We start from the raw sequence: 60948 nt of genomic DNA, 5'->3' as shown, positions 1-60948 counted from the left end.
CTTTTTTATCTTAAAAAAAACCTTCACCAAATATTAAATGTAAAAAAATCCTGCAGAGATTCACTAACGGCTGTTTATAAATAACACCCTCCCGCGTAGGTGAAAGCCGTCGACGCCTTTTACTATATTTCCGCACCACCGAACATTCACATAGGAATCCTTTTTTGGGGTGTTCCACGTGATGGACAGGATATTCTCCAATCGGCTGACACCAAAGACATAAACAGGCCTTAGCCCCGCCACACCGCTTTCAATGGCCGATCTCGTGGGAGGCGGGATATAGAATTTCTACCCAATCATATTACTCTAGGCGGGCAACCCTGGAATGTTATGATAAGGTAGGTTGTTCCACCTCCCTCCTTCTTGTCGCCTCCCGCCCCCCTCCCGTTTGAACCGTCCACGCATTGAGATTCGTCACGTGTTTTTCTCCTTTAGAGTGTGATTGAATCGGAGGGGTTGTACGCACACAAACACAGCGTCTTGTTTTGGTACTGTATGAAACGGATCGTGTGGACGAAATATACATAAAAATAATAATAAAACGTTCAACAAGGAGAAGAGGAAACCAATATCTCAAACTGGATTTTACCTTTGTGCAGTGGCGTCCTTTTTTTCTGAGTAGCCGAAGACTGTTTTGTTTTCTTTTTTTGTGGCTGGAATTGCCACTCTCCTTTCCAGCGCTAAATGGGGTCGCAAACGGACTGGGCTTGTTTTGATGAACGTGCGTTTGTAAACTCCGGAGCTGAGACGAAGAGGTGCGTTTGTTTGAATCTATAATTACTCCTTTACCTCGATCGCTTATTTCTTTCTTATTTTTTGAAGAGGGCCGTTACTTTCTGAGAGAAGCATTTCGAGAGCGTGTTGATTGTGGGGTGTAACGAATTGCTGTCGAAAGAAGAAAAAAGCGCCTGGACTGAAGCAGCAGATAAAAAGAGAGAGAAGCAAGTCTCCCGATCGCGCTTGTTTTGGCGACTTCCCATGTAGCGACTTTCGGCACATGCACTTTTGCATCTTTTATTATATTTACTCTTGCTTATTCTGATCGTTTTCTTGCTTATGAAGAGTACTTAATACTTTGCATCTGCCCTCTTCCTCCTGCCACCATGGCGAGTCCGACAGCAGAGACGGATAATTTTTCGGACGTCAGAAAGGTGGGCTATTTGAGAAAGCCTAAAAGCATGCACAAGAGATTTTTTGTCCTGCGAGCGGCCAGCGTCTCGGGACCCGCCAGGCTTGAGTACTATGAGAATGAGAAGAAATGGAGGCACAAGTCGGCCGCCCCCAAAAGGTCCATCCCCTTGGAGAACTGCTTCAACATCAACAAGAGGGCGGACTCCAAAAATCGGTACCTGGTGGCCCTCTACACGAAAGACGAATACTTTGCCATTGCAGCCGACAGTGAGCAAGAGCAGGACGTATGGTTCCAGTCCCTGGTGGACTTGCACAACCGTGGTAAAGTGCACGATTCGGGCGCTGGGCTCGGGGACGGCGATGACAGCTACGGGGATGCCACGCCAGGACCGGCGTTCAAAGAAGTCTGGCAAGTCATCCTAAAACCCAAGGGCCTTGGGCACACCAAAAATCTGATTGGCATTTACAGGCTGTGCCTCACCAATAAGACCATCAGCTTTGTCAAACTGAACTCTGATGCTGCTGCTGTGGTACTGCAACTCATGAACATTCGCAGATGTGGACATTCAGAAAATTTTTTCTTCATCGAGGTGGGTCGCTCTGCTGTCACCGGGCCCGGGGAGTTCTGGATGCAAGTGGATGACTCTGTAGTGGCCCAGAACATGCATGAGACAATCCTTGAGGCCATGAAAGCCATGAGTGAAGAGTTCCGTCCCCGTAGTAAAAGCCAGTCGTCTTCCAACTGCTCCAACCCGATTTCTGTGCCTCTTCGAAGACACCATATTAACAATCCTCCTCCCAGCCAAGTAGGACTCATTAGGCGGCCTCGGACTGAAAGCATTACAGCAACTTCACCTGCAGGTCCAGGTAAGCATGGCAGCTCATTTAGGATGAGGGCCTCCAGTGATGGAGAAGGAACTATGTCTAGACCAACATCAGTTGACGGGAGCCCAGTGAGCCCTAGCACAAGCCGGACACACTTGCATAAGCATAGAGGGAGTTCCCGGCTTCATCCACCTTTGAACCACAGTCGTTCGATTCCTATGCCATCATCACGTTGTTCTCCATCTGCAACAAGCCCTGTTAGCTTATCATCTAGCAGTACTAGTGGTCATGGGTCCACCTCGGATTGCCTTTACCCACGGCGGTCTAGTGCTTCAGTGTCTGGCTCGCCCAGTGATGGAGGGTTCATTTCATCTGATGAGTATGGTTCTAGCCCTTGTGATTTTAGAAATTCATTTAGGAGTGTGACCCCAGACTCTCTGGGTCACACCCCTCCTGCCCAGGAAGAAGAGCTAAATAATTACATTTGCATGGCCAAACCCAGTATTTTGCCAAATGGACAGTACAGCAAGAGTCAACAACGTTTTACACCCTCTCGAGCAGAAGAAGCGGACTTGGACAAGAGTTTCAGGAAAAGGACACACTCATCAGGTGCCTCTCCACCAACCGTTTCCCACCAAAAGGCAGATCCCTCCCAAGCAGCTACTACATCTTTGGATGAATATACTGAAATGATGCCAAGTTATCCATGTGGTCGCTTATCAACTTATCGACATTCTGCTTTTGTGCCTACCCACTCATATCCAGAGGAGTGCATTGACCTTCATATTGATGGAAGTCGAGTAAATCATGCAGATGATGGCTATATGCCTATGTCTCCAGGTGTGGCACCTGTGCCTAATAAAAGTGATGATTACATGCCAATGAGCCCCAAAAGCATATCTGCACCTCAGCAAATTATTAATCCAAGGCAGCATTCGAGAGTGGACTCAAATGGGTATATGATGATGTCACCTAGTGGTAGCTGCTCTCCTGACAATGCAAACTATGGAAAGTTATGGACCAATGGTGCTAACCCCAAACTTTCAGTGGAAAGCAATGATGGAAAGGTGTCTTGCAGTGATTATATCAACATGTCTCCTGCCAGTGGATCAACAACCAGTACTCCTCCAGACTGCTATTTCAACACTGTTGATGAGCCAGTAAAGTCAGTTTGCTCCTATTTTTCTTTACCTCGCTCTTTTAAGCACAGTCAGAGGAAAAATGATGACAGGCAGTTGCATGTCTCAGTGAGCTCTGGTCTTCTTGCTTATGGAGAGGATTCCTCTTCATCTACTAGCAGTGATAGTATAGGAGGCCAGGTTAATGGCAAACATACTGGCAAGCCAAAGAAAGTTGATGCCTATACACACATTAAAGGGAAGCTTTTACGTCCAACAAGACTATCTCTTGATAACAACAAAGCTAGCACTCTTCCACGGACTCGAGAACACCCCCTTCCACCTGAGCCCAAAAGTCCTGGTGAATATGTCAATATAGAATTTAATGAAAAATCTTACTCATTAAGTTCTGCCTCACTCTTCTCTCCAGTGTATACAGAAGAGCCTTCAGAGAGGCAAATGGAAAACTCTTCAGAGTACATGAATATGGATTTGGGGACGCACATTAGCAAAACAAACTATACTGCAGCATCTTCATCCAATTCATCGCACTATGCAAGCTCAGCCAACACGGCCACTACCACTACTGCTGGTACTGCTACAATCAGGCCGAGCAGAGGAGGCCAGCAGAACTGTGATTATGTGAGTATGCAGTTAAATTCTTCCTGTATAGACTATAAAGAATCACCAGCAGTGCTTAATTACTCGGATGTGGGCTGTGTAGCTGCTAAAACGCCTGTCCGCTCCATTTCTCCAACCTTCACTTCTGCTTCATTAAATGGTGTTGCAAATGGAGCCTGTGGAAGTTTACTTGTCCCATTGTCCGGGAATAGTGCTTTTACCAGAATAAATTCAAGTCCAAATCGGAACCAGGGTGCCAAGGTGATCCGTGCCGATCCCCAGGGTCGGAGGCGGCACAGTTCAGAGACCTTTTCCTCAACGCAAGCTGCTAGTAGTAGCCTGAATCTTTCCCATGCGGAGGATGTGAAAAGGCATAGCTATGCATCTTTTGAAAATGTTTGGCTCAAACAAGGGGAGACTGGAAGAAAAGAGCAGCTGTTAAACACTGCCGCTGCTTTTGAAAATGGTCTAAATTACATTGATCTGGACTTGGTCAAGGATTTTAACAATCAAGAATGGACCTCCCTCCAGTCTAAATCCCCTAATCAGCCTTGTGGAAGTAACTCGGGTGATGATTTAAGCGCGTATGCAAGCATCAGCTTTCAAAAGCCAGATGATGCAAGGAACAGTCCAGTAAAAAGAGAAGGTAAGGGTTTGGTGGTTACTTTATTTTTGCTTTACAGGGCATTCCTGCTTACTGATCTTTTGACATTTGACAAGATCCTGTTCTTTTCAAAAATGATAATTTTTATTTTCACTTGAGGGGTTTCTGAAGTATAAATAAATAAAAAGGAAAGTCTGGTTACTGGCATGCACTACAGAATCTTAATTATAGTGTTTGGTTTTTCAGTATTCTGGTCATCCAAAAATAGCTGGGGAAGCCTTCTTTTTCAGCAAGAGTGATTATGCTATGATCTGTTTTGGGTAAAATGCACTCCGTCTCTTCTTATGCTTTGAAAATTTAAGTGTGATATAGATCTTGTGTTTTGGTGAACGTTGTTTGTTTCTTTCTTCATTCACAAGTAACAATAACAACATTTGTAGCTAATGTACACATGACTAGTTATATCTGAATTTTGCCTTGCAGCTGTGTTCAAGTACTAAAGAAATAGGGAAGCCAAAAATAAACTTAACTCTTGTGTGGTATTCATATTTTTGTTACTCCGTATTCTACTACTACTACTACTACTACTACTTTTACTGCTGCTGCTGCTACTGGTATTCATGGGTCTGGTACACCTACAGTGTTTTGGGGTTTTTAAAATAATAAAAACAATATTTTATGTCAAACTGCTTAACAGATGTTGACTTTTTCTCAGTTACAAACAATATAGTCAGTAAATATGTTTTATATTCACTTTTAAGCTTTGCTAGATCACATTTCTCAATGAAAGTGCTGTTCAATTTTTGATGTAAAATTTGATTTTTGTGTAGAAATCAATAATAATCAAGATATAACGGAATATATTATTAATATACATTAGAACAAATATAAATCATACTAGAGCTATTGATGTTTATTGTTTTGAATTGAATAAATTGAAAGGGCATACAGGGTTATATTTAAATGATACAATTAGCCTGGTTGAACACAAATTTATAGCACCTGTACTGTACACTACATGAAAGACAGACTTTCAAATTGTGTTCCATGCAAATGTATTTTTTTGCACTTGAAGCTGGTTAATGGGGTCTTTCTGTCCTTCTTGGGTCCACAAACATCACACCATTTCCACTTGCAGCAAGTGGTAGCAACCTAGCATGATGAAAATGCTAATTAGTTCTAAAGTCTACTAATATCTCTGAGTGTCTCTATTCCTCAAACAAATATACTGTATATGTTCTGGGTCACTGATATATACAGTATATGTATAAATTCAGGCTCACTCACAGTTACTTCTGGTTCTGGAGTTGGTGGTCTTGTGGCTCCAGCATCCTGCTCCTGAATCCTCCTCACATTGGCTGCAGAGCCAGTGGTCTCTGGTATGTGTTGTCTCCTCTGGGTTTGAGGCTCCTCCTGTGGACAAAAATACCATTCAGTCTCATCCTTTTTTGACATCCATATTTTACCACTTGTCTGAGAGTCAGTTCTGTCATCTTCTTCAGACTCGCTCTCAGACACTGAATTAACAGAAACATGATCCTCTATTCTGAAAAATTCTTCATCTTCCAAAGTGAGCACTCCCTCCATGTTGTCTTCTCTCTTTTTAAAAATGATTTCTAATGCCATCTTAGAAGAAATTTTCTTTGTCATATTGGATTGTTTTTGGAAAGAAGTCACATATGCCCCTCCCCAGTTCCATTTTAAAATGAAATAAGAATGATCGGTCTGATGAGATTAAGGATTGTACATGAATGGGAAAGTTATTGGAGGTTGGAATGGCATAGAGGAGTTTATGGAGGTATACATGGTTGATGGTGATGTAAGTGATTAGTGTGATGGGATTAGGTTTACGGCATTTGGAAGCAATGCTTCTAAAGTGGTGTTATTGTTGTCTTACAGACCGTATCCAGACATGCATTGGTCCAAGGTATTCTTGTAGGTTGGATGGGCATGGAGGAGTTGATAGGGGGTGTTCATGGTTGATGGTGATGTAAATCATTTCTCTGTTTGTTATGATGGGGTTAGGTTTGTGTTATGTGGAAGCAATGCTTCTAAAGTAATGTTATTGTTGTTTTTCAGACAGTTTCCACCACTGCATTGTTCCCAGGTCTGGCAGACCCAATACACCAGTGAAATTTAAATGTGTTGGGGGGAGGCACACTATGTACTCGACAGAAAGTTGTCTTATAACATGCTTTTTAAAGAAAATGAGTCAAGGATGTCGAATCGAAGGAAATGGTGGTGTGCGCACAAGCTTATTATATGTTTGAAATTATGTTTTGACGTGTTTTTTATACACCTAATTGATGGTATTGTAAAACAGTGGTTATAAATGTTTTGGTTGGCCTACACTGTATCTAGACAAATCAATCAGTGACCTGAATATTCTAATAGTATTTGGGCAGTTTATTGTTTAGGCTAGCTAAGTTTTAAGTTTGTGTTGCAGAAGACATTTAAATCCACAAAGTTAAGTTGTGAGTTGTGGTCCGCTCACCTGTGAGTTTCAATCTAAAAAAAAAAAAACAAAAAAAACAAACTGAATTTAAATGTGTTGGCTCTGAATTGAATTCACAGTATATTGTAGGCAGAGTACCTTTCTAAAGTTTAAGGTGAAAACAAATTACTCTTAAATTTTGAACCTGTTAGGAGCATTTAGCATCGCACGTGTCTGTACAAAAAGCACTGTGTAGACTACAGAATGGTATATGTTAAATATTAGGAAAAATGATTCTTGGCTGCTGATAACGATAAATCCTGGATTCTTTGAAACAAGGAATACATCTTCAAAAATGCAGTCCAGATGCCTTCCATTTCAGCAGCTGCTGCAAAGTGTGTATTTTTTTAAATCCATTATGCAGTGCCAGCAAAGTCATGAAAACTGGACAGCAGTGTTGCATAACTGTCGTCTTAACCCACTGCTGAAATCCTGAATGATTTCAACATGTGGACTAAACAGCTTGAAAGTGGATTGTAATTGTTCTGTGTAGTGTTTTTGTTTTGGCATTCACTATTTGTTTTATTGCTTGCACAATATGTAGATTGGAGAGAGGGTATAACTATAGCAACATGCAAAAAGATTGATATAACTTATTGTGTTGCCTACTGGTGGTAATGGTTTCATAAATTAGGGATTGTATTGGATATGGCATTCTATTACTATCATAAAACCACATGCAAAAGAGTCATATTAAGTTATGCAGTAGAATACAGTATTTTTTTTAATCTTACTGAATTTAAATTATTCTTCAGTTTTATATTTCCAGCAATTGTTTTGGAATATTCAAAGTTTGTTTTGCTATGAATCTCATGCTTGAGTAATTTGTCAGTTTTGTTTGAGCTTCTGAATAATGTTTGCAAGTTTTTGTATATCACATTTTCATGCTCTTTTCTTTTTGTCTGTTTTGAATAACAAGTTAAAGCATTTCCAGGTCATGGTTTGGTTTGACTTGGCTGATCATCATTGAAAATTAAGTTTTCTGACACACTCCAAAATATTTTTGTAGTCATTTATTTTGCTTACAGTTTAGTGAACTTGAACCTCCATAGCCTTTTGTTTAGCTGTATTCCACATTTATAGTGGTTTCTTACAGTAGCCTTTTGAAAATTATTTTCTTATCAGTTAATAGTTGTTACATTCAGTGTGTTGCCCATTAATAGGAAAACCTCCAGGTAATTAGTCATTCTTTTATTATGGCTTTTGTTCAATTTTGTTCACCCATTTTTTTTTCAAGAGTCTCCTTTTTAAAATAGTGTTCGGGTTTGTTATCTTTGTCTTTGCCATGACTGTTGCTTTTAACAATTTACTAAGTAGAGACAGGGATTTTATGATGTCTAACCAAATTATGAACTCTAATCATGAATATACAATTTAAGATGAAAATGCTTTGGTTTATGGGGCATTGTCTATATGCTGTAATCAGAAGAAGGTGAAAGCTTACAAATATTTAATTTGGTTTAGCAGAAGTGTGTTTCTAGGACATGATCTTATTTGAAGCTCTCTAGTTAGAGAAGCAACATTTGAGGTCTATTCAGATTAATTCCTGCTTTTAAGTATACATTCATGTATATGTTTGTGTTGAAATTGTGGTAAAAATAATTAGACTTTTGAAAATTAGTCTTGTGTATACAGATATAGGTTTGCATCTCTTAGTGAAAAAAAACTTTGCCCTTCCTATGTTTTAGGATTGTAATCTCAAGTGATTTTCATTTTCTGCTGTAGCAATGAGACATTTTTTATTCAAACTTTTTTTAACATGTTTCTTAACCTTATTGGCTTTTGTATGGAAAGTTTTTGAAAGCCGATGCTGGTAAGCCACTTAAACATTAATGGCCATATCTTCTATAAAGCAAATAAAGATTTTTAAAATGAAATTCTTAATCTGCCTTAAGATTTCTGAGTGATTAAAGGATACGTAACAAGTTTTTTTTGCTTTTTTGACCTCAGGCCCAGGTTGAATTCCAAGTGTATATTGAAACACTTGTACTGTATCATGTGCTACACCACAATAGCATACAAATCCATTGAAAGCTCAATTTGATGTTTTCATTGCTTCTTCAGTGGAATTTGGTTCATTGCCTTGGGGTCTGTTTGGCATCTGATGTAACAGCTGTATGTTTTCACCCCCTTTTGACTTCATTACTCAGTGCCATTTAAATAAAGCAAATTTGTACGTAGTATGCTGAAGTAAATTTTTTTATGTGTTGTTATAATATTAGCTTTTCCATTAAGTATAAACTGCCTGCTGAGACCACTTCCTTCCCAGAGTGCCTCAGTTTGAATTTTGTCTTGTCAGGAGTCTGAAAATGTTCTATTTATTAAATATTATGAATTGCCAGAGTAGATGTGCAGCAGTGTTTGTGCAAGCATTATAATTTATTGACTTGTCTCTCTGCTATTAACCCTTCTCTGTGCTGTTTGCTGTCAGATTATGTAACAACTCTGTGTGGCCCAAAATTGGATAAGCAAATGATAGATGGATGTTTAGTACTGTTACTTTAACATATTTTGTGCTTATGTTAAATGGTAAAGCAACCACTAATGATTACTTGTGCAGTGAAGCAGAAAAGAAGTTGTTTATTCATACAGTCTGCAGAGTTTACAATTAAAGGTATTTACAGCTTCCATTTATGTCTGAAGTTCAAGAATTTTTCCATACATAACCTTCTACTCTACAAAAACAAGCTTTACCATGACAACATACTATTCTGTAGTTGGCTACAAGCAAGCAGCCACCACCACAGGCTTGTCCAGTATTAGCACTGATTAGATGTTTGCCATAACTTCTGAAAGGGGATTGGTTAGTGAGGTGGTTGTTGTTTTTTTTATGTACAAGAAAAATGCTATAGATGCTCATGAATATTGAACTGCCTCCCTTTTACCCCACCTACCCCCAGAACCAATTATAACACTGTCAGGTGGTGGCACAATTTTAAATTGAAACCTGCATTTACGAAATACCCAGTATGTATATTTACATGCCTTATCCTCATACAGAAGTGAACAGGTCCTTGTTAAATTTCCCTTTTATGGTCCATTTCTCTTAAAATAGTTATGCAAAAAATGTACAATGCTGTAGTTGCAGTTAATTTTGTGAAACTTTGGCTTGTAATACACAATGTGAGTAGAAAGCTATTTAATGGCTTTCCCCAAGTTCCTACAGAGAAAGGAATTTTTAAGTTTAAAGGAGCTAGTTTTTTTTTTTTTACCATAGTACTTCAAACTACATAAAACAGAAACATTAAATATTGATGTTATTTTTTATTTAATGTAATCCAAAAATACTGTATTTACAGAAATTGTTTATTACTATGTATTTGAATGTTTATATGTTAAACTTTAATTAAGCTTTATTTTTTCAAAGTGATATGTGAGTTATAGTGGCAAATAACATTGATTTGCTGTTGATATATAATGGTATGATAATATGGAGCTTCACTTTTTGAAATATGTTAGAGTAAAGCAAGTTTGTTCATGAAAGAACTGACTTGGGCAGGTGTGTCCCATTGGGTGGGCTGGTCCATTCGTTGGGCCTGTAAAGAAAGTTAGGAATGTGCCTGTGGCTTGCCAAATGAATGGCTGCTGTCTGCTTTAAGCCCAGAGGCTGAATCATATTTGCTGGAATGTTGTTGTGTCTTTAAGTGATGCTCTCACTCAGGTCTTCAGTGAGATGGACCTTTTGTAATGCTCTATAACAACCAAACCCATAAAAGGAATGTTTTTTGGCTGTTAGCAATTGTGATGTGACGTTATCACCTATAGTTGTAACTGGTCAAAGGTTTTGGGTTTTTTCCTTCCCCCTTATACTTTGCTGTGGATTTGCTACTCCTGGTCACAAATGTTACATGAAGCAACAGTGACTTATTTACTTAAGTAATATGAAAAAAATGTTTTATAAAGTTCATTCATGCTAAATTTAAAGTAAGTAAATTTTAGTGCATACTCAGCACAGAAGTGAAAACCAGTTGCATTGATAGTATATTGAGTATAAACAGTATACTACAGATTTATGCACAAATGGTAGTTCTTAATCAGAAAAATTGTGATTAATGTGTATTAAGATTTAGTTACATTAAACTGGTAGTTAGAGGCCCAAAGCAATGCCATGAAGCTATGTACAGCTATTAAGTGTAAAAGAGCAAAAGTTAACACATGTACCATTTCACTGTTCCAATTCCAGAAATTCTGTTTTATTTATTACCATGTTATAATTCTTGTTTTAATTATATTGATAGGTATGCAGGATCAGTGTTAGGTTAATTGGTGGTTTCAAAATGTACCCACGTGAATGTGGCTTTGCATGTGAGCTGGCCCTGTGACAGACTTGTGCCATATTCAGGGTTTTTTCCTATAATCTGTAATTTGATTAAATAGGCTTAAGAATTTAATATTAAGTGTTTTTTGTTTTTCCTTTGTTTGTCTTGAAAGTAGGTAATTTCAAGTGTTTATGTTATTGTAATTAAGGTGATTTCTTATAGCAAAACTTAAGATGACTTTTTAAATATTTAAATGTCACCAGTATATTTTCTATTAAAAAACTGTATCCAGCTAGCATGAAAAAAAGTAGTTTAGTCTCAGGGATGGGAGGTTCTATGTTTGATCAATTTATGTGCAAAAGAATTGTGCTCACCAACAAAGCAGGCAGTAATTGCTAAAAGAGAGAGTGTGAGTGTGTGTGTGAGTTTTTTCTGAATTATGTGTAGAAAACTATTCCAATGTCTTGAATTATTTAAAATATACCAGCATCCTAAACATACTTCAGAAGCACACATTGGCTTATACTCTGGTGTATCATAACTTTCATAAGGGTCAAATCTATGGCGCTAGAATATTTTCTGTTGTATGAATTGTCTGCTGTAAAACAATGTCATTAATTGATGTAGCTGTTTTGATGAAATCTGAATTAGTTTTTTTGTTTTATGGTGTCAGCCAGTAAAATATATAATTCGAGTATACTTTGTAAATTAACCCTTTGCTTCTAAGTTGTTTTTTAATAACATGCTTGGTCAGCCTTAAATTGTGTTTTAAACAAATCTGACTGCTCTGCCTCCCCTCCTTTCATAATCTACTATATACTGTTATAGATAGTCTATATATATTTGAGTAGTTTTATTTTAACAGTTACATTTAAAGAGACATTGTTTTCTTATATAATAATGTACAGTAGTTATGTCAGATTTATCAGTGTTTCAGTGATTATTATAAGAGACATGTTTCTAAAATGAATAATTTTAAAATGACAATTTCTATACCCCTTGGGTTAATGAACCACTCAGCCTTACCACCAATTATCATTATATGCATATCCATTGAAATACAGTATGAGGGGAGGTTCTAGCATACAGATCTTTTATTAGTGTATTTTAATCAGAAATAGCTGGGTCTGAAATGTCCAACTTTAAAACGTAGACAGCATTTCATCTGCTGTGTGTTTTTTAACAGCTAAGTGTGGTGTCCTTATTTCAACTTGACTCTGAGTCTGCCTTGGCATATGTGCAGATCTGGTAACAGGCCAATTTAGACACACAAGCCCCAGTAAAAGTGGAAAAAATGCTCTAATAAAATTAGAGATCAGACTGAAACACACTTTGCAAGTACAGAGAAGAAAAGATTGTATCTTTTGAAAGTTACTTTTTATGTTTAAAATTTCTTTGATCTGTTTTTATATGGTTTTATATCAATGACATTTTACATTTATTATGTGTATGTTGCTACTGGGCTGGTATTGGCTGATTTAAAATAAATCCTTTTATGATCTTGTGATGTTTTAAGATTTGTCTTGTGTCAACCAGACACAACTTTGAAAGGAAAATGCACTTTTATGCCACTATTGTAAAGTCATATAAAAACAGTACAGTGCAGGCCACCATATAGGAAATGCATAAACCATAAAATTTTTGCTTTTTGCTTTGATATTTGGCTTTCAGGAAAATCATCAGAACATAGCAGGACCTAGAATATCTACCAACAAGAAAATGCACATTTTTTTTTTCTTGTCCTTTTGTTGAATTAATATTTTACGGGTATCATGCATGACCCGCTACTGATTGTGTATAAAGTTTATTTCTTTCTTCCTTCCTTAAATGTTAAGATATTAAGTCACTTGTCTGTATGTTTCATAACCTGCAGTGTCTTTTCAGTATAAAACTGTAGCTGTACAAAAATGTTTTAGAAACATTACAGTATGCACAGAAATGTTACCTTAAGCACATGATAATTACAAAGGACTATAAATTAACAATCCTGCATTGTTTAATAAAGCATTAACATCCTCTTGCTCTTTCAGGGTAGAAAAGAAAGGAAGAAAATGCTTTCGTTCATTTTTTTATTATGGTGTTTGCTTAGAAATTGTGCATAATTTGAGAGCACAATGATGTAACTAATTTGCTATGATTAGCAGCTGTTTTAACTTGTAGTGTCTTGCATTTGGATGAGGGAATTAGAAATTATTCTTCACATGTGTTCATTTCCTAATGGATTGGGTACAGTTGTCCATCCACAGCTTCACTGGATGCAAGGTGTTAGCTATTCATGGATGGAACACCACTACTGCAAACATGTACACTTACTAGTATGTGATCAATATAAACTACATATTTTTGGGTTTCAAACCTGGGGAAATTGTAACTGTGGTCAGTTTACACTGCTGATTAAATGAGCTGCTCTGCATGTTTATTTCAAAATAAAATTTATTTAGTCAGTGTTTCAAAATTACAGTGGCCAGACGTGTATCATATTGCTACTCTGAAGCATAAGGCAGACCCTTTTAATGATCCTGTGATCTCTATTTAGTTAACGGCAGCCCAAAATTACAGAGGTGTGCAGTTAGTGGAGCTGATAAAACAGCATACTACTTTTGTGAAAACTAATCATCGAACTCTAAATTTGTGGCGTTCATGACGTTTTTGAAGTCAAAGTACACTACTAAAATGTGATTGATGCAGTGAATGTATATGTGGCATAAATTTTAAGTGGTATGAGAGCAGTTGGCTTAGAGTCTCCCAATTATGAATGCATTGGTGCTATTATGCCTGGTCCAGCTCAAAGTCTCATTCTGGTTGAGTGGGCAGGCATAAGATATGCCAAAGTTCTGTTCATTTACTGTGTTGTAAAAACATAGTATACCAAGCGTCTGAATTTTGTTGGCGGCAGAGGGTGAAAAAAACAAGAAAGTTTATATTTTAGCTTAAACAAACTCTTTAAAGGTGCTTTTCTGATAACACACTTTTCAAAACAAGTTTGTCAGAAAATGACTTCTGTCATGTTTGTGACATTTACTATTGTGATGTTTGTATCAATACATGCAAGTATTATTCTTTTTCGTGTATGTAATTTCTACTGTCTTGTTAATGTGTGTATTGAATTGTAAAGTGTCCTTGAGTGCATGAAAGGTGCTACATAAGTAAAACTTATTATTATTATTACATGGAGGAGGTATTAACTGGTTAGTAATCTTTAATGACGAGTAATGCGTATTAGTTGTGCAATGGCAGTTGTGCAAGTGGCATTATTTAAACTTCTGTTGTCACAGATTCCTGACACTTTATTACAGTTGTGTCAAATGTAAGCCTATGTTTATGAAATCAAACGTTAAAGATGATGATTATTGTTTCAGTATTCCTGAAAGAATGGTAAACATTTAGTGCCTGCAGATTTGTTTTCAGCAATGAAAAATGTTTTTTAAGCCCCACTAACCATGTGTCTCTGTGATTATGTGCTTTCGTTAACACATTGCATGTCATATCATTAGAGAGATTTGCCTCTTGCTTCAAAACATTATAAGCTGAGCCATGTAAATGACTGGCCAGTGTGGAAGATTTGACACTAAATAAATTTTATTTTGGAATGGACACATGGAGTTTCTCATTTCTCCACTGTTATAAAGTAGCCATAGGCATGGAGATAAGCACATGGTTTGAAACTGACTCCATGTAATTAAGAATTAATGTAGAGTATGCAAGTATGGCACCAAGTCAGTGGTTAGTCTGTCTACCTTGCTCCCAATGTTAAACGATAGGCACCTGCTTCTCACAACCCTGGATAAGATGTTTACTAAAAGAGCATATGTTTGGAAAATGTAGTGTGTCCATTGCAAACGAAGAATGTATTTGTTGCCTATGTTCTTTTACCATGGCTATGGGCTGTGCTCTCAACAATATAGATGCATGATTGTTCAGTTTGTTAGAGAGCACCTAGGTGAAGAATAAGAACATTGAAACCGTGTTCTGAATGTATGGGGGGAAAAAATGTCAAACTAGTCAGACAAAATGCCAGACATCATGTTTGGGGGAAAAATAAAAACTACCTTTGACCAAAAGAAGTTTTTAATGACTGTAAAGCATGGTGGTGTAAGCATTATTGCGTAAGATAGTGATTCTTTTTTGTAGTTCGTTTGCACCTGTTCTAGTCTGAATGTCAATCTCTATGCATGAGTATAGCTACCCTTCTCTGGAACCTTATTTTGGCCATTTATGCTCACTATCTGATTTCTTTTGGTGGTTTTTGTTAATTTCTTAACATCTAGCATCTGTCTTTTTCTTGTGCCTTTTTGTGCTGGTGATTTAAATATGTATGTTGATTGAACTTGTATGCAGCTGATGTTATGCACTTGTTAAACTATTTTAATCTCGATTGCAATATGCACTACGTTTTCTGCACCCAAAAAATACTTGATATTTTACTTTCTTTAATGCACGTTCTGTGATATGAATGGTCACCCACATGTCATAAAAAGTGAATTCTAAAATGTTTATTTGATAATGACTTGTGATATTGGTGATAGTGGTTATTTTTTTTTTCTCAATCCAACCCCAACCACCTGAGGTGGCTAACTAAACAAACGCCATAAGAAAAGAAAAACAAAGTCAGTGGGTAAATTGGCACATACAATGCATGGCAAAGTAAGAAAGGAAAAAATAAGAATGACACGAAGTAGACATGAGAAACTGCCTCATGGAGCAACCCCCAACTAGATATTTACTAAGTGAAGAGCATAAAGCCATTTCTGGATAGTAGAGCTGGAAGAGTTGTTGATCTGAAATGTGGAAAGTTTAAGAATTGTAAGATGTAACATGAAGACATCAAGATTGCAGGAGAGACAAGGGTAGGAAATTTCCATTTGGACGCTAAAAGCAACTTCGCTGCAGTGGTTGCTTTCATCAAAAGCCTCTGCTGTGAGAGGGAAATGGACAGTGAGGAAAGAGAAGAATAGTCTCAAAGGAATTGGGAGAGACAATTGTGGAGTGGGGTTCAGCCACATAGCACCAGAAAAGTACCAGAGCCTCTAGGAGGGCAAAGATGACATAGGGTATCTATTTCTAGACTCATTGTACGACCAATTATTAAAATTTAGAAAAATGATTCGCCAGCACAACATGGATGATGGGGAAAAGTCTATTAGTCAGTTAGGCATAATTGTATTGATGGAGTTTTGACGGAGGGAGCAGAATTATAGTAAATTTATAAACTTCCTGAAGGAAAAGCAATTATTGGAGATTTTAATGAAAATTTCTGAAAAGTCAATGTTAATATAAAAGTTAATGGAACGTAAGCATAATGTACACTGTTTCCCAGCATTAAAAAGAAACGATTATAAACCCTGTACTAATTAAACATCTAAATTGTAGAGATATTGGTGCTATGTAATTGATAAGACTTCACATAAAGCTAAATCATCACTAAACTACAGACTATCATTAAAAATATAATTTTTTTGCCATGGCAACAAGCATGGTGGGAATATCAAAATAATAATTTAATTAGAAAAACTTCTAAGTTAAAAGTAACAAGACAAGATAACCTGGTTATGTGTATTTCATTTTACATGCATAATGGGCATTATTTTCTCTACTTGTTACCTCATTGTCACTAATTAGAGTTTATCTAAGTTTGGTATATTGTCAAAACTTCAAGATTTATTGAATTGCTGAAATGAAATGTAAATATTTTAGAATATAATTTCTCTATGCAAAAAATAAGGTCAACTTTTAATGTGTTTGTTTTGTAATATTTTAAATATATTTTAATTCATACCCTAATTCATACCTTAGAATACTAACTTGAGATTGTGCACAGTTTAAAGTGGCATAGTACTTTAGTATAAAAATGAAATCTGTATGTTTTATAGTGCTAGCACTTTAGAACTCAAATGTAGATTCTTGTATAATTTCACACGGTACAGGAAAAGAGTTAGTGCAGTATTCAAAGAAAATTCCTCTCTTCAATGTAGCACAGTCTGTATTTCAGGAAATTTTAAATGTATTGTAAAGGTCTACATGTTCTATGCAGTTCTTTGCTTTTCTGTGTTCTACTTAACTCATGCTTATGTCTTCTTACTGGCTTCCAATAATAATTCTGACAAACAACAGTTCTGAGGTTTGGTCAGTGCCTAATGTAAGCAGCAGTTTTTTTGTTTTTTTTTTTGCTGGAAACCTAAAAATACAATTTTTAATTTCTGGAATGAGACCAGGAGAAGCCACAATAAAATACAACAAACTTATTAAAACCTTACTGTGTTTGCATTTAAACTGTAAACAACCTTCTGGAGTGCATATGTCTGGCTCCCTGTTGAAGCCACAATGGCATAATGCCAACAGCCATATAACATTATTTCCAGAAGTGCTTATGTCCTTATATTTGAGGTCACAAAATCAGCAATGGAAAGTTTTGCAAATCTTTTTGCCTGTAGCGTAATGTCTGCTATAATACTGAAAATATTCAGGGCCTCTTTGTCTCACTTTATTAGAAGTCTTTTTAAAATCCAAGGTAAAGCAGTCAGTAATGATGCATAAGTCTGGAAGTCATTTAAGTGTGCAAGCATTTTTGTAGCATTCGCTGAGAATGCTGCAACATGTGAATGAATGTAATATTTGCATAAGTACAGCCTTGCAGTGTAATCCTAAATTAATAAATTCTTACTGCTTATTTTTTTTTGTTATTTTTAGTTTCATTGGGAAGTTCAGAGATGCAAAAAACTTGCAAAAAAACTATAGCATGTTGTGTGTGGTGTTTGGGCTTACAATCACGTTAACCTGGGGTTAATCATGGTTTATAAAGCATAGCTTTGGAATCCAAACATATTGTAAGCTTATCTTCTTAAAATTAAATTGCTAAAAGCACACAGAGAAAGCATAGTTATGAATTGCAGAGTCTAAAATACAGTCCGCCGTAGTGTGTTCTTTGACAGAAGAAAAGCAAATTATTTCATCTAAATAAAAAATATCTTGTATTATGTTTAGATAGATAGATACTTTATTAATCCCAAGGGGAAATTCACATACTCCAGCAGCAGCATACTGATAATAAAAAAAAAAATAAGTGTATGATATCAAATGTGTCTGCATAATTGAGCACTCATTACCAAATTAAACTGTTTTTATCTCTTTTTCATGTTACTCACTTTAGATGAACCCATTATTTGTAGGGCAGTGCTCAGCCTCAGTAAGCAGGCTGAGATTACTTGGTTTCACCACGGAAATTAACAAATAGAACAAAAAAGTATAATGAGACAAATATCTATTCTAGGCATTGCTGGATAATTCACCTCTTTCTATTATAACAAAAGAAAATCCTGATTTCTTTAGGTATATAAGCACACATATGTTTATGTCCAATATCTATATGTTCTACTTTGTAAAGTACAGTTGCTCTTTTGACTTACTTTACCTTTTTCACGTGATACAAGTTGAAAGTCATTGCCTGTCAGCTTCTTTCATGGTCACTTTTTATAGAGCCATCTGTTTTTGTAAGTGAGAAGAGCCTCTGCTAAGGAAAATGTTTTCCGAGTATATTATGTATGTAAAATCTACATTATTAAAATAAATTAAGTAATTTTTTATAATAAAGAAATTGGTATTTATTATGAAGTGCAGTATTTGTCAGGATAATGCTGCTGAAATATTTTTCCTTTTCTGAAAATTTTGTATTCATTTCTAAGTTTAAATCCAGATGTTTGTGAATCTTGCCTACAGCAAAGCTTTATGTACAGTATGTGTCGTGAAATATAATGCATACAAGTTTTAGATCACTAACCGAAATTACTGTGTAAAATTTACAAATCTTTTCTTCAAAATTAATTGAATATCTTCAGTTTTTTTAAATAAGATGCAAAACAGGTGCTTTTGAATTAGTTATGTTAAACTGTGCAGTTTATCACTGTTTCTTTTTGTATTATTTGGATGCCTAAATGCTGTTCTGAATTTTCACAGAAGTGCTAAAACTTAAATAATGTTTCCAGTGATGAGTTTCTGAATGTGAGATAAAAGCTATTACCCTGGCCTTTGCTATGGATTTGTTGTAGCATATAAAGGAATACTAGAGAAAGACTTATTTCAAATTGCAATTGTCTTCCATTCTAGTAGATATTGTGACTCTAACAAACAAAAAATAAATAAAAGTTTTTTCCAGTTGTATAGGGGGAGTGTTTATTTTATGTGGTTACAAAGCACCACTCAAACATGAATGTTTCTTGCGATATTTGTATATGTAACTAAACCATCGAAGTTGACAAGTACAAGTGAAAGTGCTATATTCTGTCTAGACAAAGTACACGGATATGCTTTATTTAAAACTAGGAAGGACATTCTAAGTAAAATATACTTTTTTAAATGTTTAGGCATTATGCTTTTACTGTGTATCCTTTTTTTTCTCTCCAGTGAAACCATAAATGGCTTTTGCGCTTATTGATATATTTATGAAGAAAGTGAACACTAATAACAATTGTTTTGTAATACCATGCTTTTCCTTTTTAGTCCCTTTAAATATTTATTTCATTAAATTTTTTTTTAAATCTGACTAGCTTCTCTTGTTTTTTTACTGTAGCATCATGGAGACCTGTATGCAAACTTTTTAGTGTAAACAAACAAATCTAGGCTGTTAGAGCGTTTTTCTCATCATTTGTTTCCTCATTTTATTCCTTCTTAAACATTTATTCATTTGTCTGCTATTCAAACTTGATTGGGTGCCAAAGATTTTTCTTCCGTAATTGATATTGTATAGAGCATCTGACTGTAGTGACGAGAACCTTGTACTGTTGTGTAGTTATTTTCTGCCAACTAGACCAAAAAGAGGAACTTTCTGTGTTCCACTGACAAGGTGTTTGAATTGGACATGTTATAATTACAAATATTACAGACTATCAATACAATTATATGTTTTTTAAATCTAGTGTTCATGCAGTTTACATTAGCCATTTTTGTAACTGTTGTGACAAACTAAAACTTTTTTCTCAAGCTGTTCTCTTTGTTGATGCATTTGGTGTATCTTGTTTCTCTTTGTTTCTCAGAGCTTTGTGAAACTGATAGATCTGATTTGATTGAGAATATTGTCCTTAATCTTTTATACTCTAAAGAAAAATTTGTCAATGTTACATTAGAAATTGATTGTTTTTACATTTTGATGTGGGACAGAATACAATTGGTCACTAACAATGTGTTATTTGTTTATAGTATTTTTTTATCTAAACAGTAGACACCTCATTAGCCCTACTGCCTTCTTAAATTAGTTAATACATTGATTTGTTCATTTTTCTGTATCTTCACTGTCTAATTCAGATTCATGGAGACTGGAGAATTTGATATAATGCAGGAGCCCACCCTGGATAGGATACTTGAGATTTGCAGGGTACATCCCTGCCTTCAGTAACTCCAGCCCAGTTTAGAGTCACCAGTTAAACTAAATTGCTCACATTTTCCATAAAATATTGTAAGCAAATATTTACATTAGTGCATGTCTCTAAAGCACTGCTTTATTCCACACAACAATAGTATGCCTAAGTACTTCATATAGCAATGAAGAATGGCCCCTTGTTATAATGAGATTTGTCTTCTTTATGTTTTGCTGTTGCCCACTTACCTAATTCCTGTCAGGTGTGATCTGAGACTGTCAACAGCACAGCTGTCTGTGTTCCTTAGTGGTGAGCGATACATAGCTGTAGTGCTGTTTGCAACCCAGAAGACCCTTTACTAATGTTCTCATTTTTTCAATTATGTATTGTATGAATGTGAAGCATAACTTTTTAGAATGTAAATACTTTTGTCAGTATAAGGAATAGTTTTACAGTCATTAAAGTAGTAAGGTTTGACAGCTTCTACTTAAATGGTAAAATAATTGCAAGTAGTGGTATGAAACCACCTCTTTTTACATTATTTCTCCAGTGCTGCTCCTTGTAGACTCTCAAAACAAAATGAATTCCTTTTGAGGAGAGACCATTATATATAGGTTTTGAGGTGTGTGCCAGGGCCCCACACAGTCAGCACTACTTTTCTTGGAAGGCACAGTGATCAACCTTAGAGACAAGTACAGCTTAAATACTCTGCTAACTTTCCTTTGTGATATTTTTAAAGAAGTGTATTTAACCTATACCCAATAATAAAAGTGCACATGCACCACTGCTTGCAAATAAACATGGCTAAATTACATAACTAGACCAACCTACTGATTTATGTGCCAATGCAATTCTGATATAGCCTTTGGGCTATTATCCCTTACCCTAAACCTGACCCAGTTTGTACATGTTTTCAATAAATGTGTACAGGTGACTGAGTATCAGAAAAGACATTTTGTGAATTTATAATAAAAATAATTGTGTAACATTTTTATTGAGTCATATATTTAAAGAAGCAGAGTAACTATTACTTAAACCTGTGAATGGTAGTCACAGTATTGAATTATCAGTACCTAAACAAATGGACCTTACCATGCAGCCTCCCCTTTGGAGATTTTTGCCATTTATAACAGGTTGCTTCTCCGCTACCCGTGACCTGGCATCTTAAACTCATTTACTGTTCACTGTGCTTAAGCTATAAATGACTGGTGTTAGGCTTCCTGCATAATACAGACACATTCAAACAGAGTTTTGTTCTAGGCTTTCACCATCATCTTGTTCTGAAAAAATTTTCCAAATCTGATAAGCCTCAATTATTTCCTTACTCTGCACTGTTTTTCTGTGTCTTGCCCTTTTTTGATTTTATAATAGATTCTTTGTTGTTTTTGATGTATGACTTTTGGCATTTTATTGATCAGAAATCCACAGCAAAGAATGATATCTGACTTAATAGTACAGTAAAAGTAATAACAAAGTTAATTATTTACCTATAAAATAACCTTAAAAACAATTTATCACTTTCAAAGTCACATTTTGTAAGCTTTGTGATGTATGCTGCCACTTGTTAACAAACAAGCCTATTTATGCAACATGCATCATTTTCCAATTAAAAATGTCACCAAAGTGTTCTCACACAATTCCAGCTTCATTTTGTGCTTGCCATCAGGTAATATGTTTTTATAGTCATATTGAAAGTGCCTGGCCAAATGTACAAAAGGTTTTTTTTTTTTTTTTATTGAAGAACTGACTGTAGGATGTTTATTTTCTTCTCTGCCCCGTAGATGCTCTTACTGTAGAACACTTGCATTAGATTCACTATCTAATAAGGTTCACTGTAGTATAGTGTAGTAATACTTATTGTATTACATAATTTTTTTACTTTGACTTGACCTGTGTTTATAAAAATTTGGACCATGTAAAAATAAGTTCTTAAATTCATCCATTGGCTCTTTTTTTGTAACAATTATTTTTCTTTTGATTGCTTTTTGTACAATGACTTAAGAGTATAAATGGTTGTACATTGCAAATGTTTCAGTCACTCCTGTGTTATTTAAATTGTACAGTATGTGTATGAACAATACAGCCATTTCTTTTCTGCTGTTTTTTTACCATGTTTCTTGTTTTTATTATATGACCAGATTTTTAGTTTTAATGAGATGGTGGATTGCCTTCGATTTTTTTTTTTGTGAATGATTGCTGATTTTCTTTAATATTTTCATTGTTCTACTAAAAAGTAAGCCTATTCCTTATTCTGGTGCTTCTTGATTGCGAACAGGCAGCCCACATACAATTGTAAAATCTAAAGTCAATATTTATGCTACTCACACCTAAACAACTGGTGAAGCTCCATGTTTGGTAAAGAATATGAAAGCCTTGGTGGTCTAGCAAATGGTTCTCATCATACAATTTTCCCTTTCTATTTCCATTGTCCTTTATGAATAAACAATAAAATAATTGGAGTGTTCACTACTAAATGAAAGAAAACAGATTATGTTGCAGATGTTTGGATTCATAAATATATAAAAGAGGAATAGGTTGTTTAATGGTTTCCTCATCAGCTTTTCTCAAACCCTATTTCTAATGATCAAGCCATTTGACTATATTTTGAAGGCTCAGTCCTCAACCCTGTCTTAATTGTAACCCTGATGTAATCTTTTGGTGCTCAAGTTATTAAAAAAAAAAAGTGAACTAGTATCGTAACACTATACTTTTAAAGGTCTTTAGAATATATACTATATACTAGTGTGTGTTTGTGTGTATATGTGTGTATACTTAGACATCTGCCTCACAGGCCTTTTAAATGATCGAAGTGCAGCGCGACATGCAGGTCACGCAGCACAGCACAAGCAGCAACAGCAGCAAGCCAGCTGATCGAGCATAGAGGAGGTAAAAAAAATATCTGTCTCCTATTGTATCACCATTTAAGAGAGGGTTTTGGAGGAGCGACTGCATCTCCTTAGTGTGCGCTCAGCCCCCTCTTCACAACATGAGAGGCAGAGTTGCGAAGTGGCTGGCGTGTAGTGGGCGAGTGAAGCGAGCAGGGGGCAAAGCCCCCTAGTGTGTGTGTATGTGTATATATAATATTTATGTATTTATTTTGCATTCATCCTCTGTCTTGTTTTTGTTTTTTGTTTTTTTTTTCTCTCTCAGGTGTGAGATTAATTGTTGCGTGCATGTCAATTGTGTAAGTTGTAATTGGAGAGACACCAAAACTGGCGTCAAATTCCTTGTATGCGTGCATGCTTGGCCAATAAACATGATTCTGATTCTGGGAATGAGAGGTCAATGTTCTGTTTCATTTAACTGAAAAATGTTTTACTGCAGCAGAGAAAAAAGATCACTTTTAACAATACTTTTTCTTTGAAAATACTACAATTTGTTGCACAAGTATGTAGTGTGTGAAAAGGTATTATCAAAGATTTCATAGGTAATCGGCCTTAGTTGTAGAAAAGTTATAACAATGTAGTGTTAAACGTTACCTACCAAGCATTAAACATCATTTATATCATGTTCTGAGTGCTGTCTCATTCATGCATTTGTAGATCTTAACCTTCAGATCAGGATTGTTTTAGACAGGTATGCTATTTAAAAACCCTGCATGTCCTGCTTTTTTCCAAGGCAAAAATGACTTTATTATTGCCATTTTAATCCCATCATTTAATTTGATTGGAATTGATATACATGCTTTTCAGTGTTTTGAGAGCACAATGATGTAACCAATCAGCTATGAATTGTGATTTGTTTTGACTTTTAGTATCAAGTATTTGAATAAGGGAGTTGGAAATAATAGCAAGAATGCATTTACGTTCATCTTCCAAATGTGATGACCTTAGCTACAGTTTTCCATTTAGCAATCCATCCCTTTTCCAACATGCTTATTTCAGGGTATTGGGGAGTTAGTGCCTATCCTAGCTGCACTGGATATTAGGCAAGAAACAATCTTGGACTAGGCTTCATGGTCATACTTACTGTACTTGCTCATGTGGGCTTGCCAACCTGCCTGTTCTTGGGATGTGGGAGGAAAACTGTAAGTACATGCTGACAGTGCCAGCTAAAGTTGTAGTAAGTAAAAACTGAGGCAAGTTTCAAAGCATGTGGTTCTTTCTATACCTGTGCCCGTCTACAGACAATGATGAAATGAGCTGCCCTCTATGTTCATTGCAAAATAAAGTAATTTAATGAATACTTAACAATTTTCAGGTTGACCTGAAATGCATGTGGCTCAATTCATAATAGAAGCAAGAGGCAAAATCTCTGTCATTATGCAATATGTAATGCATTAACAAACAAGCATCACTGCATAGATACCTATTTAATGAGGCTGCTAAAAATGTATTCTTCATTGTTGAAAGCAAATTGGCAAATGACAAGTTTGTATTGTTAGTTGGGTTCTTAAAGCTAATATTCATTAGTATGACAAATGTGTTAAATGTAGTAAAAGCACAAACTCTACATACAACACATATTTGAATTGTATGGGAGTGACTAGGATGCAGTCTTCAGTTATGAGTATGTCTGATCAATTATGTGAGACACCTTACAGACAACAGAACAAAGGCTATTTTACAGGAATTCTGAAATAATAAGATTAATTCACAACTTTGATCTTGCAAAAGGTAACTTTAAAGTTGGGACATGTTTTAATGGAGGTGATCTGGAAAATGTAAGCATCAGAAATTGGTGATATATGAATTTGACCATTAAATATTGCCCTTAGGTTTTATTAACAGCTAGTGTCTCTGCCTTATACTAATGTACACCTAAGCCTCAGCATATGTGACATGTTGGCAAACCTGATTTTATGAGTATATTGTTACAAAATCAGATTCACATAATTTGTGTAAATTAAAAAAAAATCCTGAATTGCCCAGGTACTCACTAATTTAAGTAACTGTTATAATCCAGTCATCCATCCATTTTCAAACATGCTTATCCTGAGCAGGGTCGTGGGAAAGCTGAAACATACCCAGCAAGCACTGGGCACAAGGCAGGAACAGCCCTTGTACAGGCACAAGTTCATTAAAGTGAAACTGTTAGAATAATTTAAAATCATGTTTTTGTGTTAATTTTTTTAAGCAGACTTTTTCAGATGCTGAACATACTAAAATATCAGTCAATAAATTAAGTATGTGCATATCATAAGAGAAAGTAGTAGTTCATGATGATCATACCATTCTTTATAAGTCCTACACTCAAATCCTCCCCACAATACCTATAAATCCCCTCTCCCTATATGTTGTTACGACAAGGGAAGGAATCCAGCACTCTGCCACAGATATACAGGAAATTGTCAGGCAAGAATGTTTTGTTTTCTGTTATAGGGTACTTCCAGACAAAGGACTCAGAGGAGTTAAGATAAAAATGAGTTAATACTGTAATTAGACCGGATGAATCACAAATAAAAAATCTACAGTCCAGCTATAATGCTGCTTTCAAATATTTTTTAATAAACCTGTGTTTTTAAAGAGGCAAATGATTTCAGGTCTCTCATCAAAAATAACTATCAAAGACAGTAACAGAGAGACATTCGAGGGCTGGAGTATCTTTCTGAGGCTGTTTCTATGTTATCTGTTGCTCATAGGTGAAATCAGCATTTTCTGTCATGCCCATCTTATCCTTTTTATGTATTCCACAGATATAGTAAAGAATGGTGTTAAAGCATATGATTTTGGAACAAAGGTATGTTTATTGTTAAGACAACATAATCGCGTGTGACATCATTCAGATAAACTTTATGAAACATCTAAAGAAACATACCTCAGGATCTCCTTTTTATCTTGCACAATAATACTATAGATAAGAGACAGATATCATCCATGAGTTTGACTGTGTTGTCCGTTTCTTCTTAATGTTTGGTAAGAGCACAATGACGTTGTTTTGCACAAAATTGAGTGCCTACTTACAGAACAAAAAATTAAATATCCTCATAATGGGTTAGTGCATTAGTACATATTAGTACATATTCTTCACATGCACAAATTAAATACAACTACATCTTGCCTGAGTTGCCTCGAAGTCTTGCATATTGTAATCTTTTTAGTTAACCAATAAAAGGTGTCATTTTGCTTGACTTCTCACTACATTCATAATGGCTAACATGGTACAACACCCTAGTTCTACATACAACTACATTAAAACAGTAAAAAGTAAGCAAGCAAATAGGTAAGGATAGTTAAGTTTACATGTAAATGTAAAAATTACATATTAAATTACATATCATCTTGGATTGCAGAAGTTGCCAAAGAAATTACATGGTCATCAAAGACCCTTTTTTTTTTTTTTTGCATTGCAAAGGCATTTTCAGGTCTGCTACTATTGTCAAAGTTTTCCTCCTGCAGTTGGTTCCCATATATCTTTCTTGTATCTGGTTGGATAGAAAAATCGGGTACTCTGTGATTAGCTAAATAAGTGTTAAAAATTGAAAGGCTGATAATGATGTCAATCAATTTAAGAGTCTAAATATTTGATTGCCACATTTCACAAACAAGGAGTGTGTTCCAATGAACAGAACTTATCAAGCCAAACAACATTAAAAATTGTCATAAAATAATACCCTTTTGTACCACAAAATGCCAAATGAGGTTCAATTTGTCAATTTTTCTTTCTCAACAACATTGAGATGAGGGCACACATGTCAGTTCTCGGGGCCCATTCATACTTGAACGTTGTAAATTTCCTGCCATTGGTAATATTCATGCATTTTCTGGGTGTTTTTTTTTTGTTTATTGTTTTCTACTGTTTTTCAAACATTTTCACATAAGTATTTTACAGGGGAAAATATGATTTACAGCAATTACTGTCACAATTTTCTGCGTCTTGAGGTATAATAGTGTTGTGAGATGATTTGACCAGATATTCATCACATATTGGGTTCAGGCTTACACAAAACTTAGTCCTTATAATCACACTGTATTTTTGTAGAAGCAATATTTGAGTCTTTGAAAAGCAAACAACACACTTTATAAACTTGAAGAGAGATGTGACTCTTTTGTGTTTTCCTGGAATTAATAGAATTCAAATCCATCTTCAGAGCTGTGAAGCTGCAAAGAGGCAGGGCCACAAGGCCTTTGAGTGGTCAGCACTCCGGGAACTGCTTATATTAGACAATCACTTTACAAAAGTTTTTTTTTTTTTTTAACATCTCTGTGAGACTTGTGTATGACCACAGTAAATTCAGTGTTTCCCTGACTTCTGTATGAGTAAAGTGTACAGTATCGCTGTAACTGAACTGGCTCTAGATAACAAGAGTGCACCTTGATGCATCTCCCCTCCCTCTGTTTCGTTCACTTGTTTAATGAAGCGACTTTATAACATTGGCCCTGTGAGTCGGAAAGGGACATCTGCATTACCATGCTGTTTACTGGGATGGGGTTAAACAGTTAAAAGCAGTAATTGACTAGACCATCTGTTGAATCTTGAATTTGTGTCTTTTTGTCAATAAAACCATTGTAATAGTGTGTGATCAGTTACTTATGTAAACTTGCTACCCCAAAGGTAATAACAGAGTGCTCCAACCAACCATTTTATCACCAGACATTTCTTTTCCACAGGGAAATAAATACGTTCCCTGGGCAAGAATTTACGTCTTAAATGTGTGATGAGGTGTTCCTGATCATCTACAACCTGAAGTGATACAGCACCCAAACCAAGTGGACCTGTAGTGTTGTTGCTTAAAAAAAACAAAACAAAAAAAAACAAACCACAGGTTAGGATGCTGCTTCACCAGGTCAATGAAGGCTTCTTTCTCCATACTGTCCAAGGGGCATAACATATTTTTCCTTGCATAGCGTAGAAGCTTTGTGCTTCACTTGTGGCTCATCCCAAGGAAAGAAGAAGTGACTTCCTGTTAAAGTGCTGCATTTTTTGAGCATTAACATTCATTTCAGTGGAAAAACTGTTTAGCTAAAAATGCCTGAAAGCTGCTGCTGGCTAGGGGTTTTCTAAATCTGTCCTTTCTAAAATGTTTAGATCTGAATTATATAATTAAAAATAATGGCAAGTAACTTTACAAATGAATTAGGAGTATTCTGTCATACCGTTAAAGGATATGCTCAGTATTTTTCAAGGCAAAATGATTATTTCACAAATACAGTATACATTTGTCACATGAAATTGTTTTCTAAAGTTCTTATGAATTAAAAAAGAAAAGCATAGCCACCCCTGGCATTTTATAATGGATCTTTATGGGGCAGAAGTTGGCTAGAAAACAAAAGCCTAAAAACTTACAAATGCTTGCATTTGAAACCAGCTTGTCCTTTTCAGAGATGAGTGATATTTGGTTTTGGTGTGAAAATTAATTATGCTGTTTCTTCTTATTTTGCCTCCGCTATCTCTGAACTATTGCTTTTGTGTTTATTCATGGGAATTTGGAGTTCCATGTAAATGGTTATCTCTTAATTGGAAAAATGTGTCTGGTAGTGTCTACACTAATGTTAAAACAAAGATGTACAAATAACTTTATAATCTTCAGAGATTTACTTTATTTCATCACCAGTGTGAAGGCTTTAGATGAATTGCTTATCAAGTTAAAGATCTCTGAAAGTATTTTTGAAATACTACTACTTTTGTGATTCTGTCAGCTTTTCACAGTTGTCAGAAATCTTCCACTCCATGCTTGGTTATATACAAATTAAGCAAAAATAAACTTAAATTTACTTTCATAGTTTCCTTTAATTTTTTTGCAAAATGATTTATGAAAAGCTGTATTGGAGTATTAGTTTCCAATTCTAGACACAGAAGTTATTTTGGTTTCAAATTTAAGAATGAGAATAATGTTTTAAATGTTTTTAATGTTTTCAAAGGTGGTGACCCTCCTTGTAGCCTACACCGCAGTATTACTCAAAGTTAACAGTTGCTTTGTTTGTGACAGGAGTATGTCCTGCTTTCTGGGTGCTAACTGGCTGCTGTATTGTGAAATGCTGTTTTAAACAGCTGGCTGTAGCTTAAAACAGTGATTCAAATCCTTTCAATCCCCGTTTTCTATTTTTGTGGTATTAGAATTTATTCTGAATTGATATAAATAGGCAGATGAAAAACATCCCAAATGCATTGTATCATTTGTGTATTTATTCTACATCTGTTGACATACTGTATTATGATTTTGAAGAGTATTTGCCATTTTGTTTCCAAGTCAGTTCTTGAAAATATAGTCATTTTATTGAAGTAGAAATTATTTTGTATGTTGTAGTTAATAGGACAGTCACTTAAATGTGTTTGGCTCAATTTTGAATTACAGACAGATAGGCAGAGTGCAAGTACACAAGTTGCTCTACATAAGAGATATGGTATCATCCAAATCTCATTGTTTATGCACATGTGGCTTTGTATATTGTAAATGTTGATTATCAAGTAATCTGTTTACATTTTTTCTGCAGCTAAATCCAGTTAGCACTTCTCCACATTCTTAGCAGAGGTGTGGGATTCACACAAGCTACCATATCAGTTACCTTGCACTTGAGGAAATGAATGCTTTTGCTCCCCTTGGCCCTCCTACTTCTTAAAGTTACAGGCTTGGACAGGTGCCAGGAGGCTCTACCCCTTTGCCAGGGCTCCACTCTGTTATTGAGTTGGAGAGAAAGGTGTTTGGAAATAAATTCTTCCACAAGAGACAAGTTGTTTTAACAAGAAACTGGAACAAAGGTTGAAGGGGAAGGTCTCGACAGTTACAGTGAAGACTGCTTGGAATTTAGCCAGTAGCAAAGAGTGAAAGTGTTGCTGCTGGACAGGAAAAGAAGGCCAAGTGAATATGTGTAGATTAATATTTTATTTTTATCAGTGAGGTGAAGTTCAGCCTATTTCCTTAACATAGAAGGAACAGCCAAAATTATCAATATATGGTGATTGTGAATAATCCTTGTTTTCAGATTTCTTCTTAATCTTTTGTCAACAGAAGTACTGCAAACAGTGCAGCACTTATTATTCAGTTGCCATGTGACCTCTTCAGTTATCATCTGGTTTAGAATGTTATTTCATCACTTCCCCACTGGTAAAATGACATTACATAGCTTGTTGTTCTGGCAATGCACAGAAAATTTGGTAATTTACAGTTTTAAGTAACTCAAACCTTTCTGCATGTAAGTATAATCTTAAAACACAAAGTGTTTCTGTGTTAAACCACTAGTTTCTATTACTTTTAGTGAAAGCATTTTTCTCCTTGGCTTGTTCTTATTTAGTATGGTGGAAAATAGCTGTTACATGGGGGTCTTCCTTTTTACATATTCAAGTGCTTATGCTATCTTATGAGCAGCTACTTTTGTTGGTCTCATAAGACTGGTGTTTCAACAGCTGAAAGCTAGATACAGTTATATTAAAGATGTTCTCTTTTATGTCCAATTCAAAATACCAACTGAAATTTCTTACTGATTTCAGACATGATATTCTAGTTTGCGATTAAGATTGAGTCTTATGTGTCTTTAAAGTACATTTTAATATTTTGAACAGTGACATACACTGATTCAGTTAGCTACTTACCAGTAAAGAAACACATCATATAACAATCATGTGTTTATTGGAATCCTGGAAGTTCTTCAGCAGAAAAACAGTAATCATCTAATGCAATTAATTCCATTCCGATGGGGATTTGGCAAAGTAAGTGGGCACAGGGTCCATTGGTCAAAAGACTATATATAAATAAGACCTGATATAAAGTGTGCCTAAGAAGTAAATCTAAGAAGTGAACTCTTTAATCACAGCTGGATTATATTACTGGGCATAGAAGACAGAGTGTTTGTCCAGCCCAGTTTTACCCTCTGGTCAACCAGTCTGTGGAACCATTATTTCCTATCCTGAAGTTACAGAGAGAAATGACAAATTTTGTAATCAAGGATTGTGGCTGTGTTTATGTAGGAATAGGACCTTATAAAATGGGGGATAAAGAAATAGGTGTGGAAAAAGAGAATATCCATCCATTATCCAACCCTCTATATCCTAACTACAGGGTCACTTGGGGGGGAAAGAATATTTAAGAAGGAATTCAGAAGTCAGAGTGATAGTCATTTTAAAGCCTCCATCAAATAGTGAAGATCAGATATAGTGAGCAACAACTGCAACAGGAATTTTTGTTACAATGTATTACGTGCATAGGCCAAGAATAAGGGGATAAAGGAAGAGCTATTTGGAGTATTGTAGTGAAGATTGTTGAAGAGTAATACAAAACCAAGCTGGTACAGTACTTTATGCAACACATAGTACTAATATTTTGCTCTTGACCGTTTTGGCCTCTGCAGAAATGCTCAGAGCAGCATTTGGCCCAGATATGTAAAGAAATTCCACTTCTATTTCACTATCAGTAAAAAGTACTGTGCAGTAGATTCTTAAATTAATAGTTAATTGTTTTGCAGGATTATTATGTGTTTCCTTCAAGTTCTATTTTGCACTCTTCAGACAGCCTAGCTAATCACAGTGAAAAATTGCAAACCTTGTACTCAAAGGTTTTCCCCCTGAATGCCTTCCAGCAAATGATGTCAGCTGTGTTAGTGATCCTTACCTCATCTTACCACAGTTAACAATGCTCCTAAATTAAGGAATATACGTTTATGGGTTGTTAGGGAAACAGTCCCATCTGTTTGTTAGAAACAAATACGGCATGGGGGTTTTGTCTTTAAGGTGTATGTACTGTACTGTATTAGCCCATGACAAAAACAATGTTCTCTCTATTTATTACACCTAGATATTTTTATAACCTACAGTTTTAAATGTTTGGAGAATCACAAGCCTCAAATGGTTATTGAAAGATAATGAATTATTTTCAATACTGAGGAAACATGCATATGTTTCCCTACATACAAGAGTGAGTACTCATAAATAACAAAAAAAGTTTATATCTTGTTTGTATTAATTTTTAAGTAATATATTTTGATGTAGTGATTTCAAGTCAATGTTGTACATACACCGATCAGCCACAACATTAAAAGCACCTGCCTGATATTGTGTAGGTTCCCCCTTGTGCTGCCAAATCAGCACTGACCCTATTAGACATGGATTCAAGAAGACCATAAATGGTGACCATGGTATCTGGCACCAAGACATTAGAAGCAGATCCTTTAAGTCCTGTAAGTTGCAAGATGCGGCCTCCATGGATCAAACTTGTTTATCAACCACATCCCACAGATGCTCAGTTGGATTGAGATCTTGGGTATTTTAGGGCCAAGTCAACACCTTTGTCACATTCCTTACACCATTCCTGAACAGTCTTTGCAGTGTGACAGGACACATTGTCCTGCTAAAAAGAGGCCTTCAGAGAATACCAGTGGCATAAAGGGAAGTACATGGTCTGCAACAATCTTTAGTCATGCGATACATTTCAGAGTAACATCTACATGAATTCCAGAACCCAAGGTTTCCCAGCAGAACATTACCCAGAGCATCACACTGCATGTAACAGTTAGCCACCTTCCCATAATGCATCCTGCTGCCATCTTATCCTCAAGGTAATTGTACTAAGCCATCCAAATGATCTAAAAGATGTGATTCATCAGACCAGGCCACCTTCTACTCTTTCATTTTTTTTCCAGGTACCATGGGTGAATCCTATTTCCCAAAGAAGTGCATTTTAATTTATCAACACTGAATTGTCCCAGGTATAAGCAAATGGTTTGTGTGTGGTGGTATGTATGACAGTTTATTGAGATTGACAAGCTTTTCACCCAAAGTTGTCATTGGCCTCATATGACGGGCATTCAGTTTATCTACCTCAACAGGAAAGAAAACAGATTTCAAAAAAAGTATGATATTTTTCAGTATAGTTCCCTGATAGCTCTATACACTTCATTCATTTTTTCTGACTTTAAACCCTTTTTAAAAAAAATAAAATAAATAAATTAAATCTTCCTTTTCACGTTCAAACCAGGATGTCACAGCTCCCTTGATATCTTCATCATTTCAAAACTGGTGTCCATGGAGAGATTTCTTCAAAACCCGAAACAGGAAATAATCTTATTTTGACTGAAATTTAAATGTATACCTATTGGCAACATTGTTTTAATTGGGTACATTTAATAAGAAAAATCCTTTACTCAATTTATCCCATAAAATTGTGGGAATCTGCTTCAACTATCTCTCTGCAGCATGTACAGTAAAGGTGTTGTTTTATTGCTAATTAACTTTCACACTTAAGAAAAATCTGTTGAACATTATTTAGTTCTCAAATGTTGATAAAAGTTTGATGTTGCTTAACTATGAGGAATATTTCAAATCTGCTTTGTAGTTCATATTTTTTCAATTATTTAAGAGGGTTAGGCTTCTTTTCTTTTGAATTTCGAACTAAGTTCCAGCACCAATAGAGGTGAGCTCTGGACAGTAATGACAGGGGCAAACTAATTGAATACAATCGTGAGCACTGCAACTTAGTTGGACAAGTGCTTTTTGTGAATTTCAATACCATATTAAGAACTTTCTGTGCTATACTTTGTGAAAAACAAAATTAACCCAGAGATTAGACTTGAACAGAATGAGAGCATGTAATTTCAGAATCTGTGCAACGGTGCTAATGTTTGCATGTTCCATCTTTAGCATCTGTTTCGTTTTGTATATACCAACAAACTGTTTTGCGTTTACATTCAATGGATTATGTGCAACACATGTTATCATGACTGCAAAGATCCCTATACCAATACATGGCTGAAAAATGTTTAATTTAAAAAAAAAAAAACTTGATTCAGCTGTTCTTCGTATATTGATGATATATGCTGACAAAAAAATAATGCAATTCTCTAATGACCTGTTATTACTCAATCATTCATGCATTCATGTAGTACAATTGCAATAGACCTGAAATGATAATACTAAAAAATCATTGAAAATGTATTTCTATTACTGTTTTTTTTTCTATCTGTAGTAGAAATAATTATAATAGCATTCATGATTTTAAACATTTCCTGGAATTGAACAATAAATAGAGTTGTACAGAATACTGCAAATTTTATAGCATCTCTCAAATATTTAAAAAATGTTTAATTTAAAAAAAAACTTACTCCCTAGTAATGTTTAATTTAAAAAACAACTTACTCCCTAGTATCCATGAATATCAACTGTTTTGCCCCAGTTCTTTAGCTTCCTGTAACAATGTCATTAGTTCTATAATTTAAAATCTTTTAAAATTAATTTTCATATGTAAGTTTTCAGGATGGACAGAAAGAAAATATGCACTCTTGGTAGAAGATTATGCTTTGATTTTTTTCCAGCTCTGTCTTTCTCTTAGTATATAATGTTAAGCATATTTTATTTAATCTCCTTAGTTCTGCAGTCATACCTCATCTTTTATAACCCAAAAATAAAGCAAGCTGAGAGCAGCCCCTAGTAAATAATTTATATTCTGATTCTGATTTGAAATGTAATTGTATATTGTTTTTTAATACTCCAGTTTATCTATTTTTAGTACGGAAACATATAACTTTAAATAGATTATAGTGCTGGAATAGATTTAAAGAATTTATTCTTTTGTCCTTGCCAAGAAAGCGATATTTCCAGTATTGTCATTTTTATAATACTTATTGTGGTTCCTTTGTGTAGATAAATGTAAAACAAAAAAAGTAATGTAGAAGATTATATTAACGTAACATACTTAAACATATTATACATCAATATTGTTGATATTCGATACCCTAATGTTCCAGTTATATTTAAAGGTTGGAACTATTTTATCTGTGATGTATAATTTTTTTAAGTGTATTGATCAAACATTTTGCATGCCTATATATTGAAATTACATAAAATTAACAAAAAGTACAATGAATGTGACTACTACTGTGTTGTATCCATGTATGATATGAAAAAGCAAATCATTCACCCATTTTCAAGTCCGCAATTACTGTATGGTTTCGGTGGTTTGTGGGTTATTTTTGCAGCCTGACCATCAGAGGGCACACTCATTCACATTAAATTAGGGTAATTTTACAATTAGTTGTACAGGATTAAAATACAGCAAGCCAAGGGAAAAGCCACTCCACCCTGGACTAAGATTTGTAGCAACTTTTTTGTTGCTGTTTGATAGTGGTACTAACCCTCCCTGTGTACTCCAAAAACTGAGCATTAGTGTTTCAAATTAACAAAATTAAAATGTTATTGTCAAAGAAGGAATCAAAAAGCTTCTCAGCAGAAGGATGCCTAATGTAAAATATATAAAATGCAAAGCTGACTGATGGACTAACTCATTTACAAATTCATCAACAAAAACACTATTTTTCAAAAAGCAATTTTGAACATCTAGGCCAGTAGACATCCAGTAAGAAAGCACATTCCAATATATCAGTCATTAGTCAGTCAGTCATTATCCAATCCGCTATATTCTAACACAGGGACATGGGGATCTGCTGGATCCAATCCCAGCCAACACAGGGCGCAAGGCAGGAACAAATCCTGGGCAGGGCACACACACAAATCACACATTAGGGACAATTTAGAATTGCCAATGCACCTAACCTGCATGTCTTTGGACTGTGGGAGGAAACCCACGCAGATACAGGGAGAATATGCAAACTCCACACACTCCACACAAGGAGAACTCAGGAAGTGAACCCAGGTCTCCTTACTGCGAGGCAGGAGCGCTACCACTCCGCCACCATGCCGCCCAGGGGTACATAATTATTGATTGAAATTTGGTGTTGTGGTAGTTTTGTGAAGCTCAAAGATGATGTGCTTATCATGTTGTGTACTTGAGTACACACAGCACTCAACTTTTTCTTATTCCTCGTGATGTGATATGAAATACATACAAATTTTAAGGGTTTTGCTTGGAATGGTAGTCCTCTGTGGATTGCCAATCTTGCTTATATACATAACATATACTTCAAAGAATGGAGTGGGTGACAATGGCCCTTTGTGGTGAAATACAGGCAATATTCTGGTAAACTGATGTGTCCCCTTAGAGGCCAGACTGCAATGTGTGGCTACACTTTGATTCGCAAAGCAGATACAGTGAAGTGTCAGTACAGCCTATTGGCTTGTGTAAAACATAAGGTGGGAGCTATGCCATGCCTTGGTAAGTTTAAATGCTTGCGTCCCCAAGAGGACAGAACATAGAGAAGGAGTAGGACATTGTACATCGTTCACCATACTACTTATTTTCATTTGTTCTTTTCTGTACAATACTTAAAACATTCAATTCATTGTGCAGCCTGTAAGTATCCGTGCTCTACAGGTTAAAGTAAAACATAATTCGCTGTATATTGTTTTTGATTTAAACCTCGCAAAACTTTGTAAAGGTACAAAGTTACAGACCAAAGCATTATATTCAAAACTAATTAAAGCTACAATTTTTACAGGATGTAATTATATACCTGTAGTCGGCCCTGTGCTCACTGCCCGGCACCGTGGAGCTCAATTGGCATTTGCCAAAGAATACCAGAATTGGCAGGTCCACCACTGGTGCCCTGTGCTTTTCACAGATGAGAGCAGGTTCACCCTGAGCACATGTGACAGATGTGAAAGGGTTTGGAGAAGTTGTGGAGAATGTTATGCTGCCTGTAACATTTTTTCAGCATGACCGGTTTGGTGGTGTGCCAGTGATGGTCTGGGGAGGCATATCCATGGCGGGACGCACAGACCTCTACAGGCTGGACAATGGCCTCTAGACTACCATTAGGTATCAGGATGATATCCTTGGACCCATTGTCAGACCCTATGTTGGTGCAGTGGATCCTGGGTTCCTCCTGGTGCATGACAATGCCCAGCCTCATGTGCTGAGAGTATGCAGGCAGTTCCTGGAGGATGAAGGAATTGATACCATTCACTGGCCCCCACGCAAACCCTGACGTAAATCCAATAGAACACCTCTGGGGCATTATGTTTCGGCCTATCCGACGCCATCAGGTTGCACCTCAGACTGTCCAGTAGCTCAGTGATGCCCTGGTCCAGATCTGGGATGGGATACCCCCAGGACACCATCTGTCGTCTGATTAGGAGCATGCCCCAACATTGTCAGGCATGCATACAAGCATGTGGGAGCAATACAAACTAGTGAGTACGATTTTTGAGTTGCTGCAATGAAATTTCAGCAAAAGCCATGGTTAGGCACTAAAAAACAAAAGAATTGATCCTACAGCACAAATGCTATGTATATGGCCAGTTATATCTGGCATATTCAATCAATCAATCCACATTTATTTATATAGCACATATACAAAAAAATGTAGCTCAAAGTGCTTTACAAAATGAATAGAAAAATAGAAGACACAATAAAAAATAAACATAGGTCAACATTAATTAACATAGAATAAGTAAGGTCCGATGGCCAGGGTGGACAGAAAAACAAAAAAAAAACTCCAAAGGCTGGAGAAAAAAAATAAAATCTGTAGGGATTCCAGACCACGAGACTGCCCAGTACCCTCTGGGCAATCTACCTAACATAAGTCAAACAGTCCTCTTTGTATTTAGGGTTTTCATGGAAGGACCTGATGATGATGGTCACGTAGACTTCTGGCTTTCAGTCCATCCAAGTGTAAGAAGATCCAGTGAAATTATATTTTTTTAGTCCCTGGTTTAAAAAAAAAAGAACAAATACCATATTCAAAACAGTAATAAGTTGCATTGTACTTCTAAAACATCCGATTAACCAACAGCAGTATAAATGAAGCCCATGGTTTTCATGCATTAAGCTAGGTAGCACAGGTGTTCTTAAATAAAACCAGATACTATGTATCTTAGAGGTTGAACATCATCTTAAGCGGTTCTTTCTTTTTGTCAAAGTCAAACTGCCAAATTGTGAAACAGTATTTTTAAACATTTATTGTTAACTTAAAAAGTTTGGCTGCAAATTAAACAAAATGTACACTTTTATTATAATTTTCAGTTTAAAATTTAGCCAACTATTTCAAGTTTTAGTATCTTTAAAAAGACAAACAGCTACTGCACATAAAAATAACCATAGTTGTCTACATTACAATAAATATGGCCCAGTTAAAATTAGGTTTGTTGTGAGATGGGGGAGACTTACTGAACTTGTAAAACTTAAAATGTATTTTAAGTGATCAAGGTTGTTTGATTTTTAAAGCCCACACTTCTGTTCCCAGAAATTAATTTGTCAATGAAATGCCCAATGTTAAGCACCTGAATCAATGTGACCACATGCAATGATAAAGATAGCTTTGATTTTACTCTTCTTTTTGCCCTTTTACCTACAGTTATTCTTATACAGTACATTTTTACTTTCTCCATATTGTTGTCTTTAAAAATAAAATGGACTTAGATTTTTCAGAGTAAAACATTTTTTGATATCCTTGGGATGTGTTTTGCATTTTTGGTAAGATGTCTGTTTGTGGGAAAGTTTTGTGGAGAAAAACAAATGGATCCTATTTTTTTTTTATAATTTTGTAGATAATTTGGACTTGTTAGTCTAATTATATTTGAGTAAATTTTAACTATTCAGCTTTGACCTTTTAAAATTTTATACATTGATGCCCAAAACATAAAAATTACTGCTCAGAAGTTTACAGACTATGGCATCAACATTTAGGACTTTGAAAGTAAAACATTTCTTAATTTTGAGTTCAGCCCAAAGCTCAAACATTGAGCTTGTAAGTTCAACATTTCCAAATGCTGTAGTCACTACAGCTAAACTGTAATTACGAATAAGCATTGATTAGATTTTATGCCATTATTAAATGAAATTGGTGACAGATGCTTACTTTTTTGTTTTAAAAAAATCCTACTTTGAGTTTTAAACTTGGGATCTTCAGATTATGGGTTGGAAGTGTTAGCTCTTAGACCATCCCAGCTATTTGATGAAAGTATGGATTACCAGAACTTCTATAATATTTAACCTCTTAAATGAAAGAAACCATGAATAAAGGAATAAATATAAAATTCAGATAGTTGCAGATTGATTAATTAATTGTTAATATTTATGCCAAAAAAGTCTAAATATTTATTTATCAACCACATCTACGTTTTCATAAAATGTTTTAGCTTTCAATCTTTTGTCTTTATGCACTTTTTTTCCTTTTTCTGTGTGAATACAATTCATACACAAAATGGTGGCACTTAATTCATTTTTGTTTTGGATGCATGCACATCCTCCCACCTACTACTGCCCTTTATGCCTCATCAGTGGACACCACTTTGACCAACCTTCATGTTGGCTTTCGTAGCTGGGTGGCAGTTCCCATCTTATTTTGTTTAAAGCAGGTTACAAAGCTAGTTTCTCTTTTTTGAGAAGTAGTTTTGGAGTTCATGGAAAGTAATGTGAAAATATTGTCAGCAGTGATGCTTCTCTCATTGCCTGTGAAAAGCTTGATTTGGATCTCCACAGTCGTAGACTGTCTTTCCTGGCAAACAAGTGGAAACTTTCTCCAAACAGAGAATAAATCTTAATATATATTTCTCATTTACATAACCAGCTATGTAAAAACTGATGCCAAGCGTGTTGAGTTTGTTTTACTTGTACTGAGTGAAAGTGCATCAACATATCATCTGAAATAGCTGTGGTCTGTTCCATTAAGAGATTTTACCTAATCTTGGATTTCAGAACAAATACATATATAGACCTGTCAGAATGTCTTATTGGAGTCTAATTATGTTTCTCTGGGCAGAATTTTGCAAAGCAGTTATGCTTCTGTTTCGATTGTTTGTTCGGAAAGGAGCATGACATTTTCAACATTTAGCTGTTATTTTCTGCTTCTTAAATAGCGTAACTGGGAACTGTGATCTTTGACCATTATTGTTGCCTGAAAAAGTTAACCCTTTACGTTAAAATTGCTCTTTTGCAGGTTAGTTTCAGAGAACTGGTTGCCCCATCTGAATTTCGTCAAGTATTTTCTGGAACAGATAATGCGTGAGCCTGTTCCAGAAAGCAGTATTAGCAAATTACCCACATATTTGGCCTCACAGAACAAGTAATTCTGATTTAATCTGTTTCAGAAATGCATGTTTGGCTAAATCCAGGTTTTCTAGAATGCACTTAGCCTGATTTTTATGAATCTCAGCTTACTATAACCAGATTTCACACTAATCCTGCTTTCTGTGGTAGACCCTAGTCATTAATAGTTATGTTTTACCTGAGCTTATAACACATTGTACACTTCTGAAAAAAGTGTTTGATATTGGCAAACTGCTCCCCCTTTTAGCAAAAAAAAAAATCTTATGATTTGAGCACAAATTTCACATTTGTTATTAAACTATTGTGTATGTGATTTTATATATGCCACAGAATTTAAAAATAGCTTTACCTTCAATTACTTCTTATTTACAGCCAAATACAACATTCCATCGGCACTTCCAGCTTCAGCCACAGCACAATCTCAAATGTGTGTCATAATCTTCATGTCGCACAGGCAAAGAAAGCTGACTCTTTATTCTTGGAGTTGCTTGCGTGTCTCTGAAAACATGAGCAAGCCACGTTCCAGTGCTGCCATTTTGAGTTATGTGAAAAGCATTGTGGTCTCATTTTGAAATATGTTTACATTCATTCATTCCTAATTGGTCATCACTAGATCTCTGACTGTTTTTATGAATTTTTTTTCCTCTTTTCTTGATTTCACATAGTGAGTAAATATGAGTCATTAAAAGTGTGGTTCACTTTCATTAATTATTTTCTTGTTGTCTGCAGAAGAGACAGCAATTCACACTTACGCAGCAATGTTCAGTGTCAATAGCAAGTGATAGGAGAAAAAAGTGTTGCGGTGAAAGAAGATGCAAATACTACCATGTGTCAGCCACAGGACATAGGGGCAGCAATTCACACCTGGGTACCAGTGTACAATAGCATTGCTTATGGCAGTAATGGAGGATTATTTCATGTAAAAGAACTAACAATAATGTCATGTCTTTTGACAGTCTTGGAATTTTCGAATTTTAAAAGCATTGACATTTGCAGTGCACGCATTTAGGACAAGTCAAGGAAGGACAGAAGCATGATATGCACATTGACGTAATTTAAAAAAATTTAAAACATAACATCCATTTGTGTCAGAAATTGCACTTCTACTGCTAACCACTACACTTATCTTAGTACAGCAGCTAAATAGCACATCTTATGTTGCAAACACAGTATTTCAACATAATTGTTGGATTCATAGAGCATTCCAAAATAATAATTGCTTTATGCAATACATTATAACATCAACCTCCATATGTGGTAAAAGAAGATGAGACTAAAACCTAGAATAGAGTTATGTATATTACATTAATATCAGAAGGTTGTAAAATTATTCATAGACCCCTTCTAAAGTCATTCTTTTATACCATTTAAAGACAGATTCAGTATCAGTAATTGTATACATCATTTCAACTGAGAATGAAAAAGTTAAGAAGGGAATTTTCATTGTATTGATTAGTTATGTATACCAGAGTGTTAAAGTTAAAATTAATTCTCTGCTTCAGCCTATAATAAACTTTGCCTTGTCAGTAATTCATTTCACATATATTTGGACGGAACAAAAAATCAGTTAAATATATGCATTTTTCCAAGGTTTGCACCAAAACAGGTTTTTGGTTAATTTGCAAAGTATATCTATGTATTATTGACTTGCTTCCATATAGCCATTCCTATACATCTCCATTACTAGCTGGCAAAAATATAAATCTAATGGTAATGTTGCCCATGATGTATTATTTTGCACATGTTGATTGTATGGTTTTTTTAATTGCTTAAATTTCCAAAATATATTATGTTAAAAATGAAAAATAATGAATGTATTAGGGATTATTTTTTGTTTTAAGGTATGGTATAATCTATATATCCATACCATAACCTACACGTATATCCATCCATCCATTTTCCAACTCGCTGAATCTGAACACAGGGTCACGAGGGTCTGCTGGAGCCAATCCCAGCCAACACAGGGCACAAGGCAGGAACCAATCCTGGGCAGGGTGCCAACCCACCGCAGGACACACACAAACACACCCACTCACCAAGCACACACTAGGGCCAATTTAGAATCGCCAATATAATCTATATAATTGCTCTGCAGTACATGCTTTCTAGCACACAATGATATCTGCTGACTCTGTAATGTGGCAGAATCACTTGACATACTATTAATTATATTTAAGCATTCTAAGCTGCTCAAGTAGTCAGGCAGTACAAAGTTAGATTATAAAGTAAAACCTTTACTCATTTTCCTCAGCTTTTGCTGTAACATGTCTGCTTTGTTTGATATTTCTGATTGTAAAATGTTCAAGAATAAAATATTAGTTTTTACTGTTGACCAGGTTGTAAATAGTGTAGGTAAACAATAAATGTAACAGAGTCCATAAAATTACTACCTGTAGTAACTAAATTTGGATGTGAATGGAAAATAAAGAAAATGTTCTCTAAGAAAACTAGATTATACAACACATGATCTTCAGTGCTTTAATTTTTATTTTTTCAGGAAGAGCTGTGATTACCATTTGTTCATTGTTAAGTCTTTTTTTATTGCAATCAAAGTGTCCGTTATCCTGCAAAGATTAGAGTAGATGGTTTTCTTTTACATTCTGTTACCTAAAGATTGATTTTTTTTTGTTTGTTATCCTTAGTAGTGTATATTTTTATTCTGATGCGGTTTTGTGCAGTTTTAAAAAAAAATTTAAAACCTGTTTTCATTTTTTATTTCAGAATGACAACCTTACAAAACCCAGCATACTCCAGTGATGGAACTCCATACTGCATATCCTTTCTATGCCATAACCAGGACCTCCTTTAAGTTAATGGTACAACATGTTTGGGTTACATTGTTTACTTAGTATAACCTCAGGACTTAGCTGAATGAACTGCACATTTTTTTGCCAAACAAATAGCACTGTGACAACCTGTTTACCATCTGCCACGTATCCTCAGTATTTCTTATGGGATTTCAACAGAAATCTCCTGCTGTATACCTAACACCAGGTCACTATGTGATCAGGTATACTGTAACACATAAATGGACACTCTGTTTTGTTTGTTTTAATTCATTTGCTGCTGAATACTCTTAAGAATCATTCTTGTAAATTATTGAATATAGAACTGTCTAATGTTTGTCTGAGAAGTATTAAATATTTAACATTTCATACTTTATATCAATATCTTTTTTGCAATGAAATAACTTTGAACACATCATTTGTTGGTGTGTTTCAGATTTTATGTTCTGTTCTGAACAGAGGGGGAAAATACTTAAATTTTAGTATATTAAAATAGAGAGTAGTAAAACTCATGATTTAAAGATGTAGCTATGAAATGGTATATCTCAACTGATAAACACACAGGGGTATGTATACACCTGTTTGCTTGTTCAGTCACTTTTACCATGTTGTTAATGTTGAACTGAATTCTTGCAATTTGAATTTTGTACTGTTGTATTCTTGTATAATAATAGGCTACATTAACCTGAATGAATCTGAATTTCCATGGTACCTTGCATCCATCCATTGCACAAAAGTGAAACAAAAGAATGACTAACAGGCTTTAACCATGTCTTCCATTGTATATAATGTACAGAAAATGCAAATAAATAATACTGTTTGAACTCTGCAAGACAGAACTCACCTTGGGATAAACAATGTGGTGTTTGTAAATTGTAGAAATCTCTTTCTGTAAGTAATAAAGTAGAAAATGTTTATCTTTTTCTTGTACAGCTGTGTCAGTGTGTTCTTTCTGTGCATTACACAAATGTTCATTAAAAAGATTCAGTGGTGAAGGATTTATGCAAAAAAAAGAACAAGTGCTTATATTTTTATAACTGAAGAGATAGTAAGAATGATTAACAAAATTCTACTGGCCATGATATTTTTATGATTACAAAAACTGTTTTATTACCAATTTAGCTCATTTTTTAACGTTTCCTTGTTTGTGTAAATTTTAATCAAGTAAAAATGGAGGTTTTTGACCTGACATTTACATCATGTTTAGCTCACAGTAGAAAGGAGGTTTAAATATTGTTAAAAGCAGTCATATAAAACCCAAAACAGTTACTGACATGTCATTTAGAAAAGCAGCCAAACGTAATACATTTAAGTACATAAATGAACAAATTCAACACACACTTTTTTATTTTTTTAATTCATGAGCTTTTTATTTTTGTGTTAAACATATGAATTGATTTTCTCCTGTCCATAATGCTTGGTTGAGGTTTTTCTTGCAAGTATTTCCGGAGATGTGTTGGTTTATCCGAAAATATCAATTAGTAAAGACATCCACTATGGTTAATGAGTTTATATGCCACTGTTGAACTGTAGCTACTTGCAGTGCCTATGAAAATTATTCAACCCCTTGGATTTTATTTTTCTTTTATGGCACTGAGTTTAAATCCTGCTTACACTGTGTGACTATAAGCGAGTAACTTGACCTGCCTGTGCTTCAAATGGAAAACCACAATAAACGCATGTTGTGAATTTCCCTTTGGGATTAATAAAGTATCTATCTATCTATCTACAGTGCATCCGGAAAGTATTCACAGCGCATCACTTTTTCCACATTTTGTTATGTTACAGCCTTATTCCAAAATGGATTAAATTCATTTTTTTCCTCAGAATTCTACACACAACACCCCATAATGACAACGTCAAAAAGGTTTACTTGAGGTTTTTGCAAAATATTAAAAAAAAACTGAGAAATCACATGTACATAAGTATTCACAGCCTTTGCTCAATACTTTGTTGATGCACCTTTGGCAGCAATTACAGCCTCAAGTCTTTTTGAATATGATGCCACAAGCTTGGCACACCTATCCTTGGCCAGTTTCACCCATTTCTCTTTGCAGCACCTCTCAAACTCCATCAGGTTGGATGGGAAGCGTCGGTTTACAGCCATTTTAAGATCTCTCCAGAGATGTTCAATCGGATTCGAGTCTAGGCTCTGGCTGGGCCACTCAAGGACATTCACAGAGTTGTCCAGAAGCCACTCCTTTGATATCTTTGCTGTGTCCTTAGGGTCGTTGTCCTGCTGAAAGATGAACTGTCGCCCCAGTCTGAGGTCAAGAGCGCTCTGGAGCAGGTTTTCATCCAGGATGTCTCTGTACATTGCTGCAGTCATCTTTCCCTTTATCCCGACTAGTCTCCCAGTTCCTGCCGCTGAAAAACATCCCCACAGCAAGATGCTGCCACCAACATGCTTCACTGTAGGGATGATATTGGCCTGGTGATGAGCAGTGCCTTGTTTCCACTAAACGTGACGTCTGGCATTCACACCAAAGAGTTCAATCTTCGTTTCATCAGATAAGAGAATTTTGTTTCTCATGGTCTGAGAGTCCTTCAGGTGCCTTTTGGCAAACTCCAGGCGGGCTGCCAGGTGCCTTTTACTAAGGAGTGGCTTCCATCTGGCCACTCTACCATACAGCCCTGACTGGTGGATTGCTGCAGAGATGGTTGTTCTTCTGGAAGGTTCTCCTCTCTCCACAGAGGACCTCTGGAGCTCCCCCGATCACTCAGTTTAGATGGCTGGCCAGCTCTAGGAAGAGTCCTGGGGCCTCATGTATAACGCCGTGCGTAGAACTCGCACTATAACATGGCATAAGCACAAAAGCCGAAATGTGTTTACGCACAGAAAAATCCAGATGCAGGAATCTGTGCGTACTCCAACTTCCACATTCTTCCGTTACATAAATCCCAATCAGCGTGAAAACTAACGCTCGTGCACGCGCATTATGTAACGCCCCAAATCCTCCCAGAATTACGCCTATTTGAATATGCAAATCAATATAAATCGCCCTTAAGCGCAGCCTTCTGTGAAAAGACAATGGGAAAAGCACGGGGAAAATATAAGAATTTCAGCGAATACCAAGTGGAGGCAAAGGAAAAACATACTATTTGTTCAAATAAACCGTGGTATAATCAACAAAATGAAGTTGATCGAGTGACATAGCGTGTTGGAGAAACTTGAAAGCTCACATTCACAAAATCGCACAGTGCCGGAAATAAAAAAGAAGTCACATATCAAAGTTGCCGTGAAAAGAAGAGTTGTAAGCCCACTGTCTGAGTGTCATATGAAAGTTATTAGGGTACAGAGAAAAAGGCACACGGTGGGGAAAAAGCACGAAATGTCAACTTTAATCTCGAATTTTCCACTTTAATCACGTAGTTTATTTTGTCATTTAGTAGAACATTATAAACTTCATCTTAAAATCGTTTAATTAACCAGTTTCTCAAAATTACATTGTAATTAAAGTAGCACGTTAAATGCTTTGTTTTGTATTTGATCTTCTACTCGTATGTGATCTATGTGTGTGAATCACTACTTGCTTCTTAAACTGGCTCTCTTCCTCCAACTGGACACAGAGTCCATTACATTTGTGATATTACAGCTCTCTGAATAACTAAAATACTGAGATGTATACGTGATGTCATTTTCATGATGATAGGAGCTAAAGCACATTATTAAACATGTGTTTCATGAGCCTCGTGCTCATGACAAGCATTTATCTTTTGTCGAAATTTGTTGCTGCGTTTTTAGCTGTGTTGTTATTTTCTCTTTCTGTTTTATATTCAATATATATTGGCGTGCGCCCAAGAGTCCTTGCTTTTCTTTCCCCAAGTAACCGATCGCCACACAATCAGCTCTGTAATAGACGTTAAGCCATCTGTAAGCTTAGCGCCGATTCTTCAAAGCGCTTAAAAACATTGAAATATCTTCGTAGTACATGTTTAATTATTCTATCCTTCACGACACTCCCAGTGAAGAATATAGATTATTTAAATGAAGTTAAAGTTTTATGTGTATAATTTAACAAACATATTTTGCTGCATTTCACCTTAAAAATGATATCGTCATCATATGTAAATACGCGCTTTATAAAGTGGCCCAGGTTGTGAGATATTATAACTGTAGTGCAAGTTTACAGTGGGGTGATTGTACTTATAAGTACAAACCGTTCTACAAGGAGCAATTGATTGAGTGCATTTAAAGTTCTTGGGATTAAACTGTTTCTGAACCGCGAGGTCCGTACAGGAAAGGCTTTAAAACATTTTGCAGTGGCTGAGACAGTGTGTCCTTAAAGCTGTATACCGATAATTCTCTTTCCGATCAGCTGCTGCTGTGATTCACACTCAGATACAGTGATATAAATACTCGAGTCGTGCAGTGAGAGTAATATGGAAAAAGATGATCCGCTGTGGCAACTCCTAACGGGAGGAGCTGAAAGAAGAAGAAGAAGAAGAAGGAGAAGTGAGAGTAACAACGCTAAAGCAGTTATGGTATTTGGAATACTATGGCTGTTCCCTGGACCATTATATTGTTACAAGTTAATTACAATCAGATGTATTACACTAATAAACAATATGCGGTTAGTTTCGGTGTATTTATAAAGCCGCGTCATGAAAATAATGAGTAATCACACAAGAACTGTAGCACTGCTTTGACGCTGGGTGCCGCCAGTTTGCAAAACCGAGCGGAGAACTTGCGTACGACAAGGCATGAGGTACCGTGGAAAAGTGCGTGGCTTTACGCCAAGTGTAGGTTTTATACATCGCGATTTGAACATGGAAAAGTTCTTACGCAACATTTCTGTGCATACGCACCGTTTATACATGAGGCCCCTGGTGGTTTCAAACTTCTTCCACTTACGGATGAGGGAGGCCACTGTACTCATTGGGGCCTTCAAAGCAGCAGAAATTTTTCTGTAACCTTCCCCAGATTTGTGCCTCGAGACAATCCTCAGAGGTCTACAGACAATTCCTTTGACTTCATGCTTGGTTTGTGCTCTGACATGAACTGTCAACTGTGGGACCTTATATAGACAGGTGTGTGCCTTTCCAAATCATGTCCAATCAACTGAATTTACCACAGGTGGACACCAATTAAGCTGCAGAAACATCTCAAGGATGATCAGGGGAAACAGGATGCACCTGAGCTCAATTTTGAGCTTCATGGCAAAGGCTGTGAATACTTATGTACATGTGCTTTCTCAATTTTTTTATTTTTAACAATTTTGCAAAAATCTTAAGTAAACTTTTTTCACGTCATTATGGGGTGTTGTGTGTAGAATTCTAAGGAAAAAATGAATTTAATTCATTTTGGAATAAGGCTGTAACATAACAAAATGTGGAAACAGTGAATACTGTGAATACTTCCGGATGCACTCTATCTATATATCTATTTGTCTGTCTGTCTGTAACTTAATTTTATCATAAATGTTGTAAGTTGCCTTGGATAAAGATGTCAGCCAAATAATATGTAAATGTAAGATGTCAGAAAAACTCTTTAATGTCAAAATAAAAACAGATCTCTATGTGGTCTAAATTAATCATAATTTTAAAACACAAAATAATCTATTCAATTTGTTTGATTCAATGTAGTGTAACAGTAAAATGTGAAAGCTTCCAAGTGGGTGAATACTTTTTATTGGCATTGTAAGCTCTAAAATAATAGAAACATGGTTCAAGATGACAAACGCCTCATCCTTCCATTATAAAGTTATGAGAACTCCTGTTAGGAATTAGCACTGAGTTGTTAGTTATACAGTCTTTATCATCCAAATTTGGTGCATATACACTGACTGGTATTTTAGTTTTATGTAGTTTCTCCTCCATGATAATGCATCATTCTATAGGCATTGCTATTATTCAATACACAAATCTGTGGCTCAGAATGCTCATTTCTTAGGTGCTTTTGTTATAGGTAGAATGAACCCCGGACTATTACAAACTATTTTCAAACAAAAGTGATCCCTAGGTCACAGGGATGCCAGAAGAACTCTTGCACCAGTCTGGGGTGTCCAGTGATGGACTGGCACCCAGTCCAAGGCTGATGGCAGAAATACTGCATGACAGGCGCCAGCTCCCTGCATCCGAAAACTACAACAGAAGAAAATGGATGTCCATTTAAAGAAACAGATCTTGGTTCCATTTCATATCATTGATTTGCAGGTTTTCATTTTTTAGTAGATTTATGTCACCAAGTGAATTGCCAATGTTTTGGCATTGCGTTTTTTAAATCAAGCCAGCTTTTCAACTGCCACTGTGACCCCACCCAAAAGAGTTTGAAATTTTAAATTTAGAATTCGTGCATAAATTGAAGTTAGACGAGATTAATACTTAGACAGAAACTAGTCTTTCATTGTGAGCATGATTAGAGTGAAAACCATCATGCCCTGTAGAATTGAAGCTGGGATAGTGACCATTGAGGCTTAACATGTTCAAAGCCAACAGCATACAACTCCGCCATCCGAACAGGTAAGTGATAATAAAGAAAACATAAAAAAAGAAAATAGAATAAAATTGAATGATTTCATGTGCATAACATGGAAGACCATTTTCACTGGATAATACAAAAGGTATCTCAAACTATAAGTTTGCTCTGTAAATAAAATTTATAACATTTTAGTTTTCCTATTTGTTTCCTGAACAATTCCCTGATGTTTACTTGATTATGCTGACCTATTTTGTAAGTTGTTTAGAATAAAATTGCATGCAGTGCAAGTACAGTAAATGTAATATTAAATGTTTTCTCTCTTCTAAAATTACAATGAGTAAAAAGCTTTAGATATGTATGAAAGAACTCTTGGGCTAGGTTGAACTTACAGGTTCTTAAAACTTTTATGAATTTATTACAAGCTATATGTAAACATAGTAAAATCAACTGAGAGCGAGCTGCTGTTGTAGACATGCACTACCAACAGAATTTTAATCTCGTCAAAACTCCAATTCCTTAAAGTAAATGAGTGCACTTGTAATAAGGAGAAAGGAAAGAAAACATGTTTGTTTATTTTCAAAGGTTTATGAGGAAGATAGTATATAAAGCTGATTTATTTTTCATCTGTAAGATTGTGTACCATTTAATTTTTTTAGTACTGTAGGTGATTAATCAATGCTTTTATATTGATGCAAATGTTGGACCACAACCATGGAGAGCTTAGGTTTGTCACTGTATTTACTCCATGACATGAATTCAACCACATGGACCTGGAGGGCTGCAATGGCTACAAGTTTTTCTTTCTTCCCAGTTTCTTAAGTACAGTAGATATTATTTACTGCTTCTGAAACAATTACTACTCAAACAACATTCTTAGGCTTCATTTTACTTAATTTTCTTGTTAAGGTTCACAAGCCCTAATTGCTTATTTTTACATTTACTTATTTGGCTGACACCTCTATCCAAGGAGACATGCAACATTTATGATACACATAAATTTAGGCTGCACATTTATTTCAGTCTTAAATAGCTTTATTAACTGATCAAATTACTTCTTGTTTTTATTAGAAGCTGCCTATTTATAATGAGATGGGAGTCACATAAATTCATCATCTTAAGTCAGTTCCACAGTTACTTGTGAGATTTGAGCAGACCCAAGATCCGATCATCTAACATCTGTTATGGCTCAAAAAGCACAGAAGAGAGTGCAGTATCTGCAGACTGAGGACCTGTGACTTTAAATGTGAAACTGATGGGATGAATGATGTGTATATATAATGAGACGGGGACAGCATGGAAAAATGTAGAGGTTTAATTGCCATAAAAACTGAAGAAGACGTAACAGAGACAGTTGTCTTTTCAGCAGTTCTTGTCAAATAATAGCTAAGTTAAAGAAAAGATGACAAGAAAGTGAGTGAGTCCGTCATGGCAGTCCATTACGGTTCTGAATTTGTGCACTGCATAATTAAATATAATGACATTATTCAATTCAGTTTCCATTGAATTGTCCAGTTCCCTTTATGTATTGGTTTGTGAATATCATACTTTAAACACTTAAAGCAACTAAGTATTCACTAGCCATGTGAAGCGCATTTGGCTGCAATTGCAAATGATATCCAAGATTGTTCTTTAGAATTACTAGGAACAGTACATGTATATGCAAGGTTATATTCCACATTTAGCAACCAAAAAGAGAGCTGCAACTGCCACGATGCCATAATGTAACACCTGCTGAAGGAGCACGCCCTCATTAGAATGGCTGATTGCAAAATATGACCAGCCGTACATGTCAGTGTAATTTAAAAGGACTGAGCTGTGCATTGATGCTACGAATGATTTGTAGTCCAGCACTAATGAGCTTGGCAGTGCCGTTATTCGCTCTTGAGTGCAGTTTGTTGTGCCTGTGATGTTTGGGAAGCCTAAATAACACTATCTAGTGACACTGATGTGACTTTGGATAACTGCTTTTTACAAAGACTCCCATATCACATTTCACATTTTATGCACTGAATGGACTGTAGTACATGAGGACAGGAACACACTATGGTTGATCCTAGAAGGTTGTGAAGTGGTTTTATCCTTGTACATTACTATGAATATCTTTGTTCTACTTTATTGTTAGAAATAGTCATTTTTATAACTGATCATTTAAACATCATGGAACACCGTCTTATTAAACCTGTTTTTAATAAATATACAGTTGTGCTTGAAAGTTTATGAAACCTTTAGAATTTTCTATATTTCTGCATAAATATGACCTAAAACATCATCAGATTTTCACTAAAGTCCTAAAAGTAAATAAAGAGAAACAAGTTAAATAAATGAGACAAAAATATTATACTTGGTCATTTATTTATTAATGAAAATGATCGAATATTACATATTTGTGAGTGGCAAAAGTATGTGAACCTTTGCTTTCAGTATCTGGTGTGACCCCCCTTTGCAGCAATAACTGCAACTAAACATTTCCAGTAACTTTTCATCATTCCTGCACACCGGCTTGGAGGAATTTTAGCCCATTCCTCCGTACAGAACAGTTTCAACTCTGGGATGTTGGTCGGTTTCCTCACATTAACTGCTCGCTTCAGGTCCTTCCACAACATTTCAATTGGATTAAGGTCAGGACTTTGAATTGGCCATTCCAAAACATTAGCTTTATTCATCTTTAACCATTCTTTGGTAGAACGACTTGTGTGCTTAGGGTCGTTGTCTTGCTGCATGACCCACCTTCTCTTGAGATTCAGTTCATGGACAGATGTCCTGACATTTTCCTTTAGAATTCTCTGATATAATCCAGAATTCATTATTCCATCAATGAAAGCAAGCCGTCCTGCCCCAGATGCAGCAAAACAGGCCTAAACCATGATACTACTACCACCACCATGTTTCACAGATGGGATAAGGTTCTTATGCTGGAATGCAGTGTTTTCCTTTCTCCAAACATAACGCTTTTCATTTAAACCAAAAAATTCTATTTTGGTCTCATCTATCCACAAAACATTCTTCCAATAGCCTTCTGGTTTGTCCATGTGATCTTTAGCAAACTGCAGACGAGCAACAATGTTTTTTTTGCAGAGCAGTGGCTTTCTCCTTGCAACCCTGACATGCACACCATTGTTGTTCAGTGTTCTCCTGATGGTGGACTCATGAACATGAACATTAGCCAATGTGAGCGATGCCTTCAATTGCTTAGAAGTTATCCTGGGGTCCTTTGTGACCTCACTGACTATTACACACCTTGCTCTTGGAGTGATCTTTGTTGGTCGACCACTCCTGGGGAGGGTAACAATGGTCTTGAATTTCCTCCATTTGTACAATCTGTCTGACTGTGGATTGGTGGAGTCCAAACTCTTTAGAGATGGTTTTGTAACATTTTCCAGCCTGATGAGCATCAACAACTCTTTTTCTGAGGTCCTCAGAAATCTCTTTTGTTCGTGCCATGATACACTTCCACAAACACGTGTTGTGAAGAGCAGACTTTGATAGATCCCTGTTCTTTAAATAACACAGGGTGCCCACTCACACCTGATTGTCATCCCATTGATTGAAAACACCTGACTGTAATTTGACCTTCTATCTAACTGCTAATCTTAGAGGTTCACATACTTCTGCCACTCACAAATATGTAATACTAGCAAAATACCCGCGCTTCACAGCGGTGAAGTACTGCCTTAAAATTTTTATTAAGAAGAAAATTAAACCTTTTTAAACTGAGGGAAAATATACCAATAATTATTTGTTAAGGATCTCTTTGTATACCACATTGTGAGTTCGGCCCTCAGGTTGTAATATGACCAAGCTGTGCGCTGAGCTTACTCTTGAGCATGCAACGTACAGTTGGCCATGTGAAAAGCAATCTTGTCTCAAATCTCACAGCTTGGATTGATGCTGTCATAATCGGTTTGAGTTTCATGGTTTGTACCAATTACGACAGTATTTGTAGGACTTGTGTTGAAGAGACATTCGGCATCTGTCAAGCGTTGTAAGTATACAACCGGTTTCATCGATAACTTTACATCCAGCTTTTGAGAGTTTAAACATTCATAAACGTCAAAGTGTCCACTACTGAAATCGTCACCTGTGAATCTAAGATGCTTAAGAGGCATTGGCGGTTGTCAAAAGGTGTAAAATATTTGGCCATTTTGGTACACTTAAAAGCGACAACCGAACAATTCACCAGCAGCCATCAGCTCACATGCAGAACCATAGGTGAAGGGCTTAAGCATTTCGTTCTTCTAGTGCTCCTGTGTAGAATAATTATCTCCTCTACCGTCATCAGTCCACACCTTGAACCTGTCCCAGTTATTCAATACATAAGACACAATGTTCCTCTGGATATCAAGAGTGAGCCTGATATGGCCGTGCAATATGTAACAAAGAGAATGGAAAAGGTAGGTGCCATCTCCGGGCATGGAAACCACTCGGTAAGTGACAGTTCTTTGATCGATGGTGATCACCTCGATAGACATGGTAATGTGGGTATGATTGGAATGATAAAGGAAATGGGTACCTGAACAATGTAAAGTAAGTCTAAAATACCTACAAAATAACTATAATCGTAATAAAGGAACAATAAAACAGCAGAGAAGCCGTGGATTAGATAAAAAGGCTGCAGTTATCAGCAGGGAGACGTGAATCCCGTGGCGAAGCAAGGAAGGGAATGTAGAGACTGGAACCACGGATCGCCTTATATAGGCAGGCAGCCAACAACGTGGGAGGCATTGAGATGAGGGACCCAACGCCGCTTCACATGGTGACCGAGCTGCAGGCTATGGACTTATATATGTACGTAAGTAGGATTCAGTTAGCGTTGTGAACCCTCGTACCAAATTTCTTGAAGATGGGCTCATAAGTAACAAAGACCGTTGAAAAGTTCAATATGGCGGCCGACAGTGGCATCATACCACTGAAATAAGTACCAAATTTCAGCCTTCTACCTACACGGGAAGTTGCAGAATTAGTGACGTTGGAAAGTTCAATATGGCAGCTGACAGTGGCGTCATACTACCGAAATAAATACGTACATTTGTTTCGGTTAGCGCAGGAAAGCCGCCTACCAAACTTCGTGAAGATGGGGCCATGAATAAGAAAGTTCAACATGGTGGACATTGTTGACCGTTATGACCGTTACGCATAGAATTTCGAAATGAAACCTGCTTAACTTTTGTAAGTAAGCTGTAAGGAATGAGCCTGCCAAATTTCAGCCTTCTACATACACGGGAAGTTGCAGAATTAGTGACATTGGAAACTTCAATATGGCGGCCGACAGTGGCATCATACCACTGAAATAAGTACGTACACTGGTTTTGGTTAGTGCAGGGAAGCCACCTACCAAATTTCGTGAAGATGGGGCCATAAATAAGAAAGTTCAACATGGCGGACGTTGTCGACCATTATCGACCGTTATGACTGTTACGTGTAGAATTTCGAAATGAAACCTGCTTAACTTTTGTAAGTAAGCTGTAAGGTATAAACCTGCCAAATTCCAGACTTCTACCTACATGGGAAGTTGGAGAATTAGTGATCAGTGAGTGAGTGAGTGAGTGAGTGAGGGCTTTGCCTTTTATTAGTATAGATTTGAGCATTTTCCTCAATAAATAAATGACCAAGTATAATATTTTTGTCTCATTTGTTTAACTGGTTTCTCTTTATCAACTTTTAGGACTTGAGTGAAAATCTACTTGATGTTTTAGGTTATATTTATGCAGAAATATAGAAAATTCTAAAGGGTTCACAAACTTTCAAGCACAACTGTATCTTTTCTGTTTGTGTCTCGCTGACAATAATGAGCAATGGGGACAAATGATGTAATAACTTAAATGTGATATATTAATTACTAGCCACATTACCTGTTAAACACAGGTAATAGAGTAAATTTTAAATTATATTTGAAATCTCATTTCCTATGTGTACCTCCAGTGCATTTTCTTGGTATCCTTGTGTGTCTGAATTTCTCTTGACCAGTGGTCTATCACTCGAGCTTGTTTCCATAAAGCCTGCTTCTTACACTCTCATTTGCTCACCTCCAGTCCACCTTTATACTTTCCATTGACTCTCAGTGTGCCTCCTACCCCTTTAATCCTCCTTGTGGGTCTCACACTTCATCTTTTGATTATATCACCAATGTCGAACAGACCAATTTAGATGGCTTAGAGGAACCGGACACAAACTTTTCAATAGACAATATAGCTTTTAACATTTTACCACTTTGTCACTAGTATCAGATTAATTTTAACCATATTTTAACTAAGAAAGCATTAACATTAGATGTGCTAAAAATCCTGTTCGTGACAAAAGTAAAACATGGCAATGAAAGACTTCATTTATTTTCAATGGATAGTTTAGGTTATAATATTTTATATTTTTGTAACTACCATTAGAGATTAAGCAGAAATTTAGCAACATTAGAAATATCCTCAAAACCTTTCTCCAAGGTTTTGTTTGTCATTTTATGAACTCTCAATCCACAACACTCTGCTAAGCTTCATCTTTACTCTGGTACAGAGCATTAATTGCATTAGTTACCAATTGCAGCTTGTCCTAATGGTTTTATTTGGAACCGAAACCGGTTCAGATAAGCCCAGTGTCTCGGTTTAAGTGGCATGCTCGCTAAGCACTCCTAGTTACCCCCCTGTGCTCATTTACACTTGTATGTGTTCATCATGAATCACCTGTTTGTAATAATATCTCTCTATTATAAAAAAAAAATCGTGGAGAGAAACAGTAGGGCGACAAGACGTGATCTACACGTTAAGATCACAGAAGACACTTAAAAGACCCGCAAGACTAAAGAGATTGGCCACAGAATGTCTCACGGGGACTTAAAACATGAGACTTTGTGCCAAGAGATTGACCCAGAACCGTCTCGCGATGACGTGGAACATGAGATTCTTGCAAGACACGCCCTACTTACAACTAAATAAGAGCAAGGGCAGCCAGCAACACACTCAGTTATGTTTTGGCTTTGAGCACACACAGATTCAAGGCTCTCAGCGCATATAAAGCATATAAGGACAGTATGTTATAAATGAAACGTTGACGACTAAGTGAAGAAGAAAGAAGCGTGGAGAAAAGAGACTCAAAAGTATTGGAGAGACAAAAAAGAAAAAGAATAATCTAGGTGCAAATTCAGAAAATAAGGAAAGTAATTATCAGCTCGGAACAAGTGGAACTGAAAAAAAAAAACACGTCCAATCCATAGAGTATGAAAGTAATGGAATTTGAAAGGCTCAAAAAAAAATGTTGGCGCAATACACATGTGGAGAAAGTTAAAGAATATGAAAGTAAAAAAATTTGAAATTATAAAAAAAGAAAGTAAAGATCGCAGTAGTGCAAACAAACGGAAATTATTACTCTAAAAAGGGAAAATAATCACCATGGACCAGGTGTCATTGGAAAAAAAAGCAGGATAAAGCGAGGTCAGAAATAAAAGAGTAGGAAACAAAGTAAAATGTTATAAAGAGGTTAAAAACAAGGGGGACAAACACATGCAGAGCAGGTTAGAGATAATGAAAACTGGAATTCAAAAGACTCAAAAAAAACATAGGCGCGAAACACATGCAGAGCAAGATACAGAATATGAAAGCAGAAAAAAACGACAGTGTCAAAAAAAAGAAAGTAAACATTGTATTAGCGCAAACCAAGAGAAATTATTACTCGGAGAAATAATGAAGAGGCAAATAGAAATCGAATATATGGAAACAGTTGATATGTCAGAAGTATGTAAATATTGTAAGGCTTTGAAGTTTAAGTCAAGAGAATTTCAAAAAAGGAGTTTACCTCACATGCATTTATTGGTTACTTTGCAAAAAAAAAATTAACTGCTGATGATGTAGATCGTTTTGTCTGTGCTGAAATTCCAAACAGAGAAATCTATCGTGAATTATGGTACAAAGTCATTAAACAGATGTCTCACTGACCTCATTAAAAAAATTCAGCACATTGGGACTCAAAAGATTCCAAATATTGTTTTTACTGAAGTTCTGAAATAAAAGTGAAACTAATGAACAATTCAAAGAAACAAAATTCTTAAAAGTGTGTATCCGGAAAAACAAAAACGGGGGTTGGCGAGCGAAGCCCCCAAGTGTTTGAAAAGAAAAATAGTGAAGGACTGAGAATGTTTGATCTGTTCAAGGGCACAAATCATTTGGTTGATATTCAGAGAAAAGCAACAATCTACAAAATAGGAACAACCTGTAGTGGCAAAATGTTAACACTAACAAACCACATCATTAAACTAGCAGAATACCCGCACTTCGCAGCGGAGAAGTAGTGTGTTAAAGAAGTTATGAAAAGAAAAGGAAACATTTTAAAAATAACGTAAGATGATTGTTAATGTAATTGTTTTGTCATTGATATGAGTGTTGTTGTCATATCTATCTATATATATATATATAGCAAAATACCCGCGCTTGGCAGCGGAGAAGTAAAAAGAAAAGGAAACATTTTAATAATAACGTAACATAATTGACAATGTAATTGTTTTGACATTTTCATGAGTGTTGCTGGCATATATATATATATATATATATATTTTATATATATACAGACACACACACACATATATAAACATATATATACACATCATATATATATATATATATATATATATACATGTACATACATATATACATATACAAATATAGACATATACATTTATACATATATACACATATATATATACAGTTATATATATATACATATATATATATACACACATACATATCTACATATATACTGTATATACACATATATATATACAAATCTACATATATATAAAACTGCTCAAAAAAATTAAAGGAACACTTTGAAAACACATCAGATCTCAATGGGAAAAATAAATCTTCCTGAATATCTATACTGATATAGACTGGGTAATGTGTTAGGAACGAAAGGATGCCACATCGTTTGATGGAAATGAAAATGATCAACTTACAGAGCCCTGAATTCAAAGACGCCCCAAAAATCAGAGTGAAAAAATTATGTGGCAGGCTAGTCCATTTTGCCAAAATTTAATTGCAGCAACTCAAAATTGTACGCAGCACTTTGTATGGCCCCTGTGTTCTTGTATACATGCCTGACAACATCGGTGCATGCTTCTAATGAGATGACAGATGGTGTTGTGGGGGATCTCCTCCCAGATCTGGACCAGGGCATTACTGAGCTCCTGGACAGTCTGAGGTGCAACCTGGTGGCATTGGATGGACCAAAACATAATGTTTCAGAGGTGTTCTATTGGATTTAGGTCAGGAAAGTGTGGTGGCCAGTCAATGGTATCAATTCCTTCATCCTCCAGGAACTGCCTGCATACTCTCACCACATGAGGCCAGGAATTGTCGTGCACCAGGAGCCACTGTACCAGCATAGGGTCTGACAATGGGTCCAAGGATTTCATCCTGATACCTAATGGCAGCCAAGGTGCCTTTGTCAAGCCTGTAGCGGTCTGTGTGACCCTCCATGGATATGCCTCCCCAGACAATCATTAACCCACCACCAAACTGCTCATGCTGAATGATGTTACAGGCAGCATAATGTTCTCCATGGCTTCTCCAGACCCTTTCACTTCTGTCACATGCTCAGGGTGAACCTGTTCTCATCTGTAAAAGCACAGGGCACCAGTGGTGCATCTGCCAATTCTGGTATTCTATGGCGAATGCCAATCGAGCTGCATGCTGCTGGGCAGTGAGCTCAGGGCCCATTAGAGGACATGGGGCCCTTGGGTCACCCTCATGAAGTCTTTCTGGTTGTTTGGTCAGAGACATTCACACCAGTGGCCTGCTGGAGGTCATTTTGTAGGGCTCTGGCAGTGCTCATCCTGTTCCTCCTTGCCCAAAGGAGCAGATACTGGTCCTGCTGATGGGTTATGGACCTTCTATGGCCCTCTCCAGCTCTCCTAGAGTAACTGCTTGTCTCCTAGAATCTCCTCCATGCCCTTGAGACTGTGCAGGGAGACACAGCAAACCTTCTGGCAATGACACGTATTGATGTGCCATCCTGGAGAAGTTGGACTACCTGTGCAACCTCTGTAGGGTCCAGGTATCGCCTCATGCTACCAGTAGTGACACTGACTGTAGCCAAATGCAAAACTAGTGAAGAAACAGTCAGAAAAGATGAGGAGGGAAAAATGTCAGTGGCCTCCACCTGTTAAACCATTCCTGTTTTGGGGGTCATCTCATTGTTGCCCCTCTAGTGCATCTGTTGTTAATTTCATTAACACCACAGCAGCTGAAACTGATTAACAACCCCCTCTGCTACTTAACTGACCAGATTAATATGCCATAAGTTTCATTGACTTTATGCTATACTCTGATTAAAAAGTGTTCCTTTAATTCTTTTGAGCAGTATATATTAGGGGTGGGACTCGATTAAAAACTGAATCCAATTAATTAGAGGCTGTGTAAGAATTAATCTTGATTAATTGTATGTAATCACACACGTAAATTTGCCCCAAATTGCAAATGTTTTTTTTAATTTAAAAGGGTTTTAGTGGGCGACAGAATCAAATAATAGACATGGACATGAATATTGTAAACTCAAGCTGTTTTAATTTCTGAAAAAAAAAAATGCTTTTAAACTGCATTTGAATTCAAAACAGAAACAAAAATATCATCCCTGGTTAAAATTGGGCAGACTTAAAAATAAAGTGGTAGTTTAAGTACTTTAAGTACATTTTCAGAATAGTATTGTCTTTAAATAATAATAACCAAAATTTCAACATAAAATGCAGTTTTTCTTCTTAAAAAAATAAGTCAGAAACATAAAAGTTAATTTGACCAACTTAATCTTTAAACTCTGAGTAACCTTAGCCAAAATTATTTTGCACATTAGGCTAAAACAGTGTGATCATTGAACATTTTGTAATTAGATGTAATTAGAATTACTAACGGTCACGGAAGTCCAATGATCCCCAGTAAGAGCCACAAAGTCCGCTTTCTGTAATGCATCTAATTTTGCTTTCTTTTCAGTGTGCACAAAACCACGCTTTTATCAAGGCTTCGGTTGGGTAGTCTTTTGAAATGAAATTTTCCTCCGATCAGTCGTAGGAACGCACTTTATTCCGACTCTAACATTTTTGTAGCTGTGATGTGTGCATCAATGTAATCGATGTACCAGGAAATCATGCATTGACAAAAGCTCCCCTTTGCTTGTAATGCAAAGTGTTATTAAATGCATTATTTTTTAACGTGTTATGGAGCACATGCATCGAAGCTTCTCAGCTGTGCTTGTGCTAAGAAAAGGAAACATTTTAAAAATAACGTAACATGATTCAACGTTAACCACATATTTTTTCATACGTCCCAAACCAAGGAGATGCGAGGATAAAATGAATTGGGAAGCGCGCGTACATAGTCAGTGAATCCATTCTCGGGAATTGAACCTCGGATGTTGGCGCTAGAGGCGAAGCCTCTACAATTGCGCCATGGCGTGTGGCTTGTCTATTTGAGAGTATGTAGATCGAGGTATATATATATATATATATACATATATGTATATTGTGAAACCTGGCCCCGGCACAGACAGACGGACAGCATA

At 36.0% G+C, this 60948-nt stretch overlaps 1 protein-coding gene across 1 annotated transcript; it reads left to right on the top strand.

Annotated features, from left to right (window-relative positions):
* Positions 1–401: 401 nt before the first annotated feature.
* irs1 (insulin receptor substrate 1) lies at positions 402–43925 on the top strand. Its single transcript, XM_039759695.1, has 2 exons — positions 402–4341; positions 42931–43925. The coding sequence occupies exons 1-2, from the start codon at positions 1104–1106 to the stop codon at positions 42933–42935; spliced, it is 3243 nt and encodes a 1080-aa protein (XP_039615629.1). The 5' UTR covers positions 402–1103; the 3' UTR covers positions 42936–43925.
* The last annotated feature ends 17023 nt before the right edge of the window (positions 43926–60948 follow it).

Source organism: Polypterus senegalus, chromosome 1, assembly GCF_016835505.1.
Source record: "Polypterus senegalus isolate Bchr_013 chromosome 1, ASM1683550v1, whole genome shotgun sequence".
Lineage (NCBI taxonomy): Eukaryota > Metazoa > Chordata > Cladistia > Polypteriformes > Polypteridae > Polypterus > Polypterus senegalus.
Note: the sequence above shows the minus strand (reverse complement) of the source record. Positions and strands in the feature narration are given on the sequence as shown.

What these genes read in the sequence shown, in the direction of transcription:
- irs1 (XM_039759695.1), top strand. Translation starts at nt 1,104, where the DNA reads ATGGCGAGTCCGACAGCAGAGACGGATAATTTTTCGGACGTCAGAAAG.